Source organism: Peromyscus californicus, unplaced genomic scaffold, assembly GCF_007827085.1.
Source record: "Peromyscus californicus insignis strain IS unplaced genomic scaffold, ASM782708v3 Scaffold_12__1_contigs__length_115047231, whole genome shotgun sequence".
Lineage (NCBI taxonomy): Eukaryota > Metazoa > Chordata > Mammalia > Rodentia > Cricetidae > Peromyscus > Peromyscus californicus.
Genome location: NW_026294413.1, coordinates 34,861,386 through 34,933,474, shown reverse-complemented (window position 1 = coordinate 34,933,474; position 72,089 = coordinate 34,861,386).

Sequence of the window (72,089 nt, the reverse complement as noted above, 5' to 3'; positions counted from 1 at the left end):
CTCATCTCTATAGATTTTATTTTTCCAATAGTAGTGTCCTAGTGATTAACTACTGAAGATTATTTTCATTTCTTACTGGTAGCAAATCACTCTCTAGTAATCTTTTCTCACACAGTACTTTTAATGAATATCTTTGTTCTCAGAGCTATGTATTTCCTCAGGAATACTTTCAAAAGGGTCTAAAGATAGATGTGAGTTTTCCCATTTGCTCATATTTGTCAATGGGTAAATATATCCTTGAATTTTTTAAATTGTGTCAGCATTACTCATTATAAAATATCAACAGAAACTGTATATCTTGTCAAGAAAGTTATATGTTGTGGGGGCAAAATGGTCCTGTGAAATTATTGAGGTCATAGATTCACCATTTTACAGGCCAGGTAAGTATCCAAAAAGGAACAAAACAACAATATAAATGCTATCTTATAATAGCTGTTAGATAAGGCATATAGGCAGTTATAACATTTTTACTAAAATATATGTTGTGAATAAGAATTCCCTAAAAGGAGTTGTGTCTGACTGTAAATAATAAGCTCTGGAAGGAGTTTCGTGTCTGCAGAGACAGAGCGACAGATTGGACTCTCAATACTGTGGAGAGACTGGAATTTTGTAGGTTCAGAGGCTAATTGCTTTATCTTGGGCCAGTTTTAGTCCTCTGGAACAGTTATTTCTAGCCTTGCACTGAATCTATAATAATACCTCATGATAATAAATAAAAACAAATTAGAAGCTATTAATTTAGCAGAATACTAGCTTCCACCAATCCTTGAGCCAAAAATGTGATCAGAGAACATTTTATCCATATAGAAAAACTTTCTCCATCTCAACATGTCTGCCTCTCTGCCGTATACATCAATGCATTTTAAACTTGTCTTAATCATTACTTTTTGTTCCTTAGAACAAACAAATGAAGCTGTTTCTATATAGAAATATGAAATTTGAGGTAATCGAACTCTGTCTTCCCTGGCCAACCATGGTCACTTAAAATAGCTCCAGAATAAAATCTCTCATTCCTTTTATGATAAGGGCTGTGGTTTTTATATCAACAACATTATTTACAGTGGTTATTTATAAAATGGTATGCTTAAGTTTTATATCTAGAAATTTTGTTGTAGTATTTCAAAGGGAGTTTATTTATATTTATTTTATTCATTTATATTTATTTTTATTAGACATTGGCTTTTTATTGAATATTCTCTGTGATACTATGGAAACATTTGAAAGAACCTCTCTAATTCCTTTCTTTCAGTATGTGTATTGGAAAATACTACCTTTTATGCCCCACTGTACAACCAGCATATTAAAGAGTCATTTAATATGATGATAATTCCCTTAAATCTATAATTCTATAATGTACTCATATTAAGTATTTTCCTAAAAAATATATTGTTAAGCAAATAGTGGTTTCAATTGACATAATCTGTGAGAAATATCCAGAAAAAATATTGAAATTAGGTCTTATATGTGTTATGCCAATCAAGTATCATATAATGAAAACTAAAAAGAATTATCATTTTCTTAAACAAATTTACAACACTTTATTGATGTTAAGACTGCTGCTAATAGTAGCAATGTATGGTGGAGTTATATTAATAAAGAAAATTTTCATTATAATCTTTGTATATTTTCATGTCTCAACAAGAGGTATAAGTTTGTGTATTACAGGAAATACCTGCACATATTAGTTCTAAGTTTTATTTAAATCACACAATTGTTATAAATGTTTGGTGGATAAAAACACTCAGTTTAATTCTTGTCATATATTTTTATTCATAGATATACCTGGGAGCGGCAATCTCAATTGTACTGAATTGATGGAATGCCTCTGTTTGTTTGGCCTCGAGTATGTCTGTGGGAAATTTCCCTGATTGTTGATTAATGTAGGAGGGCTCAGATCACTGTGGGTTGTACCATCCTTGGACAGATGAGCCTGAGCTTGATTATAAAACAGCTGACAAGGCCGGGGAAGCCCATCATTTCCCGCAATCTGTTCCCTCTGTTTTGGTGCAGGCCAGTACAATCTTTAATTGTGCTAATCTCCTTAATAATTAGCCTGTTTTCTAACAGTGGCATTGTCCCTGACAGTAAACTTCCCAGTTCTCTTTTTCTCTCCAAGCTGTACATTTTGAATTTCTTCCTTTACCGCTTGCTACCTTTCATTGTATTTACATTGAAAGTAACATGAGTGCCACAGATTCACCTTGTCTTGAAATTTCACCAGGAAATAAACTAGTCTGTTGCTTTTTAAACTTATCCTCGTGTTCATACACAGGAGAATGGCAAGGGTTAGTCTATTTCTTTGCCAAAATATCACTGGAATGGCCTCCTCCAGTTGCTCTTAAATTTCTTCTTATTTCTGTCAGACTTCTTCAGCTGGATGTCAACAGTCCCACTTTTCTTTCGTGATCACTTACTGCCTTTCAGGCTTCTGCTAGGATGGCCTGTTATGCTCTGCTTACCCCTCTCAGCCACTATTGTAGTCCAAAGTTGCAAAGTCTCCCTCATTCTTTCAAATACCAAAACGGTCGAACTCATTAAAATAACAGCCTCATTTCTGGTACTAACATGTATTACTCATTTTAATGCTTTTGTGATAAAACACCATGAGCAAAAGAGGTATATGAAAGAAAAAGTTTATTTTGTTTACAGAGGGATAAAAGTCCATCATGGCATCTAAGACTGAACCATCAAAGCCCAACTTCAGTGGCACACTTCTGATAGCAAGACTGTAACTCTTAAACTTTCACAAATAGTACCACTAATTGGGACTCAGTGTTATGATATTTTATGACCTTGGGGACATTTTCCATTCAAACCACCATGAACACATAAGGCTGCAGAGAGCTTCCTCTTGCATGCCTGCAAAACCAGATTTCTATGATAATCTTCCCAGCCTTCATTGTGTACCTTCTTATATAAAGAGAAATGTGAGAAAAATAGCTTGTAAGATAATGTGAACATTTTACTTGGTAAGGTCCTGGGATACCTATACCATCTCAGTAACCTACAATTGACACTCTGATATTCATGCTGCTGTTATTGTACCTGTGCACCACCTTTACTACATAGTTGCCCCACAGTGAATTCAATAGCTACAAGAAAAATAGTACCAAATATTGTTCTTCCTCAAAAATGGCTGTCTTCCCTGTATTCCTCACTGGTCCATGTCCCAGCAGCTATTTCTCTGGTGGATTGAGCTTTCACATTATAAAAGAATACATTCTTTCCTGCTTCCTACATTGTGGCTGGAGTTTTCTCTCTGGGTCCCGCCAAACCCAGCAGTTTGACAGCCCACTTATAAATACACAGACGCTTATATTGCTTACAAGCTGTATGACTGTAGCAGGCTTCTCGCTAACTGTTCTTATATCTTAAATTAACCCATTTCTATTAATTTGTAAGTTGCCACATGGCTTGTGGCTTACCAGTACCTTACATCTTGCTTGTCATGGTGGCGGTGCACAGGTCCCTCCCTCTGCCTTCCTGTTCCCTCACTTCTCCTCTCTGTTAGTCCCACCTATACTTCCTGTCTGGCTACTGGCCAATCAGTGTTTTATTTATACAGAGCAATATCCACAGCACTTCCCCTTTTCTTCTTTTTCAAAAAGGAAGGTTTTAACTTTAACTTAGTAACTCTGCCAAGATAGGGTAATGTGGTCTTTCAGAATTTCTGCTTCTGAAAATCGTTTGTCAGATACTCTAGGCCTGTAGCCAATTTGAATGCACCAACAATGCTGAGAAACATTAGGTTACTGTCCAGGCTACCAGCTGTCTCTGTCTACTCTTGCAAGATTCCCAAAAGTTGTTTGCATCCATCTTCCATTTATCAGATACCATTATATTCCTTCTCAGGTCTTTGATGGGATTGAAAACTAGCAGTTATAGTTACAACTTAGTATATATATATAAATAAAATATCTTAGAACATATTAAGTATTAGATTCAGGTTCTTTAGGATAGGACACCTTTTGGAATGATCTTTGTAACATGCCATTTACCTATGCTCTAGACTTCTCTAGATTTTAGTATGTGTTTCTTGCTTAATATTGTTCAGATTGGTTGTAGTTCCATCTTATTTAGGTCATTAACCCTCTTTACCCCTGGACAGTATTTGATAACCTTTCCTTGTAGATAGTCTTGTATTAGGTTAGGACTTCTTATTTAGAGAAAAGGGGGAGATGTAGTGGGTAGCCATTCCAACCTTGATCTGGAAGTTCCAACGCCCATTGAGGCTTCGGGAACTGTCACACCTACAAGGCAGGGGGAGAAGGGAGGACCGTGAAGACCCGAGATCCAGATGCATGGTCTCTCTTGGTTCCTGGACCCTGGATGCTGGAGGTAGACTGAACAGAGTTCTCCAGAGAACATTGCCGGACTGCACTTTCTTTCCCAGACCCTGCAACCTATCTATCCCTTCATTTGTAAGTTATGCCACTAAATAAATCTCCCTTTTAACTACGTGAAGTGGCCTTAATAATTTCACCAATACTATACTTTATGTAGAATCAAGATTTTCATCATTTTATGACTATTTTAAGGGAAGATGTATATTAACATGTGATTTTAATCATTTTTCAAAAAAATTTTAACTGTGGTGGTAGAGTGTGGCTGATATCAACACTGGAAACCTCCAGTCTTGCACTCAAAAATAATATTATTATCAACTTATTATATTCATAACATTAAAACCCATTGAAATGATAAAATGGGCATCTTTAGTATTTCACTACAGTATCCCTTTAGATGTATAAAACATAGTGACAGTCTATAGTACAGGAGCACAACTGTCTTATTACCCACCCCCCCAAAAAAAAAAAGTTTAACATGTGTATAACTCTAGGGACTTGGGAAAGTCATCGTATTTTGCATCACTTTGTAGACAGTATTATAAACTCAGACAAAATTAGAGAATGATCTTTATCTAGAAATTAGTATTAAACTCATTGCTGAATTATACAGGGTTTTTCTAATAGCTTTCTGTTAACATTCATTAAAATATCCTGATTCTTTTAATTTAGCATTGCAGTTTTAATTGTTTTTAAGTATAGAAATGAATTTGTCAAAAATAATAATGTATTTTCCATTTCAAAATCAATGCTTTTTGTTACTACCCTGTATTATATAAATTATTATAAGCCAAATACTTTAAATTAAATATAGAATGAGAATGAGTCTTAGGACAAGAGATACATTTATATATAATTAATTCCTATATTTATTAATATCATATTTATTAAACACTTTACATGTAGAGTTTATTTGTTAGGACTTTTTAATTAAATTCATTGCTTTCTAACAATGTCAGTTTGAAATAATTTTTTATCTTGAATGACTGAACTGATAAGTTGAAATCATTCAGCTAGCTAAGGCCAAAGATGGCCAGGCAAAAATGAATTAGGGACTTCAAACAAAAGTATAAAATGCTACAAAGAGACAAAGGTCAATGAGATAAGGAAATTGGAGCCAAATGTGTCTAAGATGGGACAGATTTAAGTATTGTAAATGAGAATGAGACTAGTTTGGAATACACATGTTAAAATAAAACTAGCCCACATCATTTCTTGAAATATTTATATTTGATTTTAATCATGCAAGGAAACTTTAAATAAAGAAAATACACAGATTAAATGGCTTTAATGTTACCAAGTGCAAATATAAATAATCTGACTTGCATTATAAGTAGATAACCTTCATTCTCTCTTAAACATAAGATTTTCTTCTTTTGCAGACTCTTGTATGCAAATCCATGCCTCTTGGTTTACTTTATTCACTGTTCAATTTTTAATTTCATTTTGTACACAAGGAACACAGATGGTAAGAAATTTCTGGACTGCTTCTATGTAATTTCTATGTGACTATTTTTTTTCCCTAAAAACAGCATATCATCTCTATAGTGATTTTTTTAAAATAAATTTATTTATTTATTTATTTTACATCCCCTCCCTCCTCTCCTTCCACTCTAAGACCCTCCCCCCCGTTGCCCCTCTTTTCCCATCCCCCAACCAACTCCTCCTCCATTTCTGTTTAGATAAGGGCAAGGCTCCCATGAGTATCAACAAAACATGGTATATCAAGTTGCAGGAAGACTAAATACCTCCCCATGTACTAAGGCTTAGCAGGGCCACCCAGTAAGAGGAGTAGGGTCTCAAAAGCCTGTAAAAGATTCAGATACATCCACTGCTCCCACTGTTAGAAGTCCCTCAAGAGGACCAAGCTACACAACTGTAACATATATGCAGAGTGTGTATGTCAGTCGCATGCAGGTTCCCTGGTTGTCGGTTTACTCTCTGTGATCCCCTGTGAGCCCACGTTAGTTATTCTGAGTTTTCTTGTGGCATCCTTCATCCAATCCTTTCTCCTCGTCTTTTGCAGGATTCTCTAAACTTCAACTAATGTTTAGCTGTGGGGTCTATATCTGCTTCCAAAAGATGCTGGATGATGCCTCTTTGGAGAACTTTAATAATACATGTGTGTGCCTATGTCTATGGATATGCCAGTGACAACAATCTTAGCTTTATGGAGATGGAGCATTGTTCATGGTAGAATTAACTATGATATTTTAAAATCTTTAATCAATCCCAAATTATATGTTGGTTAAGTTTTGTATTTTAAGATCAATGTGAGCAGAAATATCTTCAACATTTATTTGTTGTTTTAACATACAGGATAATGACATGTGCATGTTGTCTTAGGGTTTCTATTACTGTGATTAAATAATGTGACCAAAAGCAACTCATGAAAGGGTTTATTTTAACTTATAGTTGCACTTCCGGGTTTGTTATTGAAGGAAATCAGGGCAGGAACTCAAGGCAAAGGCCTGGAAGCAGGGGCTGAAGCAGAAATCCTGGAGGAATACCAGTTATTGACATAATCTCCATGCCTTGTTCATCCTGCTTTCTTATACCATCCAGGACAACTACTACCCAAGAGTAGCCTCATTGTCAGTGAGCTGGACCCACCCACATTCATTATTAATCAGTAAAATGACCACTGAATTCTTTATAAGATAATTGTATGGACATATTCTCTCAATTGAGAGCTCTTCTTCTCAAATGACTCTAGTTTGTGCTGAGTTAAGTTAATACTAGCCAGCAGACATGTCAATATTGATTTATAGTAGTGACATAAGAGACAATGACACATGTATTCCCTGGGTGTGATTCTAAGCTTGAATAAAAATAGCACCACAGAAGCAGCTTTCAGGACTTACAATTTTTTTTAGGTTCTATGCATGTCTTTATAGTTTCATCATAGTACAGTCCTCTTTTGAAAGGAATTGGGTGACTTTTCATAATTCATAATTTATTTAACATATTGCCTGTATGTTTCTTTAGTGAGTCTTCTTTTCACACAGTGAGGGCTGTATTGTGATCACTTCATAGTTTGGTTTTAAAATATGAATTTCTCAAATGGAAATAAAATTAATGAATTTTTAAAATCTGTGACCAGATTATTATTTTTTCAAGAAGACTGTTATACGGGTAAAAGCAAGTAGACTTTTTGATTACAATAATGAAAGATATTTTAAGATGAGGAAATATCAGTATATCATCCCATATAAAATATTAAACATGCTTATGATTTAAAATACATAAGAATTCACTTACAATTTATTAAAGGATATTAAAATGTATTTAGTCCCTTTAAGAGCCAGCTTTGAACAAAACCATACTTGATTTTGGAACTGTATTTCAATAGGTACACTGAAATTAATTTTGGAAAGACAAAAAGTAACAATGTATTTCCTAAGAAAGCAAAATTTTAACTTCATTCCTCTGAGAAATAAGGAGATAAAAGTGCTGTTTGTGTCATACATATGTTGTCATTGTGTTCATGTCATCCATCTCTAAACCATAATAAAGAAAAATAGGCTGTGGAAACAGCTTTGAACATCCTACACAAATGTCTGACTTGTAAAAAAAGATAATCATACTGTCTAATGAGTACCAATGAAAGTAAGTAAGGAAAAACTCTGTACCAGCATTTCATCATTTCACAATGCTTGCAGCAAAAGGGTAGTTTTTTAATTGTGTCACATGACTTCATTTTTCTCCTTTGCTCTGTACCTAAAAGACTGAATTAATAATAAGCTTAGGCAATATTGCAGAAGTCACTAGGGAATTAAAGTGATTTATATCATTGTGAAAAATGCTTGGACATTAGATGAATAAATAGGGGTATAAATTATCTTTTGTATCTCTAATCAATGTAATATTCAGCTAAACAGTAATCTTTGAAGAGAGTTTAGTAATAACATAACTGGGTGTTACGTTGGGGGAACAGCAGATGAAAACTGAGTATCTTTCTGGACTCTGTTCTCACATGTTTATACAGAGCAGCAGGTAATGGATTCCTACAAGGAAGCAATAATGAAAAGTAACGCAGACAGAAATAGCTTGCCTCTAGCTAGACTAATGGCAAGGTCAGATTACATCAATTAAATCAGAAAATCTACAAGATAACATTCACTAACACACTTGGGGATTTTATTTTCTCGCAAATGAGTGTCTGCTTTTATAAGTGGAGAAGTTTTATACTAGCTCATTATACATAAAAAGTAACTTGAAGACACAAGAAAAAAGGCAATGTAGATATGCACATTTGACGAATGTACTTACACATATACAAAGAACACCTCCATACAGCCATACTTATACTTATGTAATTAATTATTTTAATTAGACACAGATTTTCTCTAATCCATGTTTCTATTGTTTCACTGTTATTGATTTAGTTACTTATTTTCCTCTGTGGAAATTTTCTTTTGACAAGTAACTTCTGGGAGTCTTTTACATGCATAAAAATAATTATTTATAAATATGTACATCCCTGTTTCACTGTGTTATTTTCCTATTGCATTACTTAATTCAGATATCTTTTCTCTATTTGTGATATGATTTGCATTAGCAGTAGATGTTCTTCGGTGCAAAACATTTTAGAAATTGTGTTCCCTTTAAGCCTTTATGTTTTCAGTCTCTTGTATAGGTGGGGCACTATTGAAGCATTAAACAATGTTCAGTTCCAATTTAGGAATCAAGAGAGTCATCTGAAATACAGAAATGTAGGCTGGAGCTGACATGCACTGTGTAAGTAAGAGTACTACTGGAATGCAATTGAAGAAATGCAGGCAAAAGAAAAACAACATTGTCAAATAAAGTAAAGGGAGAAAATCAAAGAAACAGTATGGTTTATATACATATATTTTAAAATATATCTAACCTTGTTACTGAAATACACAAAAGTCAGAGGTTGCTCTTTATGAGTGTTACATGCTTAATAGATGACATATAGTCAAATTCACATTTCATCTCTAGTACTAGAAAGATGTCTTCAAGAGAGTTTCAATTAAATTTCCAAATCTTATTAACTAAAATGTTAGTAAATGCTCATAAAATTTTTCACTATTAAAATAAAATTAAGATTATTGAGCCATAAAAGCCTCTGTGGGTAAAGTACTTTTCAAGAAGTATGAAGATCTAAACTCAGATCCTCAGCACCCATATAACACCTTTAGTGTGAAATTATACTACTGTACCCCCATAGTGGGTAATAGAGAAAGTAAGATTTCTGAGGCTTCTTCTCCATCCAGTCTAGCTTAATGACCAAGCTCTAGCACAGAAAAAGACCCTATCTCAGTAAGGTTAAGGAAGAAATGAGAAGTATACATAACTTCAACCTTTGACCTCCACAAACATCTGAACCAGTTCCATATACAGGCCTGTACATGCACATATACACACCTACCCACACATACATTATAGATGTAACCAACCATCTTATTAAATAAGAAACACAGAGCCAATACAGAGATGAAAGCCAAGAGGTCAGAGCAATAACTAAGAGCTAAAAATCTTACCCTTCACTTTTGCTGTTGTCCTACCTCTCCAAAAAAGAGACCCACTTCCTGTGTGTCTGTCTTTTTATAGAGTTTCTGTTCTGCCTTCTCATTGGTTGAAAACCCAATCACATGACCTCCTAGTCACTCCCTGTCTGTAGAGACCTCCAGATCTTCTATGGTTGGTATTGAGATTAAAGGTGTGTGTCTCCATTTTGGCTGTATCCTTGAACACACAGAGATTGGTTTAGCTCTGCCTCCCAAGAGCTGGGATTAAAGGCGTGCACAACCATCACCCAGCTTCTGCTAAGGCTTGCTATTAGCTCTGACCCCCAGGCAACTTTATTTATTAACGTACAAATCACATTTTAGTACAAATAAAACATCACCATATACATAAACAATCACAGAGAAAACCATGAAATATCTTTACACATTTATATAACTGCAATGAAATATGTACCAAATATCCAGTACTGGTGAGAATTAAGAGGCAAAACAGTCAGGATCTTACTATGTAGCTCAGACTAACCATACTTGTTGCAGTAATTTGAAGGTAATTGATCCCCATAATCACCAGAAGGCTATCTCCAGAGGCCAGACAAAGCCCAGCTTGCCACTTCTGCCCTATTTACCTTCATGGTCTGGTGGCCAATGGAATGTGAGGAAAGAAGTGACCCACAGTTTTTTGTGGTAACCCTAATGAAAAGGAGCAAGCTGAGTAGTATAAATTATAAAATGTAAGTTTTGAGGAGAAAAAGAGCACTAGGAAGTGGAACAGAGCTAAATTCTGTGTTCAGGAGATAAATGGATTAAGAAATATAATAAAGGGAGTGGTGACCTTATACCAAGATCCCTTCCAAGCTAAGAATCCAATTTGTGAAAAGGAACTAAAGAAAATCTTAAAGCTGGGTGTGGTAGTTCATGTCTTTAATTCCAACACTCAGAAGACATAGGTTGGTAAATCTCTGAGTTTGAGGCTAGCCTGTACTACAGAGGAAGTTTCAGAGCAGCCAAGCTTAGGCAGTTAAGGAAAGAAAGCTGGTGAAGATGTAATTGAATAAGGGGGCCATGTTTCAGACCCAGTAATCAGCAGAAATGGCAACTTCAGCCACATGACTTTAGAGTTAAGGATAGAAGGGAGGGGTTATGGAATTTGCCTCTAGGAAAGTCCCTGAGGCCAGACATGTATCAGAGGTGTCCCTGCATGGAGGTCTAAAGAGGACACAGTGTGATACTGTGACGTTGAAGCTTGGATTGCCTTGGAGACATCAATGTAGTGGGTAGCCATTCCAGCTTTGATCCGGAAGTTCCAACCCCCATTGAGACTTCGGCAACTGTCACGCCTACAAGGCAGGGCGAAAGGAGGCGCCTGGGGACCTGAGATCTGGATCGGCGGGCTCTCTCTCTCTGTTGCGGGACCCTGGACTGGAGAGGTGTACCAAGCAGAGCTCCAGAGAACACCGCTGGACTGCGATACACCTTCCCCAGACTCCGCGACCTACCTATCCCTTAATTTGTAAGTTACGCCATTAAATAAATCTCCTTTTATCTACGTGGAGTGGCCTTAATAATTTCACCAATATCTGGCGCTCACGTGGGGCAAATTCCAAAGGCCTGGGTGGCTCCCACCCTCAGCCTCCTCCCCGGCTGGCGGGTACCTAAACCCGCCTGCAAAGTTCCATAGAACCAGGGAACGCCTACAGGGTTCCATTCCCTAAAGAGGGAGCAGCTAGTCCGGTCTCAGTTCCCTAGCTTAGCCCCGAGACCAGCGAAAGAGGCACTCCCCGGCTTCCCGAGTGCCGGCGCCGGCTCCGGCTCCCGCCATCTTGACTCCAGCGAGCTGCAGTCAGCCAAGATCACCAGCAGGCCCTGCTTTGGAGCTGTACCAACGCCACCTGCTGGCTGAAAAGTACTACTACACCCCCCAAAACCACGAAAGGTAAGCAAAGGCACCTGATAATTTTACACCTTAAAATTGACTAACAAATTTTGAGTAATTCTTGTAATATGGCTGACAACATTACCTCACAAGAATTCGAAAACCTTTTTGCTTGTATGATGAATGACATCTTACTGGAAATATACGACCTTCCTAAGGCATATCTGGCCTGTACCATTTTGGCATTCATTGTAATAATCCACACAGTGTTCAAACACTGGTTTAATAACAAGAACAAAGATGAGTCATTATTGGGACTGATACAGGCTTTAAGCGAGAGCAATGAAGGCTTACAGAAAAAGATTCTATCTCTGGAATCTGCTTTAAGGGATAGCAATGAGACCTTAGAGAGAAAGATTCTTTCTCTGGAATCTGCTGATCAGGATTTACAAAACAGGCTTGTACCAAAAATTGATCTTATTGATAATAAATGTGAATATTTAATGGACAGAACACTAACTCTCCAGACACTATATAAGGAAGAAAGATTATCATTAATTGATAAGATAAGGTCCATGGAATCATGTGTTTCTGAGGAACATAAAAACTTCTATGATTCCATGAGGAATCTGGAGTCCCTTGCCAGAGAGGAGGCTCACTCCATAGAACAGACCCTAGGTGCTCGTTTGCAGGCCTTAGAAGAAACTCTCAGTAAACATGACAAGGGACCTAATAAGCAGAAGCGCAAGACCATAGAGGTTGTAACATCTCCAAATGGCTCTCACACAATGGCTTATCCTGTTATCATCCATGAGAAGCCAGCGGATGACACACACCCCGAGCCATATACTACATATACATTACAACCAATTTCAACAAGGGACTTTAAAAATATAAAGGAAGCAGTAGTTACATATGGGATACACTCCACGTACGTAAAACAGATGTTAAATTCGTGGTCTACCTCACATAGAATCATCCCAGATGACTGGCATCAGTTAATTTCAGCTGTTCTAGAATATAGCCAGCAGCTACAGTGGAAAAGCTGGTTGAGAGAAGAGGCAAAAATTTTAGAACAACAAGGTAAACTCAGAGGTTTCGTGATCTCCCAAGATCAAATACTTGGTGAGGGATGTTTTGCTGACAGGAATGTACAAGCCATTTATGATGAGCATACAATATCCCTATGCCGTACAGCAGCTCTAAACGCTTGGGAAAAAATTCCAGAACCTGGAAAACCAACTGAGGTATACACAAAGATATTTCAGGGACCACACGAACCCTTCACTGATTTTTTACAAAGACTGAACACAGCTATAACAAGAGCTGTATCAGATAAAGAATTAAGAAAAGTATTAACTGAGTCCTTGGCATTCGACAATGCTAATGCAGAATGCAGAAGAATACTTACACCATTAAAGATCAGATCAGCTCCTTTGGAAGAATGGATTCAGTATACTAATGGTGTTGAGTCTCGTAACTACAGTAATGAGGCTTGGATAGGAGAGACAAATCCCAGAGGTGAAAGAAGGCCCCGTGTTACCAAATGTTTTACATGTGGTACACCAGGTCATATAAGTAAAAACTGTACGTGGGGTACTCCTAGGAGTAATATTCCTTTTAGGAATAGCCTAAACAGGAGACCCCAACCACCTCCCGGATTATGTAGAAGGTGTGGCAAAGGCCGACATTGGACCAGTGAGTGCAGATCAAAAATAGATATACGAGGTAACCCTTTACTGGCGGGAAACGCCTCAGGGGGCCTCTTGCAGGCCCCCAAATCCAATGTAGTACGAACATTCCCAGCCACTGTGGAAGAAATTCCTCTCCAAGACAACTGAATAAACCAATGCTTAATGTAAAAACCGATACTGCAATGGATGATAAAACAGCTCTGATGGATGGATCACAGTTTACAAAGAACACTATAAAACAAATATTTTGGCAGACTTCCATAAATGATCAAAGACCAAAGCTTAGAATTCGAATTAATGGCCTGGTTATGGAGGGACTGGTAGACACAGGTGCAGATGTGACTATAATTACACCAAAATCATGGCATCCAAATTGGCCTCTTCAAGAGGTAGATGTGCAACTTTTAGGGATTGGCACCCTATCTCAGATAAAACAGAGTTCGAGATGGGTTGAATGCATAGGGCCAGAAGGACAGAGAGGAAGGCTGAAGCCATATGTAGCAAATGTAGCAGTAAATCTTTGGGGCCGAGATCTGTTACAACAGTGGAATACCCAGATTAAAATTCCTACACTTTCAGAAAAAGAATACAGACAAATGCATGTTTCTAGGAATAATATCATCACATGCTATAAAAATCAGGCACCAACCATTCAGGCTGTTCACAAACAGAGCACAACTGCTGTTGAACCCTCAGAAGTACCAACTGCCTTACCTTTAAAATGGCTAACTAATAAACCTGTCTGGGTTGGACAATGGCCTTTGACAAAAGACAAGCTACAAGCTTTAGAACAGCTGGTTCAAGAGCAGTTAAATGCTCAACACATTGAAGAATCTACCAGCCCTTGGAATTCTCCTGTATTTGTTATTAAAAAAAAGTCTGGTAATTGGAGAATGCTGACAGATCTGAGAGCTATTAATAAAGTAATTCAGCCAATGGGCTCCCTACAGACTGGGATGCCCTTGCCCTCTCTGCTACCTAAAGAATGGCCTATAATAGTTATTGACTTAAAAGACTGTTTCTTTACCATACCCTTACAAGAAAATGATAGAGAAAAATTTGCCTTCACAGTACCTAATTATAACAATTCTCAGCCAGTCAAGAGATATCAATGGAAGGTCCTCCCACAGGGAATGTTAAACAGCCCTACCTTGTGCCAATACTTTGTGCAGAAACCATTGGAGATAATTCGTGTAAAGTTTCCACAATCCATAATTTATCACTATATGGATGATATCCTATTAGCTGATCCAAAGTTAGATACATTAGAAAGCATGTTTGAAGAAGTAAAAAAAGTTTTGCCTCGCTGGGGACTGCAAATTGCTCCTGAAAAAATACAAAGAGGAGATTCTATTAACTACTTAGGATATAAGATAGAGCTACAAAAAATTAGACCCCAAAAAGTACAGCTAAGGAGAGATCGGTTGAAGACTCTTAATGATTTTCAAAAGTTATTAGGAAGCATTTCCAACTTACTGGGCATCATGGGAATACCCAAAGATGGACTACAAAATTTGGCTAATACCCTAGAAGGGGACAAAGAATTAAATAGTCCAAGAGAATTATCAGCCGAAGCTGAGAAGGAATTGGCTCTAGTAGAAAAGACAATTCGAGAAGCACATGTGGATCGTGTGGATCCAGAACTTAAATGCATTCTTGTCATATTCCCCTCCAGACATTCCCCAACAGGTATTTTGATGCAGAGGGAAGATATTATATTGGAATGGATATTCCTACCACATAAACCAAATAAGAAATTAAAGACTTATATAGAAAAGATCTCTGATTTGATTCAAAAAGGTAAACTAAGACTTCGCCAGTTGACAGGAATGGACCCAGCAGAAATTGTAGTACCTTTAACTAATGAAGAAATTTCATCACTATGGAAAGATAATGAATACTGGCAGAGAGCCTGCAGTAACTTTTTGGGAGAGATTAACAACCACTATCCCAAAAGCAAGAGAATAGAATTCATAAAGAAGACCGAATGGGTCCTTCCTCACATTGTACGACAAAAGCCAATTTCTGGAGTCCTCACATTCTATACTGATGCAAATAAATCAGGGAAAGCAGGATATAAATCAGGAGACTTAAGTAAAGTGGTACAAAGTCCATACAGCTCTGTACAAAAGGCAGAACTGTATGCCATTCTTATGGTACTGATGGACTTCACAGAACCCCTCAATATAGTCACTGACTCTCAATATGCAGAGAGAGTTGTTTTACATATTGAAACTGCTGAATTTGTTCCTGATAATACAGAATTAACTTCATTATTCATACAATTGCAGGAAATCATCAGAAAAAGGGAACATCCTATATATATAACACATATCAGATCCCATACAGGTCTGCCAGGACCTCTAGCACAAGGTAATGATGAGATTGATCAGTTACTAATAGGTAATGTGCTAGAAGCTTCAGAATTTCATAAGAAATGCCATGTAAATAGCAAAGGTTTGAAGAAGGATTTCTCCATCACTTGGCAACAGGCTAAGGATATTGTGAAAAAATGTCCTACTTGTTCCATCTATAACCAACTTCCATTACCTGCAGGGAGCAATCCAAAAGGTATACAAAGAAATGAAATTTGGCAGATGGATGTGTTTCATTTTGCAGAATTTGGAAGATTAAAGTATGTACATCATACCATTGACACCTATTCAGGATTTCAGTGGGCAACTCCTATGAGTTCTGAAAAGGCTGATTCTGTGATTACACACCTATTAGAAGTTATGGCCATCATGGGAATACCTGTACAAATTAAGACAGACAATGCCCCAGCATATGTCTCCAATAAAATGAGACAATTCTTTGCCTATTACAATATAAAGCATGTTACAGGTATACCACACAATCCCACAGGCCAAGCAGTCATAGAAAGATCCAATTGAACTTTAAAAGATATGCTAAATAAACAGCAACGGGTAACAATGACTCCTAGAAATAGATTGCATAGTGCTTTATTAACCTTGAATTTTCTCAATGCTGATGAGAAAGGAACAACAGCTGCAGAGAGACATTGGACGACAGACAAAACTCCTGAGCTAAACCAACAGGTTTATTTCAAGGATGTGCTGACCTCAGAATGGAAACCTGGATATGTTCTACGTTGGGGAAGGGGTTTTGCCTTTGTTTCTGCAGGAGAAGAAAAGCTATGGATACCAACAAAATTAATAAAAATTCGATTCGAACAGGAAAAACCCCTTGATGAGGAGAAGTAAAAGATCATCCACCAATGTGACATCTCTACAAGTTGTAAGAAAAATTTAACAATCAAAGGTTGGTGTAGGGTTCTGTTTTTGTCTTTCCAGGATGATGGAAATACCCATCTTACAGAAGTCATAAGGCCTTGGATATCCGGATGTTTACAGCAGAAAGAAAGAATCTATTGGTACCAATCTACACACGGTAAAATCTCACTGTCTAATATCTATCTCTCTATCAATCTAGAAAAGTTGTGGTTCCAATTCAATTATAAGCCAAGCTGACTTTGGAGATGGAATTGGCTCACTCCTTCTCTAAACCCAAGCATATTGCTAAAAGGAAGTTTGAGAGATTCTTCAGTCCCATATCTGAAGAGCCCTCTGGTGTGGGACAGAAGGAAACCAATAAAAAGGGATCATTGTCTTCTAGAGTCTAACTCTCTCCATGCTTACTCTTGATTTCTCAGAATCCTTTCTTACATGCTGTGTCCTCTTTAAATCCAAACCTTCCATTTTGATAACAAATAAGTTTTTCTAATAGCAATCTCAGAAGTCTCCAGAAGGAAGATGGGGCCCCAACAACAACTCTACCCAATCCAGAATGATGCCATGGTAATCATCATCATACTACACTTCTTACCAGAATTTCAGACAATCTTACCCATTACTCTAAGACTTGCTGCAGAACCTACAGTTAGTCTAACTGAGATTTAACTATCTGAGCTTTCTCACAGTACCCAACAGAGATAACATCACCCCCTAAACAGCAGGAAGTAATTCTAAGAAAACGACGCCCCTTCTCCCTTAGGTTTCATAATTCTCAGGGTTATGGATGATGGTTATAGGGTTGGGGGTGGAAGGAAATATTAAACTCAGTATTCTAAAAAAAAAAAAATGAAAAGAAGAAATGGAATGGATAGGTATAAGGTATTATGGTAGATTATTATGTATACTAGTAAACAAATTTAGTAAAATAGCAGCCTTAAATAATTTGCACTGTAATTTGCACTGTTATGGATTCTTATATGTTGATACAAATGTAAATTATTTTTATATTCCTGTTTAAGATAATTTGTATATTGATACAAATACAGAACTATATTTGTTATAATGTACATATATTTCTACTCTTATTTGAAATACTTGTATATTGATACAAATGTAAATTTATATCTGTCATACTTTATGTAGGTTCTACTTCTGTTTAGGATATTCGGTATATTGATATATATTTAAGATTATTGTCATATTGCATATCGCACTATATACTCCTACCTCTGTTATAACATCTTGTGTATTGTCACAATTTTGAAGTCATCGTTCTTTACCATACACTTGCTTATAGACTGTTTACCTTGTTTACGTGAAGCCTTAGTCCTTAGGTTATTTCGGTAGATAAGACTTATAGATTTATAGTCACCTATGCTTGTCATCTCTATAGTTACGTTAGTTAGGTTATCCAGATTTACAGATACATAGGTCAGATGGACAGGTAATCTTCAAACACTTCATAGACCTAGAGAATATGGCATTTAAATAACTTAGAATTCTGTTGATGTGAGACATAATTGCTCCTGGCTGCACCAATTTGATCCCGAGAGAATGTTGGGCTTCTAAGACATTTCCATTTGGAAGTTTGTCTTCTTGGCACAAAATGGCCTACTGGGCAAAGAACTGCCCTTGCCTCGACGGCTGACAGTACTAATGCAATGCTATCCTTTCTGGACAAGCGGGACACAAGGAAAGCGACCACTGTACTCTGCCAAGACAGGGTAAGATGGTCTTTCAGAATTCCTGCTTCTGAAAATGGTCTGTCAGATACTTTAGGCCTGTAGCCAATTTGAATGCACCAACAATGCTGAGAAACATTAGGTGACTGTCCAGGCTGCCAGCTGTCTCCGTCTACTCTCGCAAGATTCCCGAAAGTTGCTTGCATCCATCTACCATTTCTCAGGTACCATTATATTCCTTCTCAGGTCTTTGATGGGATTGAAGACTAGCAGTTATAGTTACAACCTAGTAGATAGAACATATTAAGTATTAGATTCAGGTTCTTTAGGATAGGACACCTTTTGGAATGATCTTTGTAACATGCCATTTACCTATGCTCTATACTTCTCTGGATTATAGTATGTGTTTCTTGCTTGATATTGTTTGCATTGGTTGTAGTTCCATCTTATCTAGGTCATTATCCCTCATTATTCCTGGACAATATTTGATAACCATTCCTTTGTATATAGTCTTGTATTAGGTTAGAACCTTCTTATTTAGACAAAAAGGGGGAGATGTAGTGGGTAGCCATTCCAGCTTTGATCCGGAAGTTCCAACCCCCATTGAGACTTCGGCAACTGTCACGCCTACAAGGCAGGGCGAAAGGAGGCGCCTGGGGACCTGAGATCTGGATCGGCGGGCTCTCTCTCTCTGTTGCGGGACCCTGGACTAGAGAGGTGTACCAAGCAGAGCTCCAGAGAACACCGCTGGACTGCGATACACCTTCCCCAGACTCCGCGACCTACCTATCCCTTAATTTGTAAGTTACGCCATTAAATAAATCTCCTTTTATCTACGTGGAGTGGCCTTAATAATTTCACCAATACATCAAGATATTAAAACGATCTTAAAGCCATGGGAAACCTGCTAAGGAAAGCTGCTAACAGGGAATAGAACCAGCCCAAGAAAAGTGTGTTGCAGTCAAGTGCTTTGACATCAGACATGGAAATTCAGAGTTTGGAGTTTGGCCAGATGATTTTTCAGTCTTGATTTGGTGCATTATTTCCTTGCTATCCTCTCTTCCTTATGTTTTGGAATGGTAATGTATATCTTGTGCCATTATATGTTGGAAGTATTTGATCTGCTTTTTGATTTTGATATTTACAGGTGGTTATGGTAAAGAGATTGCATGAATCTCAGTTAAGACTTCGAACTTTGGATTTTAAAAAATTGTTGATACTGTAATAGACTATAGGGACTTTTGAAGTTAGACTAAATGTATTTTTTCCTTATGATAGTGTTATAAGATTATGGCTACCAGGGAGTGGAATGGGGTAGTTTTAATGTAATTGTTCCCCATAATCTCATAGGAAATGGTATTATTAGGAGGTGTAGATTTTTTGTAGTGAGTAGAGCCTTGTTGGAGGAAGTGTGTCACTATGGAGGAGAGCTTGGTGGTTTCCTATTCTCAGGATACTGCACAGTGTCCTGGTTGACTTCCTGTTGCCTGCAAGTTGTAGGACTCTCAGTTACCTCATCATGTAGCACCATGTCTGCCTGGATGCCTCCATGTTCCCTGCCATGATGATAGTAGACTGAACCTCTGAAAGTGTAAGCAAGCCACCTCAACTAAATTTTTTTCTTTATAAGGGTTGCTGCCATCATGGTGACTCTTCACAGCAATAGAAACCCTAAGACATTTGCTTTTGTAGGAAATATCTGGCTTCAAGCTTTGAGTACATGCTACCAGACTAGTTAAAATAATATTTATTAAAATAATCTATTTAGGATATCTTAGAGAAAAGAGAACAAACTATGTATACCAAGAGACAATTTTGATTATTCTTATTCACAAAATAGAAGTATATTATCCTATGTTTACATATTATCTGCATTTTGACTAGTTGATAGTTTCTGGTATAGTATCCAACTGTTACAAAACAATCATCTTTCATGAAGTATGAGGGGTACACTTATTTGTTGGCCTAAGAGTAAATATTTAGTATATAGTTCAGAAGTTTACTGTTCAGGAAGTTGGCCTGTGACCTCTCCAGCCACAGGTTTTGGCTAGTTTTCCTGTGCCAGTGGGACTTAAGTTCAATCAGACAACTGTTGGTCGGCCCCAAATTAAATATGCCATTATGGCAAATTTAGAGATATCTTGCCAGGCTGTTCATGCTTGTGTTTCCTATTCTTATAACTTATGACTACTTCTCTTCTGTGGCAGGTTTCATAGCATATTCTGATACTGCCAAAGAAAGCCATTAAAAGGAGGCATTTTTGTGGTAATGTTTTGTTTGTGATCTAACAAATAAAACTTGCTGAAAGATCAGTAAAGGAGTCAGCCACTGGAGAGACTTCTTGCCTCTACCAAATTCTCAGCCTGAAAGGGAGCTGAGTTCCTATCTCCTCCAGCCTTATATTCCTCTATCTACCCAGTCATATAATTGCCTGTCTCCACCTCCCTAGTGCTCGGGTTAAAGGCATGAGATACTAAGTGGTGGGGTCAAAGGTGTGTGCCAACACTGCTTGGCCTCTATGGCTAACTAGTGGCTTAGCTCCACACTCTGATCTTTAGGCTTTATTTGTTAGATCATACACAAAATATTACCACACACTTCTTTTCAGTAATAGTTTTATTCTTCCAAGTCCTGTGTCCAAATAATGTGACATCTTTAGCAACACGGTCTTACTTTCAAGTTATATATAGACACAAAATTTCATGAATCTAAGTGGTTTTTCTCTGCTTCTTTTTTTTTTTAATTCAAATCAGACCAAGAACTCAATGGGAGTTTTCCCAAGACTGGTATTGAGGATTTTGTCAGGTAATCTATGGCTCTTGTGGGTCCTTATTCCTCTATGTGATCTAAATTCCATGTGCATCTATGCAGGTCTAAGAAACATAAATAATATGTTTCTTTATGATCTTTCAATCATCTCTAATGTTACTTACCTATCCTCTCTTCCTCTCTCACTCTTCCCTTCTCTTATCCTTCTTTGCTTCTCTACAGTTAAAGTCCTTAATCAACACATGAAAACACAATTACAACATTTCATGCTTAAGGAAAATTATGTAAGCAGAGAAATATTGTATAGGGTCAGAGGAACAGGATGCTTGATGTCTTCTAGATAGAGGAGGTAAATCTAAGATATCTCAACAATATCAATGCCAGACTTGTATAATGACAATAGTTGACATGTCATTATGGATGGGAAACATCTCATGAGGCCACACCCCAAGACAAAGAGCTATAAGCAATCAACGGTTGCTGACAGAGGTTATATCAGTTTTCATCAGGGACAGCTCCCTATTAGATTATCTAGTCCAAATTGGTCAGCACTAAAGCATGTATACATGAGCAACACACACACACACACACACAAACACACACATGCATGCATATGTGTGTGCAACATGTATATGTATTTATAGATTAAATGTAATTAAAATTATATTAATGAACCTTAATATTTTGCCTTTTATCTGAATATTCTTTATAAAGTTGTCCTATTGTTTATGGTAAGTTGTGTTTGCATAAAATAGCAAGTTATCGAGGCATAGACTTTTTGTTAAAATGTTAGTTGCAAGTTTAAATTAAAATACTCATAAGATTGAGAAGTACAAGGAACTTCAGTGTGGCTCAATAGCAGTTGAAGATGATTGGATAGCAACTTTCTGCAATCCCCTAGGTCATATTTTTGTTTTATTTGTGGTGCTCAGCTATTTATACGAAAATAAGTGTAGCTCTTTTCTCTTTGGAATAACAATGATTTTGCAGGAGAATAAATTGTCAACTTTCAATCAATTTCCTTAATGCCCTTGACCATAATAGGTAGTTGTTGATGCCTTGAGGAGCATTGGAAATCATACAGAGAATTTGAATGAACTGAACATTGAATTTAAATAGAAATTGCAATCCTTGTTAATATATTTGCCAAATATAAACATCCCCTTGATAATACTCAGGTGAATGTTTTCAATTTCTCCTGAATTTTTCTCAACTTCTGAGAAAATACATGATATATATATATATATATATATATATATATATATACACACTTTCAGTGAGTCTAGAGATGATTTTCATTGTAATACTGCATTGTTTTTAATTTGTAAAGCAGTATCTTAGAGATAGTGTCCTGTGTGTATACTCATACTCCTACACATGCATAGTACTTAGACATTTTTCTTTCCTAAAGTATAATTTGAGTATTTTTAAAATGTGCAATAATATTTTAACGAAATATGATAAATATGTTTTAGCACTAGCTGGTAAACCTCGCAGTTTAGTCTAACCTAATATTGCTTTGTTGTCATCTGCAAACAAGTTATTTTACTTTTAAATTTGCCCTTAATACATTTGAATTCACCAAATATCCCCATGATACTGGAATTTTATGCAAGGTATGTTAGCAACTTGCAATCTAAATAGGCAGGTTAAGCAGGTTAATTGGGTTTTCACTTTTCCAATTACATTCCTCCTTATTTTAATGAATATTTTTAAGTATATTGATATTATATTAGCATATGTTGTATAATTTTTTCATTCTTGTGCAATTTATAGTATTTGCCCTTACCTTTGGAAAAGCCACTCTTTCAAGAGAAAATATGTTTTATAGCAATGTATGCCCCCTCTTTTTCACTCCTTTTTGAAATAAGTATCTCAGAACAAATTAAATGCCTAACTCGGCTGTGTTTTCTCTTTAAACACAATTGGCTACATCTACCAGGCTGGGCCATTAACTTTGAGACCAGATTTCTGGTTTGCTTCTGCATTACTTCTTAATGATCTTGGGAAATTCAGCATAGCAAGAAATCAATAACAGATGTCACCTGTTAAAATCAAAGCCTCAAGTTTAAACCACTTAATTCAATAAATCTTCCATGACATTATGCCTTGTTTTCTGCATAAAAATGATCCTATCTATCTATCTATCTATCTATCTATCTATCTATCTATCTATCTATCTATCTATGTATCATTCCACATATCTTTCTCTGTATCATCTATCATCTTTCTATGTATTTATCTGCATATCAATCTATCTATGTATCTATGTATGTGTGTATATACATATATGTGTGGGTAGGTATTTATGTATGTATTTATCTATCATCTATCCATCTATTCTATGGTTATGAGAACATTGACACAATTGAGATTGAATTAAGTTCATTAATTTATGTTTCTCAGAAATACTTTATTCAAATACATAGCATTTTTCTATGTGACTTACTTGGTTAATCCTCATTCCCTTTGCAGTGTTGTCATTCTTTATGCATCCAAAATTTTAGCCACTTCTGGTTGTTAACAGTAACAGTGTCAAACATATGGAGATGCAATCATAGATACACTCATCAAAAATGCTTTGTGTGTTTGTTTGCTCTTTATGTATATGTGTACATATACATGTGTATGTGAATCAGTATGGGGACTGATGCAATTCCCTCTACCTCTTTTTGAAAGAGCATCCTTCCTTGGCTGAAATTGGTCAGATATTATAGACAATTTGACTAGGAAATCTAGGAGATATGCGTATCTTCAGTTCCCTTACTCTAGGATTATAAGCGTTCTCCCACTATGCCAAGCTATTTTTACTTGGGTTCTAAGTAATCAAACTCATTTCCTTATGTTGGCAAAGCAAGTATCTCTCACAACAACAAAAAATTAATTGTAATGTTGAGTTACAATAGTTCACCAAATGTACATCAAAGATAATAAAGCAATATTTGAAACACATTACAAACACAGAAATCAAAATTTCAAATCCAGTATCCTCTCAAGTCTTTGTAATGTATAGAGTCCGATTTAGGTAAATGTCTGATCATGCTGTCTCATTTCTTCTTCTTTTTGCAAGAGATAGTCATAGAAACTAGTCATGTTACACCATAATAACATTTGAGTTATTTGGTAGGCTGCTAAAAGACACATAGTTAAGTGTTAAGTACATGTCTTCTAAAATTGAAGTTAAGTGATAGATGTTACTAAATATTTGGCTGTTCTGTTAGGATATAGACAAGAATTTTATATTTCTATGGAATTGAAGGAATAATAATTTAGTCCTGATTTTTCTCTGCAGGAGTATAATTACATGGTCTCTCTTTTAAAACTCTACTTGTGCATAGGTCCTGCTATCTTTTACCCTTTTCTATTCTTCTTTAATAAAACTGTTCTGAATAAGGTCACCAAACACTTCCTTTATGCTAATTCCACTTGACATTTTCAACATTTTATCTCCACTGCACACTACGTGGCTTCTTTATACTTAATGTCGCCTGTTGTTATCAGACAGTGTATTTTCTTTTATGTGAATGCTTGCTCTCACCTTCTCTTTCTCTTAATCTATGACTGAATACTTGTTTCCTTTTATGGCATTTCTATGTTATATAATTGTTTCATATGTTTGCTTGTGCATTGGAAAGAAATTTACCTATGTGTTATATACTGAGCTCACAGTTCTAGAATGGAAAGTTGAAAAACTGTCTCTTGTTTCATTTTTTAATTAAACAGAGTCTTCTTATTATTCTGCTTTTTGAAAGTAATCAAAGATATCACAATACAGGATCACACAGAATGCATATTGTGTTTTACTGCATACAGATTTGGTTCCGCTATGTTTCCCATCTTATTTCAAATCATATTTTTGTCTATTTCCTGGCATTATGATTATAGAAGGAAATAATACATTACCTCTGTCATATTTAAAGTAAATGGAAATTTACTGTGTTCTGTAATACATCTAACATTATCCATTCCAAATATTTGTTATTATATTAAGTGTCTATAAATTCTTATCATAACTAAGACCTCTTAAAGGTCATTGTGCCAATCTGTCATACTTCCTAACCACAATATTCTTATTTATTGCAGCAAGATTTATATTGCCTGGTGCTACATCACTATGACTACTGTGGTTTCCTATGTCTCTATGGTCTTTAGACTCCAATCAAGCTCTTTCACATGCTTGCAAGATTTTCTGTCTGTATTCCAAACTGAAGGTTTTCATGAGAATTTTGTGTTAGGATTGAATGAAAAACACTTATATTATTTCTTCATTGGAGCAGAAACTTAAGCCAATTCCGGAAAAGGTAGCATCAATCAAATTCACATTAAATTTCTTAAAAGAAAATGCATTACAAAAGTTTATTTTTTACTCCAACAAAAATTCAGTTAAATGTTTATTTTTTTTACATTTAAGATTGTGAAGAATTAATCAATTCTTATTCCATTTACTTTTGTATGCATAATTTATCTCACATGAGTTAGATTCTTTTTTCTTTTTTAAAATTTTATTTCACTAACACATATTAACTATACAGAATCAGTTTCATTATGATATTTTATACACATGTACAATGAGTTTGCTTATTCACTCCACTACATCTTTTGATCTCCCCCACTCCCACTTATTTCCCTCTTCCTTCCAACTAAACTAGTCCCCCTCTGCTTTCATGACTTTTTTTGTGGTGAACACAAGTGTTTAAATAGTTTTAGTTACATGGGCGTGAGTTGGGTGTTATATAAAGGAGCATTAGCTACTAATCAGTGGCTGCACCATTGAAGAAAATGATTCCCTTTCTCGTAGAGCATTTTATTGTACGCTTAAGGTTAGGTCTCTGAGTAACCCGTTTGGGAAACAGCTATTGAATAAAATTCATTAAAATATCGTCATTTTTGAGTTTATGTTTATTTGAAAACAGATGTGACTCCAATGACAGAGATCAAACTGTGTTTTTTTTTTAATGTATGTGCAGATGTATGTGTTTCATCCTTGTTTGGAGACAAGAGGACAACCTGGGGTAATATTCTGTAAGTATTGTCTAACTTCATTTTCTGAAACAGAATCTCTCACTGACCTGGGCCTCACCATGTGGACTAGCCTGGCTGGCCATCAAGCTTCAAGGACCATCCAGCTGTTTCCACCTTCCCAGTGCCGGGATTACAAGCATATGCCAGCCAGATTGACTTTTTCCATATGGATTATGAGAATCAAACTCAGGTCCTCAAGCTTGCAGAGGAGGCAAATTATAGAGTGAGCTGTTTTCCCAGCACCCTGAATTGTTTCAATCAAGCAGCATTGTAAAATGGCGTTCATCATATATTAGGAGTAGCAACCATTCTCTCCAAGAAGGATTTTTTTCCTCCAGACTACAAGTAATAAACAGACTAGTACTGCCCTGCGCTCTAACTTCATTTATTAGTATTAATAATCTAACAGGAGTTCTCTTTGCCTTTTTCTACACTGTACCCTTTGAACCCACAGCTGGTGAGAATTCACTATATCTCCATCAACTCATCAAATGACATTATTTGGAAGAGTAGCTAAGTTAAATATCACGTGATTTGAACACTGGCCTTGCAGAGGAGACTAAAAAGCCTCCATATGAGAGCGCTAATTCTCTGTTGGATGCAACAGACAAAATTACACTGTCAGAATTCTTTGTCATTCTTTTATCCCATTGCTTTGAAGAGTCCTATGACTGATACTGAAGTTTTGACAGGGAATGACTTGTGCTTCTTCTGTTTAGACATTGGCCAGGCTTTTACTCAAATTCTCTCCCAGGATTTTTATTGTTCATTTAAGACAGGGATAGCTATTGTTACTGAAAGAATATATATATATATTATATAGCTGTGTTCACTGCTCAGATGCTGGGCACTCCAAAGTCAGCACTGGTCTCCATACATCACAATGTGCAAGGTGAACATTGCATGTGGCCTTGGTCATGTGTTGATGAGCCTGCAGCAGGCTTTCTTTTGGCCACCAACCAGCTCCCAAATCATGACACAGAGATAATATTAGTTATGAAAGCTTGGCCTTGTCTTATGCTTGTCTCACTAGCTTTTATAACTTAAATTAACATGTTTCTCTTCATCTATGTTTTGCCTTGGGGCTTTTTACTTTTCTTTCATTCTGCATGTCTACTCATTGTCTGGCTGCCTGACTGGCTGATTTCCGGTGTCTCCTTAGTTCTTTCTTCCTCACTTTTGAGCCTAGATTCCTTCTCCTACTTGTTCTCTCTGCCTGCCAGCCCTGCCTATCCCTCATATGCCTAGCTATTGGCTGTTCAGCTTTTTATTAAACCAATCAGGTGCCTTAGGCAGGCAAGGTGAAATAGCAACACATCTTTGCATATTAAAAAATGCAACAAAAACAAATGTAACACATTCTTATACCCTTAAATAAATGTAGCATAAACAAATATAACACATCTTTGCCTAATTAAAGTAATATTCCATAACTGAGCCTCTTGTTTCCTAGGCTTTATTGACATCACTATACAACATATAAATGTCACCAGTCTACTTTAAAGTTGCATATGTAGTAAGTGTATATTGAGTTTCAAATAGAGCAAAGTAGTTCAAACATCGATAAAAAAGTCTGAGTAAACAGTGTGTAGCAAAACCATAGGCTTTTGTAGCCAGGTGGACAACATTGTCTTAGTGAGAGATAGTTGAAAATTTGCATGGGGTGTGTATTGGATGGTGCCAGCTAATAACAATCAACTGTGTATAGAGTTTTCAGAGCATATCAATAACATAATAATGTTAAAAATGAAAACTGATAAAAGCAAGCTTGTGGATGTCCAGAAAATAGACTAACCCAAAGATTTTGAAGGCAAAACATTTTTGGGAGCTTTAGGATGACTGCTGAGTGAAAGATTTAATGTTTTATTTCTGTGCTACTGTTGAAGGAAGAATAATTCAAAAAGTCAGGTAGGGTAAATGGCTCAGACCATATGGTCCTATGTAGCCCAATGCATGAACTGGAGTGTTTATTATGAGTTTAGGTTGTTTATGCAAATGGAGGTTCTGCAATTGAATTTAAATTGAATTCTCCAGATGTGTTTAGGACAGAATTCTTGAGGGTCCATAAGATGACTTAGTGTGGAAAAGTGATTGCTGCTAAGCCCAAACACCTGAATATCACCCCAGGACCAATAAGACAGAAGGATGAACTGAACTGGACAGGTTGTCCATTTCACACAGAGAGAGAGAGAGAGAGAGAGAGAGAGGAGTAAATTTAAAAAGAGAATAGGCTAGTATGGGTACAAATTGTATAGATATGCATCTCTAAAGAATGCCTTGTTGAAAGGGAGTGTTTTAGAGGACAAATTAGAGAGATGTGGTTGGACTATGTGTACGATTTTGATGAAAAGCAGAGCAGTGAATGGACATGAATATGACTGAAATATTTATAGGGAAGATGAATTTAACATAGATAGTAAAGAGATAGCAAAGATTAGAGAGAATGCGATCATTCAGTATGTACTATATAATTGTGAAATTGTCTCAGACACATTTTATCAATTAAAAAAGAATATATCTTGTCTTACATTATTTGCATGAAAAGATGGAGTAACAGGAATGGACTGGAAACAAAGCAGTATATTGAGCAACAGAAAATCTTTTTGGGAGCTTGTTAATTATATGATTTTAGCAGCTCACTTGTCTTTTGCCTCACTAGTGTGACTTACCACTACACATATATTAATACATATCACATAGTGGTTATATGAAATGTAGATAGCATACATAAACTCAAGTTAATAGTATCGACATGAAATTATATTCATTTTTTTTGTTTTTAATCCAACAGCAAAAAAAGGCTAAAGATAACAATTGACTATCAAGGGTATTAGGAGACTCTGGATTGACTGGAGTTGAGGGGTGCATTCCGTTTGGATGTTCCTGGCATCAATCAACAATAACACAGAGGCATAGGAAATGTTCTAAGAAGAGTTTGGTACTGAACTTAGCTTGACAGGATGAAGAAAACATTTCCCTACACAATATATTAATAAATAAAATATGTAATTATATAATATAAATAAATTAGTCATTATTTAATATACTGTACATCATATATGATAGTATGTAGTTTTTAGCATAGTTCTTGCCATTATTCAAAATACTACATTTATAATATTTTAACAGCAGTCTATGTCTACTTTATCTCAGGTTGTATTAATCATAATAACTATGATGTGCCTTTTTCTTTTTTCTTTTTCCTTTTTTTTTTCAAGACAGGGTTTCTCTGTGTAGCTTTGGAGCCTTTCCTGGATCTTGCTTTGTAGACCAGGCTGACCTCGAACTCACAGAGATCTGCCAGCCTCTGCCTCCTGAGTGCTGAGATTAAAAGCATGCACCACCACTGTCCAGCTGATGTGCCCTTTTCTAATGACTTCATTTTGCTATACACTCCAGCAGTTTGGCTGAGATAGTAGCCCCACCTTCCTTATTTTCCAAAAATCCCCTCCTTGACATACTGTATGTGAAATGTTGACAACCATGACAATGAACCTGCCATGTCTGGATCTTGAAGGACTATAGATTCATAATTTCTCACTTGTATTTTGTTGTAGCTTTGAGAATCACACATCTCAGCCAATATTGATATAACCAAGAAAGATATAGAGTAGAGGAATTACAGCCAGCACATAGACTTGAATGGGTAAGCAATTTTAGTCCACTTATTACAGTTTGATGTGATCTACACAGACAAGACTGTCAAGCAAAAGACAAGACCTATGTAGCACATACACACTAATGCTGGCTTACTACATGTCACTACAGACATGTTAGTGTTAATTCTGCAATAGCTACAAGACAAAACAATACACAAATGTAGTTCCATTTCCTTTCCTTTTATCTGAAAGGAAAAAAAATACATTAAAGTTACAATTTAAGTATTTTACATAGTTTAGGAGATGCATGAAAATTAGTTGACTAAGTGCACAACCCTTCCAGATATTGTTTTTTTAACTAGCTCCCTATATATATTTTAACAATGTAACAAACTTCTTATGTATTATAAAATGAGATGTGAATAGTAAAAATTTCCTTAGTTTTCTTCCATCAAATCTTCTTGACTAATGAAATACATAGAATTTGCCTTTTAATTTTAAACTAAGTTGTTTATTTTTAATTTATTTTTGTGTTTATAATATAATTTCATCATGTGTCCCTTTCCTTTCCTCCATTCAATCTATCTCATATAAGCTTTTGATCTTTTTCAAATATATTTCTTCTTTTAAATTGTCATGACATATTATATATATATATATATATATATATATATATATATATATATATATATATATATATATATATATAACCATAACCTGCTCAGTCTATATAGTATTATTTGTAAGTATGTATAAATCCAGGGCTGACCATTTTGTACTGAATAATCAACTGGTATGTTCTTCCCAGACTATTTCTTCCACTCTCAGCATTACTTATTAAACTGTATCTCCAGTATGCGTGTTGCAAATAGGTTCTAATGTCCTATGATAGAAGGACTTTTCACTTTACACCTGTAATCAGAGATGTATATACTCTTAATTATTTCAGCTCTGATTCTTGATTAGATATTTTTGCTGTGTATGCTCCAACATGAACATTTCTTTTCCAAAATGCCTAGAAAGAGATAAAGGCGCATGCCATAAAGTAGAATGAGTTTAGTGCACAGAAGCAGTCTCATGGGAGTGGACTTGAAAAAGAGCATTCTAGTACATTTGGATCAGATAAATCTCCTTGAACAAAAAAACAAAAAGTTAGCCGGGCAGGGGTGGTACATGCCTTTAATTCCAGCATTCAGAAGGCAGAGCCAGGTGGATCTCTATGAGTTTGAGGCCAGTATGATCTACAGAGCAAGATCCAGGACAGACACCAAAACTACACAGAGAAACTCTGTCTCGAAAAACAAAAAACAAAACAAAACAAAACAAAAATTTTACCTAATAACTGCTAATAACTGAGTGATAATGACCTTTGGAAAAGGAGAAATAATGAGGATTGGATACCAAACATATATTAATAGTATATAATATGACAAAGATGAATACAAATCAGCCAGTATATGTAAAAGTAAAATATGTGTCTCACAAGGCTATACTTAAATGACTTCATCACCTTATGAAAGAATAAGTATACCTTAATGTGTTAAATGTTGTAATAGCTTACATATGAAATTCAAGTGACTTACTGAGACTATGTAGTAACTATATCCTAGGAATATTAGAACTGTAGTAGTCTTTCATGTTGGACTTTCTCTTGGGGACTCCCAGCTTCCAAATAATGACACAGAGACTTCTTATTAATTATGAAGACTTGGCCTTAGCTAAAGCTCATTCCCAACTAGCTCTCAAAACTTAAATTAACCTGCTTCTATTCATCTACATTTTGCCATGTGGCTTTTTTTAACCTCCTTTCCAGCCTGTAATCTCTGCATCTCTTCTTCCCAAAGTCCTCTCTCCCTTCAGAAGTCCTGCCTATTCTCTCCTGCCTAGTTATTGGCCATTTAAGTTTCGTTAAACCAATCAGAAGGCATCTTAGGCAGAGATACATGTTTGCAGTGTACAAAAAGATTATCCCATAACACAGAAGCTACATTCTTAAAATCTCACCAGCATGACTGCCCAAATGTGAGCTGAACAATGATAACACCATGACATCAATGGGCATTCCAAACTGGACAGAGGCCTCAACACAAAGACCAGTAGATAACTGTGGAAAACTGGGAACTGGAAAAATGGTATATTCCGTGGAAAAGTATACCAATTGATTGCCTAGTACCAACTGATCAGCCTTGCAAACAAACATACAAGTAGCTACATGCAGACTGAAGAGGGTATACTTAGGAATGTTTCTGCATATGTATAAATAAATATACATACATATATACATTCACTAATGATAAGTGAGAAAAGAGGCCATCAATTTGAAGGAGAATTGGGAGGTATATTAAGGATGGCTTGTAGAAAGGAAGGGAAAGAGGTATGCTAATTAATTTATAATCTCAACTATGAAATAAAAAAACAAGCAAAGATATTTAAAGCAATGTTCTCTTGATCTTTATATAATCATGCTGTATTAAGATTGCAACAAAGATCAAAATATGTGCTCAACTCTATGTAGAGACTAGCATTATTATCTCTCAAGGATTTCTGAATTAAACCTTAGACAAAGAACTGCAGGCACTTAAGGAATATTGAGAAATTATCTCCTCAGGAGAGAACTCCTAATTGATTACCCAATATCAAGTTGTCAGCCCTAACACACACACACACACACACACACACACACACCCACACACACACACACATTTTGTAACATTATGTAGACTGAGAAAGTTGTATTGAAATATTTAGAAATATCATAATATATATCCAAGAATTTGAAAGGCAGAAAGAGAGGGATACATGGAAGATTTTTTAGGGAGGAAAGGGCAGGAGAAATGATCTAATTATATTACAATTTCAAAACAATCAAAAAATCAGATGACACATCCTAATTTTTATAATCCTTAAAATTAAAGGAAGAAAAGGTATAAAAGAAAATTAAATCAGCTGGATACTTAATCCAAAAGATCTTAGTGTGAAGATAAAAAATAATATATAAAACCAAACATTTTACTCAATTATTTTTTTCTTGTACTATTCATATTTCTCTATAAAAATATTATTTTGTAAACAAATAACTTATCTAGGGGTTGGTAGGTGGCTTATTGGGGGAAATGAATGTTGTAAAAGCATAAAGAAGCATGAATAGCTCAATTAGATTGTCACTAAGGACAGTGGTAGAGACATTCAGCATTCCATAGCACTGATTGCTGCCAGGGAACTTGTGTCCAAGTTAAGGTGGAGAAGATTTAGGAAGTTCCCTAAGATGGACACTTCAGGTATCCACATACATAGGCACACTCATGCAAGCATACCTGCCTGGACATGCTCACTCCTATGTAGATCACATCTATTATACATCCAGACACCCATGGGAGGAGAGAGAGTGTGGGAGGTAGAGAGGAAGAGAGAGACAGAGACAGAGTCACAGGGGGAGACATTGAGAGAGACAAAGAGAGAGCCAGACCTAGAGACTGGGAGAGGCAGAAGGACAGAGAAAGAGAGAGGGGATGGGGAGAGGCTTTTATAAAAATCAAACAGCTAGTATGATATAGAATAGATAATTTAGCTTGTATTTAAATCTTGAAAGTTTCAAGCCCTGAAACACTTTGATGTTTCTAATGTACAAATATATCTGAAAACATTCATTATGTTTTGTGAATTCATGGTACAAATAATAGATAAATCTCCAAGTTACTTAACGTTTCTTCAATAAACAAAGGATGATTAAAAAATGACATATCTTCAACAATTATACAAAGTTGTACAATTCCATGAAAAAAGTAAGTGTGCATAGTATTTATTATTAAATGTAATGTTTAAATATTAAGGATTGAAGTTATATTTGTTAAATGAATAATTGAAACCTTCAGAAATATAGCTGTGGAGATCTAATAATTAATAAATATGCACTGTTGGAACTCTTCCAGTACTGAAAAATACATTCAGCCTCTCTTTTATATATAAAGTTTTATGAGAACATAGCTATATTTTCTCATGTACATATTATTTATTACTGCTTTTGTCATTTACCAGAGATATAAGGTAGTCAAAAAAAGTACTTATGGCTCACAATACATAAAACATTTCTTATTTTCTATGTTGTATTTTTTAAAAGTTTTGTAAAAATTACTCTAAGAAAGTAGATTTGCCTGGAATTTTGTCATTGGGATGGTTATTCTTATTTTTGTTTTTAATTTCAATTCTTTACTTACCATAATCCAAAATTAATTTTATTTTTCTTGTATTATTTTGAGATTATAATATAGTACATCATTCCATATATTTCATGACCTTAATAAAATACATCATTTCATACATTTCATCATTTTATTAGAGGATAAAAGTAATCTTTACTCTCAGAGGAATTCTGTCTTGTATAAATTCACTGGTTTCAGAACACTTTCTTTTGGTGAACAAATATTTCTGGTTTTTAATGTTTTTCTCAGTAATTTTTATTGTTAGCTAAAATTTTACTATAACACTATGCTACATTTAATCAATAGTCTTAAGCGTCAACATTTTTTCATATGTTTATTTGTCTAAATATCATACATAAAATGATGCATTTCAAGTGTGCTAGATATTGAAAATATGTAGTGGATAATATCTTGAGATAGAAGCTAGATATTTAAAGAAAATAACATGATTTGGTAGATTGTTTCTTTTGAAAATAGAAAGTATTCCCAGTGTTTAAGACTATTCACCAATAGCTGAATATTAGATATACACATTGTTGTGTAACACAAATATAGAACTATAATTCAGAAAAATCCCTGAAACTGACTGGGTACATAGCCTCATCAATTCCTTAGCATCTACAAGTAGATAGAAATGCTTAGAGACACCTTCAGAGCAGTTGAGGTGCCTGGAAGAAGCAGAGACCAACTGAGCTACATGAAACAGTCTTCAAACTGTCAAGTAGCTTGCAAGTTGGCAGTGAGTTACAGGTTTCTGAATTTCATGAGCTTTCACACAAACTTAAGTGTGCTTTACTGATGTGGCTGTCTTTGAGTCATGTCTGCTTCTATAAGAAATCCTTAAACCAAACTCTCATAAGATTCCCTTATGAAACTCATTGGCCCTCCAAATTAGACTTTGGTGGATATCTTTGTTTGCTTTTTCATCAGTTCCCCATCTAGGGTGAGTACATGTTTGTTCTCATGTCCCCGGGAACAGTGACAGAAGTTATCTCCATATTTGCAAAACTACCTTCTTCCTTATGAATCTCTTTCCCATATTTATATTGATTTTTATTGTGCCCCAACAGGTTTCATTTGGCCAAGCTCTATGACCATGGATTTGGAGTGATCCATTAGAAGGTGATGCTCACCAGTGTGCACACAACTGGAAGATATGCTTTCCACTTTCACAGAGCCAGTTGTCTCCCAGTAGTGAAGCAGTGACTGGGAGTGTCCTGATTGTCCCTCCAACATCCATAGCTGACTATTAGTTCAAACTTACTGCAGTTCTCACATTCTCATTATCCTCTTTCACAATGTTCCTTGAGCCCTAAAAGAGTGGTATAAATACCATGTGTGGGACTGAGCCTTCAACTGGCTATTGTTATCAAAATAATGTATAGGTATGGCTCTCTTTATTGACCACTCTGCACTGTAATGGAATACGTCTCTAATTAAAAGTAATGATAAGCTTTGTCCATAAGTGTGAGTATAAATATTTAGATGGTTTTTGATGATATGTCAATTTAGCTAGGCAGCAGTGCAGTAGTAAGTTCACATCTAATACCCAAGGCCTCCTAAGTTGTAAGTTTTTATCTGTCTGGTTTTTTTTTTTTTTTTTTTTTTTTAGTAATATGTATTTCCTTTTGTGGAGTGATCCTCATATATAATCTGTGTTGGTCACTTTTGTAACTGTTGTGTCTCTGTTGGAATAATTGTTACACTTAGCCTGGCAGGGGATATCTAGTTTACAAAGTTGGCAGTTAGGTAAAAGCATTGATCCTTTACTCCTCCAGCAGCCTGCATAGCATCATCTGGCACTCTGAAAGAAGAAAAAAAAAAAGGAGAAAGTCTGAAGTTCGGTTACCAGCTTGATTTCTGTATATTTTCATTGAAAGTATGTGGCATCTTCAAGACTGGAGTCTTTATCATCTAGCTTTTGGGGGCAACCAACAGGAATAGTAATAGTCAGTATGGTTTTGGCAGTATCTGGGGTCTCCATTAACAATAGCTCCTCAGAACATATCCACAGATGGCAGTGGGGATTTTGTTCATTAACCCATTAATTTTAAAACAGGCATTGTGCAGATTTCACTACATCCGGTAGATTTAGACTACCAGATGTAGTAGGTTACCATGTGCTTTTTCATGCCTTCTGAGTTTTTATTCTTTATTTTTTTATTTTGCAATACAGTTCAGTTCTACATATCAGGCACGGATTCCCTTGTTTTCCCCCCTCCCGCCCCCCTCACCTTCCCCCCAGCCCACCCCCTATTCCCACCTCCTCCAGGGAAAAGCCCCCTGAGGATTGAGATCAACCTGGTAGACTCAGTCCAGGCAGGTCCAATCCTCTCCTCCCAGGCAGAGCCAAGTGACCCTGCATAGGCCCCAGGTTTCAAACAGCCAACTCACGCAATGAGTACAGGACCAGGTCCCACTGCCTGGATACCTCCCAAACAGATCAAGCCAATCAACTGTCTCACCCATTCAAAGGGCCTGCACTTCTGAGTTTTGATTAACCTCTCCAAAGTCTGTCTCTTTGCACTGTGCCCCATACTCACGTGCCTCCCTTACTATGAATGTTTATACTCAGTATTCCTCTCCTCCACCCTCACACTGCTGATTGACACTGCTCCTTTCCCTTAAGAAAACATCACTCCTTTCACTCTCTTCTTTCTAGATTATCTTTCTGGGCCAGAGTCACCTTGGTCAATATATTTTCTCAGTTTTGTGAATTTACTTAAAAATTCACTATTCTCTGAAGCTTTTATGAAATTACTTCTTGTACAAAATCAGCCTCTCTGTTGAATTCTATGTTTGACTTTTTAAAGAATATCTTGAAATTTAAAAATAAGCTGTCTCATAAGATGAACTATTTTATCTCATAGAAAATTGGAATACAAGTGTTGTGACTGAAAGAGAACGGGAAAAGGGTAAACAGAGTGAAATGTGTACACATATGAAATTATCAATAGAAAAATATTAACAAAAATGAAACTTAAAAAATTGGTCTAAAATTTAATTATGGTCTCAAAGCTGTCCATCATGGAAGTGGTTGAATTTAATAACCCTAAAAACAAGAGTGACTGTATTAGGGAACAAGCAATCACCAAGCACAAGTCACATATGTGTATGCATCTGGAAGAATATGCCTTGCAATTCAAAGCTAATCAAAGTTCTTTCATGACACATATTGTTTTACCTGAATCCACAATGAAGTGCCCATGAGGAATAATCTACATCCTGTTGAATGAAAAGAAGGAGAAGAGAAGAAGGAGGAGAAAGAAAAAAAGACAAGAAAAGAAAGAAACCATTGGGATGTCTTATATTAAATATCTTTAAAAAGGAGTAGAACTGAAAACCACCAATTTACTAAGCCAGCATAATTGCTAAATACCCTCTATATATTTGTTCTTATACCTACAGATGAGTGTAATCCTTACCTCTCATCAATAAAGTATCTTTTTGTAATAAATGAAGACAATTATAAAATAAAATAACACACAATCAAAATGCAGAATCTGGAGGCCAGTTCCAATGGATACATTCAAAAACCACTCCCAAATGTAAGACTCAGGGATCACTGCAGAAGATGGGGAGTGGGAAAAGGCATGAGAGTCAATCAGGGAATTTTCAGTGCCATGTTGTCTCCTAGTATCATTAGAAGCTATACCCATGAAGTCTAAACAAAATGATTGCCTAAGTATGAATTGAATAAGGACAATAGACATGACAGAGTATACAGGAAACAGACCACTAGCCATCAACTCTACACAAAGAACTCAGGCAAATATGATTTTTGAGAGTGAGATAAATAGTCATTCCCAGGGAAGAGCACGTAAATTGCTTTTCCAATACTACATGGGTAGCTCTAAAAACATGCATACAAGTAACATTATACAGACTGAGCAATATTATATATATATATATATATATATATATATATACTCTTACATATACTTACATATACTTACATATGTAATATAATGTATGTATACAATAAGTAATAAAAATAGTCCATCAGGGGCTATTTTTATCTGGGGGTCAGAGAATAGAACAACCACTATATTAAACATAGAGGTTAGGCAGTGATAACACATGCCTTTAATCCTACCATTCCGGAGGCAGAGATCCATCCAGATCTCTTTGAGTTCAAGGCCACACGGGAAACAGCCAGGCATGGTGACATATGCCTTTAATCACAGAAAGTGATGGCAGAAAGCAGAAAGGTATATAAGGCGTGAGGACCAAGAACTAGAGGCCTTTAAGCTTTTAGACTTTTAGCAGTTCAGCTGAAATCCATTCGGATGAGGACTCAGAAGCTTCCAGTCTGAGGAAACAGGATCATATAAGAAGTTGGTGAGGTGAGGTGGCTCTGGTTTGTTCTGCTTCTCTGATCTTTTAACATTTGCCCCAATACCTGCGGGTTTGTTTTTTATTAATGAGGCCTTTTAAGTTTCGTGTCACATGGAGTGATGGGCTATAAACCTCAAGGTATGTCACCTCAAAGAACTACTTCCTCTAACAAGGCTTCCTTCAGGAAGCTTGTACAAGCTATTGAAACAATATCACCAATTACCAGCTGATCCTACTGGGGGTATTTGAGCTCAAAATTACAGCAGTGTGTTTGAGACTAAGTTTGGAATATAAATTATCTGATCCTAAAAATGTTGCTTTTCAGTGTTCTCTAAATGCTCTTAGTTACTGATACATAAAGCACTTTCAAGAAATAGAAAAGAGGACTGTATTCAACTCTCACATTTCAAATCATTCTAGTCCATTACTTTGACAACTCAATATAAAGAACTTTTTCCAATATGTGATGTTAATGACCCTAAAAATTATAATGCATAAAAATTTCAATATACAAATGCTATTTATCAAGAAAACAGGTATGAATCCCCATTCTTTATTTCTAAATTGAATATAATACTTCCTGCAGATGTGTATGGAGGGTAGGGAAAAAACAACCGTATAGAAGAGAAAAATGAAAAATAACTTCAGGATAGGAATGGATTGTGACACTGACAGTAAACTGTATTGATAGAATGGGCATGATAAAATATGACATAATGAAAAAGGTATGGCACCTCCCATGTCCCTCCTTGTGATATCATACACATTATAATCAGTAGTCGTCTTTGTTAGGGTTTTATTGCTGTGAAGAGACATTGGTGACCATGGCAACACTCATAAAATAGAACATTTAACTGGGGCTGGCTTACAGTTTCAGAGGTTTAGTCTGTTAGAGTCTAGACATGAATCATAGCAGCATGCAGATAGACATAGTGCTGGAAAAGGAGCTGAGAGTTCTACATCTGGATTGGCAAGCAGCAGGAAATGAATGTCACAGCAGACCTGGCTTGGGCATTTGAGACCTCAAAGCCCCACCCCCTTATGGCACATTTCTTCCAACAAAACCACATCTACCCTAACAAAGCCACACCTTCTAATAATGTAACTCACTATGAGACTCTGGTCCATTTTATTTTCAAACCATCACAGTAGGAAAGAGCAGATCAGGCAAATCTGACCATAGAGGTATTGCAATCCTCTAATACCTCTTAAAACTGTCAAAGCCATTAAAAAAGAATAGTACCTCAAATTTCTATAGACAAGGTTTTCCTAAAACAACATGAAAATAAATGTATTAGTGCCCTGGTTAGAAATCTGAAACAGAAAATGGATCTGTGGGCACGGTAAGAGACTGAGGAAAACTAAGTGAAGTATGGATTTTAGTTTAACACAAAGAATCAGGAATGACTTAATAAATTGATAGAATAGATGCTTCGTAAATGTCAAGATCACAACATAAAATGCAAGAGGAAGGAAACTAAAACTTATCTTTTTCAACTTTGCTGCAATTTTTGGAGAAATAACTAGGTAATGTTGGTCTAATTTAGTACCAAATATCTTAAAATATCCATCTACCTGTTTGTTGTACAGACATGTAAATGACTTTTAGAAATCAGGTGAAATGATGTGAGGAGAAAGGAGACACCTACGGTTAGTAAAGGGTTACATGTGATCAAAATACATTATATTCAAAATACATTAGAATTGCATAAAGCTACCCATTGCTTATAAAATTAGTATAAACTGAAATGATGCATATGATGATTATAATTTGTGTGACAAAATATTTTAAATTGTGTAAGAGACTCAGTCAATTATCTAAGGATTAACGCCATTGATTTATTTCTTTATCTAGATACAGCACTTCATCTGCCAGAACATTAAGTTTTGTGTGGGTAAAATAATGGAATTAATTGCTTTACCCTAAGGTTCTTGAAAAATATAGCAAGAGAGTGGCTATTAAAAGATTTTTAGAAGATTATAATGTGCTATTCAATTTGTATATGTAATTTCTCCCTTCAGATTCTTATCAATGATGTATTATACTTAGTATTTATTAGTATCATGAATATTACTAAGTGCTTATTCTCTTTATGAACACACAAAAAGAATTTAATATTTGCTTAATGTAAAAAGTTCAATTATCAAATAATCTATAATGTATTATATTAATAAAGAAGCTTCATTATGAAAACACAGGCTCTTATTTTCTCTGCATTATATTTTGTGTTGTTTGTCTTCTGAAGCAATAAGTAAAAGCAGTTTCTCAGAATGCTTTTATTTTATCTGCCTTCCACTCTACAGTTTCTACTTGCTTTCTGACTTTGCTACTTGGCTTCTAATAATAATCTAGATACAGGACTTCATCTGCCAGAACATTAAGTTTTGTGTGGGTAAAATAATGGAATTAATTGCTTTACCCTAAGGTTCTTGAAAAATATAGCAAGAGAGTGGCTATTAAAACATTTTTAGAAGATTATAATAATACCATCTTCACACACTACCTATTCACCAGTATTAATTCTTCTCCTTTAGGAGCACAGGAAGAGAGAATACTGCTGTTATGTTGGCATCAGAAAGTGTACAAAGGACACTTCTCATCCCATTGATAGAATGAACATTGAAGAAGTAATAACAATTAAAATATAAAATTGTCACCACCTCAAAATATGTCTCCATTCTTGCAACTGTCTTTCCTGCACTTTCAGGTCTAGGCAATTGTGAAATTATACATCATTCTGAATTTCATGTAAGAAAGAAAAATTTCATAATGCTATCTTGTACTTTGTTCTTGATACCTCATAATAATTTTTTAATGTGCATATATTTAAGTATATCAACAGTTTGTTTGTATCTTATAAAATAGTGTTATGTGGACATATCTTATATCTAGTATTTTACATGTAGAAGTATAAATAGATAATTTTTGGGTTTGTGTTTGGGGAATAAAACTGCAGTGAATATTTTAGTATGACTATTTATCTGATTTACACAATATTTTATTTTTCATTACCAAACTGATGAAATGGTAATGCTGACAGTTTGACAAAATGGTGCTACTTATAATTCCATTAACCTCTAGGAGAATTTAAGTTGTGTTCTTTTTTTCCTCTCTTCATTTCAGTCTTTTAACTTAATGCCTCAAATGAATTTGCATTGATAACTTATGGTTAATTTAATTTGGATTTCATTTCTAATGTCCAGTGATGCTGACAATCTATTTTCTTATTAGAATTTTGTTTGTTGTTTGACTTTTCATCAGCACATTTTAAACTGCCTGCTATTAAGTTATGTTATTAGTTATTAGTATAATTGTTAATATATTGTACACCATAACTATCACCCAATATAAGCACTCCTGATATATATATATATATATATATATATATAGATAGATAGATAGATAGATATATAGATAGATATATAGATATATAGATAGATACACTATTTTTTTCTTTACTGTTACAGTTTAAAAAAACAAACTGAAAACAGTCACAGAGTAATAATTTTATTGTATGTAAAAACTATCTGTAACTATGAATATCTTCTTTTATTACTTTTTCTGCAAATGTTATGTCCATTGTTGTAGCATTTGCATATGTTCTATTTCAATTTATTTTATATGTTATAAGCGTGTGTGTGTGTGTGTGTGTGTGTGTGTGTGTGTGTGTGTGTATGCCACTGACGCTATAGAACCATCTGGTTTGTAAGAACACCAAATTTACAATTTTCTTCTTCTCTTTTTCTTTTCTTTTTTTTTTTTTTGATTATGCAGCTTTGCCAGCTTCATTGAGAGCCCATTGATCCTGAACATTTTATTTCCAGGCTCTTTGCTCTGTTTAACTCATAAATGTCAATAACTCCATCATTATGGCTGTCTTAATTACTATGTGATTATAATAAACCACTAGAAATCATGGAGATTAGCCCCTCATTTGTTAGATGAATCTATTTTTTTTTTTTAATTTTATGGTCTTTGTAACAATTCTTTTCACGGTGGACATAGAGTTGGGACAAATGAGTTATCAGCTTTATCACTCTAGTTGTTTTTTTTTTTTTTCAAAAGAAGTATGCTTTCATTCAGTACTGTTCATGTAGACTGTAGGAGAAAACAGTTTGTGTCATTTGCAAAGGTCTGTTCTTCACATGTTCTGGTGAAGTATAAGGATAAACATTGCATGTAAAACTAATTAATGGAGTCTTGCTGTGGACTCTGCAATTATATGCCCCAGTGTCAGCTAAGTTTTTCTCTCTCCTCTTCCTTGTTCATCAGGAAACTGGAGCAGCAGGCTGTGCACACTCTTACAGTAACCTGTACAGGGCTGGAACAACAGAGAATTGCAGCAGTTCGAATTGCTGCATTTTCCATACTTTAGTCTGGCTAAACCAGCCAAATCCTTGCTATTTAGAGCCTATTCCACAACTTCTCTCTTAAGTTTAAACCTTATCTGTTATAGTTTAGATCTATTCCATGTGTCCTGTAAGGCTACACGTGTTGACACTGGATCACTCTTTTGAGGAACTAAGAAGAAGGGACTTAATCCAATTAAATGTTTATAGATGGTACAATGCATGTTATTGGTATATTGTTGTGTTGTTTTATCTCTGAGAATTTGGCTCTGGAAGAGGATCATCCATCCCCATTTCAGGTTCAATTGTGTTTGTATGAAGTCTTGCAGGTCTTAGAATAAACTCACTGTTCATTAACTATGTGATAAAGAGGGAAGAGAAATGTAAGTCAGACTAACAGTGAAAACATTTTGTCTTTGAGACAGATATAAGGTCAACTATTTCCAACAGATACCACTATAGTTTCTCCCATAATATAAAAGTAGCTGCATTGAGGGAGGAGAGCTGAAAGGTTAGCCATGTGAAGCTCAGAAGATACTAGACAGACAATATATCCAAATACATACCACCATCCCTTTTTGTCATAATGTAGGTACTCTGCTAGTAATAAAACCATCACCAGATGAGAACATAGACCTAGCCACTCCAGAAATATGAAGTAAAATAAACAAAAAAAGTCATTGCATTGTAGCCTCCATCGTTTGTTATAGCAATATAAAACAGATTTATACCTTTCTAATTATTTTCACGAAGACCAGGCATTTTCACTAAGACATTATACAGTACTCCTTCAGTGTTTATAGTGTTTCTTAAATCACAGTTAATTACACTAATATTAATCTTCTGTTTAACTCCCTGACCTTTTAATATCCTGATTTGAATCAAAGTATTGAATTTGTATCCAGCAGGAAAAAAAATAAAAATGGAAAGTTTAAGCATTGGTTTGGTTTTACATTTTTTTATAGATTAAATTTCTGCTTTCCATGTCAATTAGAAATGAGATGCCTGTAAACCAGGGCATATAGTAGCATTGCAATTAAGAAAGCTATTACCTGTACTTGATTTGATATACTACCAACCGAAGCACAAACCTGGGTTGCTCAAGTGCCTGCTGAACTTGACCATTATGCAAGTGATTAGGAATATAAAGAGGCTAGTGAGGCTTCGTTATTTTAGTGCACATGATGATTACATAGAGGAAAGGAAAAGCTCACAGCATTAACCCTCACCTAAGTTCACAGCTTGATAATGAGGCAGTCTCTATAACACCCCTAAAAGGGTTTGTTCATTCTTATACATACAAGTCTGGTGTTCATGAAAATAAAAACAATACTTAAATATGAGACTCACTAACATATAATAATCATTAAATTGATCAGATTCCAGAGGTTTTCTTGTGCACAGTAGGCATATGTTGGAAAATAAAGTGATGGATGAGGAGACACTAATTTAGAGTCTACAAACCAAACTGAGTATCTCTAATGCGCAGGAAATTCTGTGTTATTTACTAGTAAAAGGAAAGTAGTTTTAGCTTCACTGCCTCCGTATGCCTTCCTGAGCTTGAAAGTTCTGTGGATTCACAATTACAGTACACAGTGTGACAAAAAATGATCTTTCTTCTCTTTAGACTTGACCACAATCTACTTTCCTTTGCCCCAGAATATAACTAGAAGCAAGTACTGGCATATTTCAGAGTTCAAAGATAGACTTAAAGGATTAATTTTAGCATAAAACAATTTTAAAAGTTCAGCAATATATACTTAACTTATTTCTGCCAAACTCTGTAAGAATGGGAACTAAAGGTTTTAGTAAAAGTAAGTCAAGATGAAATACTATGTCAATCAAATTCATTGATGAGAATATCTGAGGCCATGTTCTGCTGCTCTGGTATAGTACTACTGAACGGGCAGTTCAGCAACAGTATAAATTGATTTGGTTTACAACTTTAAAAAGTGGAGAGTTATAAAGCCAAAGCATGCTTTAAAAGACTGAGTTTTAATAAAAATAATTTGTTAAAAATAATTTTTCTTACAATATTTTCTGTTCACTATTTTCCCCTTTTCCATCTCTTCCCATTACTCCACCCATGTAATTTCACATCCTTCTCCTTCTCTTTAGAAACAAAAAAATAAAAATAAAAATGATAGTAAAAATATGCACTATGGAGACACAACTTTAAAGGCTCTTTCTGTATCAGCTTCACAGACAAGTTCCTGTGAAGAAAATGCTCAAGTAGAAAACATATTCTACCTAAGCATAACTTTTTTCTGATTATATGTTATGTGTCTCTACTTATAAAATGTGTATGTTTAAGTGTTATGGCTACTGAAATGTTATTATTTCCCCTTTCCACAGTACAGAGAGGTAAAGAATACAAAATAAATTTTAGATAGCTCATTTATAGAATAAAAGTAATTAGAATAATTCTTACAAACTTAATAAATATATTTTGATTGATACTTTATTATGATCTGGAAATAAGGGAGAAATAAATGATTATTTAGACCAGAATGATATAGTAATTTTATTGTGTATAGGTACCTACTGGGAGTCCTTAGCAATTCTCATTAGGGTGAGAATAATCAGAAATGCATCACGGAAGCAGCCAAAGTACTGGCTAAGGAGCTAGAATGGAAATAATTGCAGCAATTAAAGAAACTAAACAAATAAGATGCATACAAGAAATGCTATAATGATTACACTCAAAATGGCATGATGTGACTCGTTTCAGATGTTTACATTATACAATTGTTCATTTCTGTGACTTATCAATTAAATTTGAGAGAAAAAAAGTTTAAAGTTGGAAGGGGAATACTTGGGATGTCAATGAAACTTGAAAGTAAACTTGAAGAACAGTGTATCTTAATAAAACAAATTGAAATGCTCTAAGCTATCATGCCTGATGTCAAAAAGAATGAAATGGATTTTTCAACTTTGTCATACCTTTTTTTCTAAACTGTTTTTAAAATTCTCCTTTCATCTTTCTGTGGATTTTTGGGATTGATTTCACAGTGTCAGGCTTGTAGATAAGTGTCTCTCTCTAGATCAACCTGTTAAGGTGGCAGATCTCCTATGCAAAAATATGAATCTTTGTGATAGTCTTACATGGAGTTTACTAACAAGTACTTACCATGTATGTGTGCCACCATTGTACCCTTAGGGATTTCCTGCCATCCTAATCATTGCTGTGATTCAAGGGCAATAAAAAGAGACTGCATGTTTTCCATTTTCTAAGACTAATAGAATAAGTCTTATAATTTTATCATCCCAATGAATATGATTTTAAAGAATTCAATTGACTTTTTTTTTTAGTTTTGCCATTAATACTTTAATTTGTCATCATTTCCATACTGAGGCACTGCTGATATCTTTGAATTTACTCTGAAACTAATACCTGAATTGTGCTTCCCCCAAATCATACATACAGGTTCCATCTCCTGCATCTATGAATGTGGCTGTACTTGGAGAGACTGTCTTCAAAGGCATTTGGGAAAATGAACTGTTTTGGATCATTGTTCTGATAAGGAATTGCTATTAAGGTGCTGACATACACAAAGGAAAGACCACATGAAGATGGTGAGAAGACATGGTTAGCTCTATGACAAGGAGAAAATGCTTGAATAAGCATGATGACTGATGTCACCTTGGCTTTGAATTTCAGCTTTCAGAATTGTGAGCAACAAATAAGTATGGCTGAAGTCTTCACTTCATAGTACATTGTAACTGCCACCTTAGAAAATAATTTTAGATCTAGGACTGGATAAACTACTTTGCATGAAATTTATGTTGCAAGTAATTTTGTACACATTAAGTTAAGGTACTTATTTGATTCCGCATTATAAAACTAGGATACAAACACATATAATACATTTATATAATTATATCTTATTTTGTTCAAATAATCAGAATTTCTGGAATTTAAAGCAACAATGGTAAAATTGAAATTTCAGAATGCAAATGTTTATGTTCTAAGTATGAAAACAGAAAAAAAGATTATGAGAATTCACAAAGATAAAATTATATATGGATTTATGCTGATATTCACATTTTACAAAATAGTGAAGAATACTAATTGTGGCTGGGATTTTTCAATTTTCTTCCATTATTTTTCTGAGAATCTTTGAATATGTTCACTGAGCCATGAAAAAGGTAGATGTACCACTTAAAGTTATACATCATCACTTATTCACTGGACATTTAAACCAGTTGTGATTGTCTTACCTGCCATTGTCTTACCTACAATAAAAGACGTATATGAAAAAGATTGAGATTAGTGCTGATATATGTTTTTAAACACAACAATTTAGATGACAGTTTGATAAAGTTTTCATTGTGCAAACATCATGGAAATTAACCCTAAATTATATGACCTCTGTAACCACAGACCATAAACCAAGTTTACAGTACCAGGCATGAGATTCTTCTGGTGTAGGGGCCCAAACCAATTAGAACATGATTTATTATACCCATCATAATCATGGGCATACTATTAAAATTTTCCTGTCTGTAGAAAATGATGTAAGGTGAGCTGTATTTATTTTCTCCTTAATGCTTTTAAACCACTGTCATAAAATAATTCCTCAAATTATATTAAAATTTTTGTTATGGAAGATACTAAAATATAGATTCAATTAACAAAATTCATGCAAAACCTCATACATTTTCTAATACTCTTGAATCACTCAAATTATATGTTGGTTTGCTTTACTTCTTTTGTTAAGGGGGTTTATTAATGTTTTCAAAAATTATCTATGCATTTCTGTGCATCTGTGCTGTTTGTGTGTTTATATCTTTGCCTGAATGTGTTACTGAGCACAATGTGCATATTGTCACCCAATGTGGCCTGAAGAGGGTGTTAGATGCCCTGGAGCTCTGAATCACCCAGTCTAGGTTCTGTGAAACTGAAGCCAGGTCCTCTGAAAAATCAGCCAATATTCTTAATTAGTGCATCATATTTTTACCCATATTAAATTAAGATTTGTATTTCTGTTAGACTCATATACTGTGACATCTGTTTCATTACTATGACTTTCTTTCTTCATTTTTAGTTTTTGCATGAAGAAACTATTAAAATTATAATTCCTCATATGTTAGTCTTTTTGCAAGGAATTTATTCCATTCTCTCTATATGGTAATCATTAAATTATTTTCTATCAATTGTTATTTCATTACTTTTGTTTTCTAGTCTTATCAACTATATCCTTTACTGTAACTTATTTTTTTAGAATATCTTTTTTCCAAGTATAAGGAAACAAGCACTACTGTGCTTGAAGTAAAAAATAAAAAGCAAGCCAGGCATTGGTGGCACATGCCTTTAATACCAGCACTTGGGAGGCAGAGCCAGGTGGATCTCTGTGAGTTTGAGGCCAACCTGGTCTACAGAGTGAGATCCAGGACAGGCTCCAAAGCTACACAGAGAAACCCTGCCTCGAAAAAAAAAATGCCCCCCATAAATAAATAAATAAATAAATAAATAAATAAATAATAAAAATCAAACTTTGATGTTTTTGTTTTGGCTTCCTCATGAATTTAGGATACATAAATTGCCTAAATTTCAGTTACCAACATGATATCAAAAATCTTATGAAATCTTTGATTACATATCTTCAAATAGACAGCCCAAGCAACCATTTATATTAAATTCCTACATTAGGATGCACATTTTAATTGCCTTGGTTAAACCACAAAAATTATGAAATGCATAGTAATTCCATGTAATAATAAATATTTTAATCTTCCACTGCATTATTTCTTGAACACAGTAGCCTTGTATACATTTTGCTAGCAAATCTATGATGCTCTCCCACTTTGTTTATTGTAACTTCTACTTTTTTGAAATTTCATCGCATATGTTGAAGCATATCATGCCTAGCTTTGCATTTAAATTTTTAAACTATATAACATATCATTTAGTTTAGTTTGCTGTCATCACCGCCCCGACAAGAAAATCTAATACAAAGCATTTTTATCTCACATTGTCAATTTGTTATGGCTTGGAAGACATCGCAATGCAGAGTAGTCCCCATTATGATGTCCAGAAAGCAGAGAAAAGGACAATATCAAAAGGACCAGGACAACATTCCAGTGACCTGTTTCCTCACACCTCATATATTTCCAGTTCAATAGTTTCATCAGAATTATCAATGCACTTGTGTATTAATGTATTGATTAATTCAGAGCCCCAATATCCAATTTTTCTTGACAAGTCATCTGATATCAATAAGGTATGCTTCATTAACCTCTAGGTACTTCTTAATCTAATCATGTCTCTGAATACAATAATCAAGATTAGCATCATAATTGTATTTTATTTTTAATATACTAATAATCATATATATTTATTAATTTGAGTTTTCAAAATTAGTTACAATATGTTATTTTATGCAATGAAGTTATATTATGATATTTACTTACCAGTTTCTGAAAATGTATTTCAATATCTTTGTTTACACAAACATGTACATAACCAGATACATACATATACAACAACATGTTTATGTATGTGTATGTGTATGTAAACTGTATATATATATAATCATTTTTCATTTAACATGCTTGGGCTGATACATTTTTATTATACATATAGGTTTTAAATTATTTTAATGATTGGTCATTGTGCATTCACTGATTTACAACTATGATGTGTTGGGGAATATTAATTTAAGATGTTTTACACATGTTTACACTGTGAAATATTTGTTTAATGATGTAAAGATGTATTGCATTTTATTTGTTGTGTTTGTTTACCTCTGTGAAGATATGTCACTGTGCCTGTCTAAAACACCTGATGGTCAAATAAAGAGCTGAATGGCCAATAGCAAGGCAGGAGAAAAAATATGCAGGGCTGGCAGACAGTGAGAATAAATAGGAGAACTCTAGGAGGAGAAGAAGAAGGAACAGAGAGGAAGGAGTGAGAAAAGAAAGGGCCAGCCACCCAGCCACACAGCCAGTCATGGAGTAAGAGTGAAAGTAATATTACAGAAGTAAGAAAAGGAAAAAACCCAGAGGCAAAATGTAGACAAGATAATTTAAGAAAAGCTGGCAAGAAATAAGGCAAGCTAAAGGCTGGGCATTTATAATTAAGAATAAGCTTCTGTGTAGTTATTTGGTACCTGGATCATGGGCCCCCCAAAAGACCAAAGACCAAAGAGAAAAAGGATAGAAAAAATAATCAACAACAATGGTGTCTGGATATAAATTTTGCTTAGGGTTCTGGAGACCTAGCTTAGCAGTTAAACAGTGCACTGCTCTTGCAGAGGACCTAAGTTTCATCCCAGAACTGACAGCAAACAGCTCACTGCTCCATGTAACTATTGCTCCTCTGGAAAACAAAGCCTATGGCATATATAGGTAGCTCTACTCATATGCATAACCCCAGACATATACACATACATATAACTTAAAGTAAAATAAATTTTAACAAAATCTGTTTAGTGGACATTTATCAAATTCCAACACATTTATTTATTTTAGCAATTATTTTATCCAATTAAATTTTATGGTTTATGTTATATTAATGATATATTTTTTATATTTTTAAATAAAGTCTCTTGACTGTACTCTGGAAATTTACACAACAATTTAAACAATTTCTCAATTTTATGTATCCATTTTTTTGAAATCGTATTCATCTCACCTTATATATGAATTATTTTGTATCAACTTTTTTATTTAGTCAATGACTTTTTAAATCTAAAATAATAGTTTTGATCCTGTAGTTAATTCTTCATTTATGTACAAGCAGCTTTGAATTTTGAATGCGACATTCCATTCTTTTGAAAATATTGTAATAAGTATTATTCAACACTACAAATTGTGTATTGATAACAGTTACTATTTTTCACATCAGTTTTAACAGATTTAAAAATCCCGAGACATTCAAGAAATATTTGAACATACAAAATAAGAGTTATTTCATTAGTTCATAAAATTATGATACTGTATAACAAAAAAGACTTGTTTTATCTAGTTGAATTTTCCAACATAGTGTTTTAAAAACTGTGTCTTATTAAAGGTTTTGGTTGTGTAAAATTTACATTCTCAGTAAAAGGGGACTAATCTGATGGCATCTCTCTTGTGTACAGATGATATCAAGCAGTTCAGTTTAGAGTCAGGAAGAAAAGTAGGAGAAAAAAATCAATAATTGTCTGAGATGTTATGAAGAATTACAATGGTATTCATTTGTGTGTAAATTTGCTTAATTATATTAATGAGTTTATTTAGTGATCCATAATCTGTCAATTATACATGATGTAGAGACATGAAACAAAATTTCTATAATAAAACTATTTTGTGTAAAACAGATGTTTAACACATAGTAATAATTGCAAACAATTAATAGGAAATCATTACATTTGCTATTCTATATTATACGACTATAATAATTCATAATTGGTTCTCTGTGATATTAGCCAGGATTGTATGGTTAATCTCTAAATTTAACAGACAAGTCTAAAATCTAAAGGAAAATAATATCTAAGTTCACGTTAACCTAATAAATAATAGAAATCATATTGAATATGATACTTTTAAACAATTCAATTAATGTAATCAAAGCATCCAATTATGCTCAAATTTCTAAAAACTAGTTTTATTAAAGAAAATAAGTTCATACAACGCACCAGATTATAACTTTAAATCATCATTTTCTGGCTTATATTTTATTTGCGTTCCATAAAATCAAATTAATTGCATAAAATAATGAAAACGGATTAATGAATTAAATTAAATTAACATATGCTTTTTCTTTTTAATTAAAAATAATTTTTCTCACTCTATATGATCTAATCACAGTTTCCCTTCTGCCAACTCTCTTCTGCCACATTCAACTCTATACCTTTTTTGTATACTGTGTACATTCTACTCTATCTTTAGGAAGCAAACAGAAAATTATAGAAAGAAATCAAAAGCACAAGAAATACATACAGGCACACTAAATACACAGACAAACCCAAAACCTATAAAGACATAAAATGGAAAACTATATTATATAAGAACATGATCACTAAACAATATATGTGCGACAAAGCAATACGAGACAAAAGTTCTACAAACATATGATTGAGTTCGTGTTGTATTGGCCCTCTATCTACATTTGGGCATGGGGCCTATACTTATGAGTGAATAATCCACCAAGTGAGACTTCACTGGAGAAAACTGTTTCTTCTGGAAGTAGTTTTCAATTGGAAGTAGCTTCATGTTTGGGGACCAGAGCTCTTGTCCACTTCTTATAACAATAGAGACCCAATCTGACTTTAAGCTGTGAAGGCCTAATGTGTGGTGCTACAGTCGCTGAGAGTTTATATGTGATTCTATATTCTTCTGTCTGTAAAACATTGCTTCCTTGGTGGCATCCATCCCCTCTGGTTCTTATAGTGTATCTGCCTCCTCTTTCCTATACCTTGTGCTCAGGATACTACCAGAGAAAGGTAACCACCAACCTGGCTATAAATCCTGTGATCTATAGTAGCTTGTATGATATGCTCATTCAAAAGTGGTATTAAACACTGTAGGAATAGCCAGCTGCTCATTGACTAATCTTAAGGTAGGCTCTATGAATTGGAAGTCATAACCAACACTGTTCATGTATCAAAGTATCTGAAAATAGATAAACAAAGCACATTTGGAAAAATCTAATACTATTGTTTGAGAAGGAAGCACAACAATGACTCCTAATGACATTCTGGTATACCCAGAGATCAGTGCTTTGCTCAGCCATGACCAGAGATGCTTCCTTCTGTAGTTCATGAAAACTAACCCACAGGCTAACAACTGGACTATATGCTAATAGTGAAAAACTTTGAAAACTCACTCAGTCCTAATTAGAATATCTTCATCAAATTTCTCTGCTCAGGGGGTCAGAGATCTATTCAGAAATATGCTTTTTCTTTTTACCACATTTAGAAGGATACATAGTATTAATTTTTAATAAATGATGAAATTTGAGCATAACTTCAATGAAAGTAATTTCTTTACAAATATATGTTTGAAATGTTGTTCTGATGCATATATTACAACTAATCCAATGAAAAGCTGCAAAAATTGAACTGTTATGAGTTAATATTCTATAGATGCATTTTTCTCCATATTCTTTGTTTAACTATTATATTCTAAACACATTAAAATGTAGAAAGTAATATCCTTAATGTTATTTATATGACAAAACTGATTAGGAAATACTGAACTATACAAGAATAAACTGCCTGTTGTTTAATGATATTGGTCATATTGCTCTGAAGTAGACTGTTAAATAGTGACAAAGTTATCATTATCCCCCAAGCAACTTCTAAGAGATCAAATAATTTTTAAGTAAAAATAAAAAGCAAGGGTTAGGAATGAAACTCACTTAGTAGGGCACCTTCATAAAATACAGGAAGCCCAAATTAGAACACTTAGCACCCCAGAACAAGGGTATAGTGTTCCAAGGCTCTCTTACTTGCACTCAGAAACTGAAGGCATAGTTCTAGTAGTTCAAGGTCTTCTGATGGGGGAATGTCTTTCTGTATGGTGCGAATGTGTGTTGCTCTGATTGGTTGAAAATTAAAGCCATTTGTCCTATGGCAAGGCAGCTTAGAGGCAGGCGGGAAATTCAAAGAGAGATACAGGAAGAAGGCAGGGAGAGACACCAGGGAGCCGCCCAAGGAGCAACATACAATGGGACACGAGTAAAGCCACAGAACATGTGGCAACACCTAAATTAATAGTTATGGGCTAATTGCTACGTAAGACCTACGTAGCAAAAAGCTTGAGCTTTTTAAAATTAATATAAATCTCTGTGTGTTTACTTGGGGGACAGGTGTGGGAGAGATTTGTCCCAACTGCCAGCAGGCTGGGACACAGGAAATCTTCTGACTACAATCTTCTGTTTCAGGACATGAACCTGGCTTACATGAGACTTAGTCTCAAAAGATTCAAAAGCACTATGGTGACATACTGGAAAGTTTTTTATTTTAATGAAAATAAGTAGGATTCTAAATAAAACTAAAAATCAAAGGTTTATATAAAACAAGTACCAAGGATCATATTGAGTAAGGGGAACTCAGAAAAAAAAAGAAAACATTTCATTTTCTTTCTCATGAGGCCCTGAGCTCAAAATTTTCATATATAAGTACACATCTTGGAGTAACTGCAGAAACCACAGAATTAAGAAATTGTACAGCTGTGAATGAGAGGTGGAAAAGCAATAGGCAGGAGAATAGCAGGACACAGGGGATATGATGGGGAAATAAAAACGGGAAATTCAAATTAAGGAAAAGAGAGAAGGACAGAAAAAGGAGAGAGGAAGATAAAATAACAGTAAAGACATCTGAAAATGGTATCTATGAACTAACTACCTGAAACATACCTATACTGCACGTAAGTCTGTGTATAAATATGCATATAGAGACCTAATGAAATTTTCTCATCTTTGCTGACAGTGTTCAGTCCAACAGCCAAAGACCAGCTAAGAAAAAAACATAACCGCTATAGGTGAGAATCCAATCTTTCAGTTGTTATAGAGGGATCTCAAATTCCCAGAACATTACAGGCTATTGTTATTGTCCTTTGTAAAATACCCTTTATCTAGTGGACAGTAATCTTTATTGCTAATGATACATTGCATTTCAGGAAAGGGTCTATAGGCTCCTGAGATGTAACTGACCTGAAAGATTCCTCCTTGAGCACTAGATTTCTTGGTTTCAGAGGATCTATATAAAATTCCAAAAGATAAGAGCAAGCAACAGTCCTTCCCAGCTATGATGAACCACAAAAATAACCATCATGGGATGTCAATCTTTAGAGTTTAGGAATAGCACAAATTCCTTAGTGGTTACTGATCGCTCTCTAATTAGGTTGAAAATCTTCTCAGCAACTGTTAAACCATGCTTAATAATGGAAACCTTGCTCAAGTTGAAGTTAGGAATCTTGGAGGAGAACCTACAACCACCACTTAACTAAACCAGGATAAATCATAACTTTATTTTAAATATTTTTCCTTATACCCACAGATAAGATTAGTCCTTCAACCTCATCAAGGAAAGTCCTCTTTGAAACAGATGGAGACCAGTAACAAAACCAATTAAGTCCAATTGCAGATTTGTGAAGCCCAGCCCTAAATTATATATCTACAGTACAGTCTCCTACATTTTAGAACCAGGAGTCATTTCAGAAGAGAGAGTATAAAAATAATAATAGCCAGATAAACAGGTAGTTTGCTGCGAGGTTATGTCTCAGAGTAATATTAGAAGCTGCATCCATAAAGTCTCATCAGCATAGCTAAATACTAAGAAGTTGAACAAAAACATCAACAATAGGCATGCTTAAAGTGATGGAGAAAGCCCATTATGCCCCAACCATTGACAAACGCTAGAGGTAACTATGAAATGCTAGCTGAGGAATAAACAGTCTTCCAAAGGAAAGAAAACACCAATTGGATATCTAGTACCAAATGTTCATCCCTGAAAACATACATACAACTAATATTATACATATTGAACAGATTTTGAATAATGAAAACAAGGTTATGGATTTGAAACAACAAGGAGAACTTCAAGATGAACCTATATTCAGCTTCCTCCTGCCAGACTCTCATATGTACAGAAATTAGAAGGGAGCTTAATCACATGCTTGTGCAGGAGCAATTTTTGAAAACATATAAACAAATCACCAATTAATACAGAAAATGTGCTAAAAATTATTGCACATCAGGGACAATGCAAACAGAATCCATGAATATACAACTTCACATCTGTTTGGCTATAATTAAAGAATATTGAACAACAGATGTTAAGGGTCAAAAAGTAGATGTGGAATATTACTCATAGGAACACAAAAAATTATGCATCTATTCTTAAAAATGGTTTGGTAGTTTATTAAGATATCCCATATAAATCTGACATTTTTGACAGTTATTTTATTACTCCTAGGAAACCAAGATAAGTTGGAAGACAGGAATACTTAAATCTTCTGAATAAAAGGACCATACAAGGCTGAAAAGTTGGCTCAGGTTGTAAAGTGCATGGTATTAAAGCATGAAGACCAGAGAGGGATCCTAGCACACATTGATAAAGTTGTGTGGCAATGGCTCCTGTCAAGAAGGATGGGTGGATTCTAGGTATTCATTGTCCATCTTCCCTCAATCTTACCCGCCAGTTACAGGCCAAGTGAGAGGCCCTATATCAAAAGATCATACCTGAAGAATGATTCCCAAGAATGACTTCTAACTTCCACAACCATGCACAGTTATGGATGTATTTTGGCAAATGTGAACACATACATATACAGATACTACATTAAAAAGTCAGATAAACAATACACATGAATACCAAGATTTTGAAATCAAAATGCCTTCAACTGAACAACTAAACCAAGTAACTATGTATGCCCATACAAATATACACTAGCTTATGAATACTAGTAACAACCTGGTAAAAGATATAACAAGAAAAACCTGAAAACTTATTTTAAAGTGTCATTCCTACAAGAGTACCATTAGATATCTAAATTTAGAGAAAATATTTTTATTAACTATATTCATATTAGTCAATATGAAAGGATACATATATTCCTAATAAAAAGAGGAGCCTTCCATTAAAAATTATCTCTTCGGGATGAGTATATTTATCACTTTTACATATACAAAATGTGGAAATAATACAATATATCAAACAGATTCTTTGTATGTACAAATGTAAAAATGATGATACCCACCATTAGATCTTCTACAAAACCATTAGACAAATAGCATTGTTTATAACACTAAGAAGTTCAGATTGCAGTGTTTCAGGGGAACTACAGTAGGAAATGTGTTGTCACAGGATACTGACAAGTTACTCAATAGGTGTTTGCTTCAGTGCAGAAGTGGTACACTTCTTTTAAATCTAGAGAAGTTAGACAGGCAATTAGTATGAGAACTGAAGTTTCCTAACTTCATAATTATGAAAACACATTTCCTTAACATATTTCCGAGAAATATGGTCTGTCAATGTTTTGCATGTATTTGTATGCCAGACAATTTACAAATTCCAATTAGTTGGGAGTTTTTATATATTGTTTGATTTAGAGCCACTTGAAAGTTTTAGTGTCTCAGGTTCACAATTTCCAAGTCAAGGGTAAAAATAAGCACATAGTGAGTGATATTTAATGGGTAATAAAACCACCATTTGAACAGAGAATTAATAGTATAACCTTTAAGTCAGGCTCTCTTAGGTATAATATATAGCCCGAGGAGAAATGGTTCATAATTAATTGTGTGATTCCACGTTTTGCCTTTTTGTCTCTCTGTTCCAGCTTCAGAGTTGGCTCTTAAAGTACAGAATCATCTGAATATAGGTAGTTATTGTAAGGCACTCTACCCACCACAAAACTCCCTAAACCAAAACTTATATCTATGCAATTCTTTTCTAAATGTTGTTTTTCTCATTCTCTAAGGGACTTAAGAAGAATTTAACTGACCGTCACATTATCTTACATCATTACTTCAGAATATAAAATTAAAGATTAGGTTTGAACATAACGTGAGTCATTTTACTGCTTGCTAATTAATTTAGAAATGGCATTATACTCTCATGAAATAAAACCTAATTTTAAAGAATACAAGTCGTCAAATTGAGTCTAATTACATTTGCTTGAGTTTACAGAAGAGTAAGCTAAAAATTCACATTTGTATAAATGCCCCATTATATAGAAAATAATTCTATTTTATTATAATAAATAGTGGTTATAAGGTAATAATTTGTTTTAATTTTCAACTCTGTAGTTATTCTTTTATACAATCTAAGATATCTGTAGCAAGATGATATTGTTACGGAGAATTATCTTCAAGCAGAATGCAGAGTATAAAAATACAAATAAGACAGCCATTTCAATGTCTTTTTCTCTTTTACAGATTTCTCTAATTATGACCCATGATCTCTCAATTAAGTCATCAATGAAAATGGATCACTATTTAGTGCTTATTGACATACTATAGATTCCAAATTAGTGCTAAATACATTTACACATTTATAAAAGTATCATATTAAAATCAATTTGATTCACAAAGAAATAGTTGAATATTATGATAATTATAATGTAAACATCATTTAGAAAAACATTTATTTCTCTTTCAAAGAAACTTATATGCTGTTTGCCCCAAATGTATAATTAATTATATCTGTTTATTACAAATATGTATTTTTATTATAAAATTATTTTCAAAAATCTCCATTAAAAACAGGAAAATATTGCTTTTATTATTGTAAAGTGTTCAAAAATTAGTGATTTTTATAGAGTAAATTTTATTATGGTTATGAAAGAATAAAGTAATAACATAAGTTTAACAATAATACCAACTTACCTAGACAGGTTCATATTTAAAATTAACTGAAAGTATTATGAGCTGTTTTTATTAAAATCATTTTTCTAAAAAATGTTTGAATACATCTTCCATAAATTAAATGAAACAAGCAACCCCAAACTAGAAGATATTTTGAAACTTGAGATCTCTGAAGTTCTATATATTTCTGTACCCAATGAAAATGACTACTTTGGGTTATATCTCATATGACTTTTAAGATGTCTAGAAAGTAATTCAATTAAAAGTATTATAACACTAAAATTTATTATTCATTCTATTAATTGTTCTATATGAGTAATTATTTCAATTGTTTTTCCATCCAGTGTCACTGCCTTCTTACCTTTTGGATGTTAGATATACTTTAATTTATTCTCCTTTTCCACAACTTTTAAGGTTTTTTCCACTCCACTCAATTTGTTTCTAAACACAGTTTTCTATCTATTGTCTTCTCAGTAGCATATCTTCCTGTTCAGTTTCTGATGTCATTCATACTACAGTACTAGTGAAGTAGAAAATATTCTTATGAATGGTATGTTTTTTTTTAATTTTTTTTACTCTTAAGATTCTGCTTTTTTTACTTACATGTTTGTATCTCTACAGGTCTAGTATTGTGGTATTTAACCCTCTCATAAACTAGACATCATTTTTGCAGTACTTTCTCCCGTTTAAGTGTCTTTTTTATTTATAAGCATTTCATTTTAATTTAGTAATCATTATAGTGAATTAAGATATTCTTCATAATACAGGAGAAAATAAGACTTTCTAAGACAAAAAAAGACTAAAAAGAATGCATGACTAGAACAGCTGTACAGATATACTTGAAAGGCACCTATACAGTGTTGCCCAATATTTAGATATCACTGAGTCAATAGGTAAATATAAACTACATCAGAGCATTAAAGAATTAAATGAGAAATAACTCACTACAAAAATGGCAAAATGCCATGATGTTTGCTAATAACCATGTATGGAAATGGTCTTTGTATTAGGATCAAAAGATATATATTTAATATATAACATGGTTTTATTTTATATTATTATTTTAAAGCCCCAACTCTTTTTTGTATAAAAGGAACACATCTCACTGTCAAAGGAAAACAGAGCCTCAGGGTGAAAGAATCAATACTGGCATTCCAAACAAATATAACTAGAGTGTAAGCAAGCATTTATTTCTACACTGATGGACAGAAACTAGATTTGAACTATCTTGTTTACTTATCTGTAAATTAAATAGCTATTTATTCTTTAATTTTCTTGAGAAAACTTTCATACTCTAAACTTGGTATGATTACAATTGTCCTGTAAAAAGAAAAAGAATTAAGAGGAAATTCAAAAATAATAATACTGATAATTTTAATTAGAATACTATGATTAGTATATTTTGAAGATAAACTTCACAAAGGTGATGTTTTAAATATTTCTTAATGCACTGACTATTCAACATTAATTATTGTTTTATATATCATATACATATGTATATCTATATGTATATATGTATGTATATATATGCATGTAAGTAACAACAATTTTTGAAATAAAAGCCATGAATTCAAAATAATGCTAGGAGAAGTATACACAAGGGTATGGGTAGAAGAATAGGAAGGGAGGGGACTGATTGTTTAAAAAAATTAATATTTAGTTATTACATAATTCTCTTACCTCAATACTTTTAAAAGACAAAAATATTTGTTAACTTTTATGTAGAATTAATAGCATTGAATTAATGCCATTAGTGTTATTGTGAAAAACAGCATTGGTAGTTGGGTCATTTAAGAAATTTATTTAAATCCAGGAGGTGTCAGTAATTCTCTGGGGATTTGTTTCTTCGTAGCAACATCTTAATAATGTCTTAACATTGCTGTATGGTGTAGTTTGAGTAGATATACTCCATAACTCCTAACGCCCACAAACTTTCTGCTTCCTCCTTTGCAAGGTTCCCAGAGACAAGAGAATAAATACTTTATCAATGGAGATATCTCATGTAGGAATGATTCTTCCAAAATTTCTTCGTCTCCACTCATTGTCCATCTGTGGGAATCTGTATTTGTTATACCACTGCAGGGGAAAGCCTGTCTGATGATGGCTGTACAAGACTATTCTCTATGAGTATGGCAGAAAGCCATTAGGAGTCATTTCATTGACATGCTCCTGTATTAGCAGAACAGCAGTAGTGAAACTTTCTCTAGCCCTCTTGCAATCCAGTCTAGGGATTTTTGCCATCCAGACAATGTGACAATGTCTGTGATACTTTCCATCTCAGGGAGCGAGACTTCCATCCAGGAAGATATCAGATAGCCCCACAAGCTTTGAGTCACTGTTGTGGCAGCAAACCCCAAAGACAAGACCCCACTGTCTTGCAGATGTTAGGGCCTGCAGCTGACTTCAATAGGAATTATACCTTTTTATAAATTAATATTGTTAAGAAATATTTATAAGGTAGTTCATTTAAGGCATTCAAAATGCATAGATGATAAGAGACAAACAGAAATCTCATATAGTTTGATGTAACAAACATGAATTAAATAAAATCTGTTAGATTGAGATGAGATAAATCCCAGCACAGATACATGAATTCAAATGACTGGCATTGCTGTTGTGCAGTAGTTGCAAGGAACAGAGCCACAGCATTGTCATAGAAATTAAATGCTGAAGTTTAAAGTGATAGAATTCTTTATGTAAATCATAGCAATCTGATTAAAAATTGAAACCAATATGTACTGTGCCAGTTTTGAAAATTTTATAACAGTTCACAAAACGGGCTGAATAAAATTTATAACAATGTTCTAAGTTTGAGTTATGAAAATATAACTAACTTGCAGTAAATATTTATTAGTTCTTTATTAACATAGAAAGGAAATTAAAACAATTTATATAAGCTTATGTGCCAGTCACTGAGTCTTTTTGAAAGGCATTTGAAACCCAACGAACCTTTCAGAAACTTTCCAATACCTTTGATTTTGTAAATAAAATACTGTAAATAAATGCTTTATGTATGTTAATATCAATGAAAATGAGATTGATTCTTTTGCTGGAAAAAAAGAAAAGAAAAATAACGGAACATCTGACAATGTATTTAAAACAGAAGTTTTCAAAATATTTACCAGTGTTTGGTAAAGAAATATTTCCTAAGGTTGTCATTCCATCAAGAAATATGTGGAGCCAGTGGTCAAACTTCCCTTGCCCTTTCTACTTCTATTTAAATTATTCCCCTTCTATGCCCAGAGCAGTTCCATTCGGGTACCGCAATCTCTTCCATCCACCTCAGTTTCATGCAGATAGATTCCTTCTCTTCTAAAGCCCATATCACATCAAATAGAAAGTTGGAAGCAACTCACAATAATTACCTTACATCAATCTGAAGTATGTTTTCAGCTTTATGCTATTCAGAACTATTACATGAAAGCATACATTCAAGTAATATAACTCCTGCTACTTTTTATCTTTATTTGGACATAGGTAGTAAGGCAATGATTATTGATTTCTAAGCATTCTGATTAACTTGGATATGTCTTTGTATGTGTTTCTTCAGGATCAACCCTTCAAAATTTTGTTTGCCATCAGCCACCAGATCAAGCTTGAGTGGTTTATTTCAAAGCATTTCTGCACAATTGTTTCCAGGCTTTTCTTGGTTTGGAGTGTGGAACAAGTAGATGTTCTCTGTGACTCGCTTCCTGTGACATTCCACTGTCACAAATCAACTTGGCAATGTTGAAAACTGATACTAAGCAAGACCAGATGGAAATCTTCTTGGTAATTTTGACATAAGCAGAAATTAAAAATATAGGTATATTTCATATTGCAGTTAACAATTTACTTCCCAGTTAAAATCCATTCCTTCTGTTTAGTAACTCCAGAAAGAATATAAAATTATTATAAATTATATCTTCAGATGAACATTGCTTTATAGTGACATGATGTACAAACACATTATCTTCATGGTTTTGTACATATTAGTTTATGATACATTTTTATTAATTTTTAAAAAGAATAAAAGAATTAGGCAAAAATATTGACAAGTCTCCCTTATTTTATATAATCATCTCATTTCACTTTTTCTAGAACTTTGTTCTTCACTTAAGTTTGTGAAAAATTTATTTTCATAATACTCTGCATAATTTTATCCTTAATAGTTTAAAATAGCAGTCTAAATTTATTTGAAATTTCAATGATTACTAATGTAAAGTGAACTCTCAATTTTATGATTATAATATTCGATTGTAGCATTGTACAGCCTGCATTTATAAAAAGTAAATACTGTTTTAAATGCCATTTATTCAATTATTATAACAATATCTGTAATTTAAAGATTATAGTTAGGGTTATTTTTATTAAATTTTATCATAATAAAAGTAACATATTTCTCAATTTTGTCTCTACTACATTATTTAAAATTTAGTTGCCCTAATATTTTCTTCAATTAATTCTTCTGCAAACACTGAGGTTATTTAAGATAATAGAGATTAAATACATTGTTGAAGAACAATGACCTACTAAATTAAATTGTCACTTATATAAATCAATTTTCTTAATTCTTCTTACACATCATTTGAGCTGATGCTTCTAAATTTCATGTTTAGTAAACAATTAGAGAGACTGAATAAACAAGTGGCTTATAGACATCAAACACATAAAGCTCATTCATTTTCAATAAATGAGTTATTTTATATCATGATTATAATCATAATTTAAATGTTTGCATATATTTAATAAAATATTTCATATTGTATAAATTAACTTTCCATTTTTCTGAGGTGAAGTTGCACTGATTTTCAAGTGTAGATTGTTATTTTGAAGAACAGATTCTGTGGGAATAGTGTAGAATAGTGGCTTCTGTTAACATGAATGTACTGTGCTCTTGATAATTGACTAGGGAGTAGTTTTAGATAATCTCATCACACAAAACAACCATGTGATAATATTGAAACATCAATAGGATTGAGTGAATTATTGTACAACATGTTTATATATTAAAACAAATACAAAATAAATAAAATATAGAAAATAGAAGACAAAAGATATTCAATTTGGACAAAAAATATTCAGGACAAATAATTTACATATAAAATAATGAAACATTTTGATATGGTACCTATAAATAAAGATGCTTGTTTTAAATCTATACTGATGGGTATATGTTTAGCCTGCATGTAGATATATATCACATGAATCTCTGAGATTCACAGAGGTCAGAAAACAGAACAGAAACCTTGAACTAGAATTACAAAGTGGTTGTAGACCAGTGTGTTCTGGAAACTGAATCCCAACCTTGTCGAAGAACAGCACGTGACCATAACAACTCAGTCATCCAGTCTCAATAATTAGGTCTACAAAAGAGAGCTGAAAGTATGATATAGAGTATGCTTTATGCTCTAGGTTGAATAATGCCTATAGTATCATAAATAATTTAAGTTCTATTCAAAATACGTGACAGTTAGTCAAATCATAGAATAAGTAGGGTCAAACTGAAATGTCAACATGGATTGTTCAGCTAAATATCAATATATAAAATCTTACACTGGTCTTAAGAAATGTCACCAGATAGTTGTTTAAGGGTTAAAAATCTTTAAATCTAATGTCCCTTCCAAAGATCTGATAAATTTATTTTAGAGGAAACTGTTCTTTTGAAAAGTTGAAAATGCCTGTATATAATCACAATCAGGTAAGACTGAATTCATTTTGGAAAAAAAAATTCATTGGATATCCAAAGTTTACATTATATATATATATATATATATATATATATATATATATATATATATATGTGTGTGTGTGTGTTTGTGTGTGTGTGTGTATTTTTATATATTATATATGTATATATATTATAATATAATATAAATCTTATTACATAATATATTAAATATAATATCTTAAATTACAATTATTTCCAGAGAAATAATGAAAAGAACAATGATGGTTAATCTCTTGTCAGTTATTGTCATTTATTAAACAGATTCAAGGTATATTTCATATAATTATTTTGATACTACTCTAATTCAGACTACAAATTCTTTTTTTCTTTTTATTTGTTTTTATTTTTCTTTATTAAGAAATTTTCTACTCATTCCACATACCATCCACAGATCCTTCCTCCTCCTTCCTCCCACCCCCAAACTCATTTTCCAAAGCCACCCCACATCCCCACATTCCCCAAATGAGGTCTCCCTTGGGGAGTCAACAGAGCCCAGAACACTAAGCCTAGGCAGGTCCAAGCTCCTTCCCACTGCACCAAGGCTGTGCAAGGCATCACACCACAGTCAATGGATTCCCAGAAGTCTGCCCATAGACCAGGGACTGATCCTGATCCCCCTGCCTGGTTGCCCCCCAAACAGTTCGAGTCAAACAACCATCTTCTGCATCTAGAGGGCCTGGTCCAGTCCCATGGGGGCTCCACAGCCACCAGTCCACAGTTCATGGGCTTCCACTAGTATGGCCAATAATCTCTGCACATCCTCCCATCATAATCTCAACGTCCCTCGCCTACAGAATCTCTCCTCTCTCATCTATTGGATTCCGGAGCTCAGCCTGGTGCCTGGCGGTGGATCTCTGCATCTGCCTCCATCAGTCACTGGACAAAGGCTCTATGATGACAGCTAGGTTATTTGCTAGACCAGTCACCAGAGTAGATCAGTCCTGGCATCCTCTGGACCACTGCCCGCAGACCAAGGTGGGGTCATCCTTGTGGATTCCTGAGAGCCTCCCCAGCATCCTGCCTCTTCCTATTCCCATGATGTCCTCATCTATCATGGTATCTTCTTCCCTGCCCTCCCACTCTGTCCCTGTTCCAACGTGACCCTCCCATTTCCCTATGTTCTCATCCCCCACTCCTCGCCCTCTGCCACCCCCCACACCCAGTCCACTCATGTAGATCTCATCCACTTCTCCTTTGCAGGGTTATCTACATGTCCCTGCTAGGGTCCTTCCCAGTTAGCTAGCCTCTCTGGAGTTGTGGATTGCAGTTTGACCATCCCTTCCCTCACATCTTACCGCTTATGAGTGAGTACATATTACGTTTGTCCTTCTGAGTCTGGGTTACCTCACTCAAGATGATATTTTCTAGTTCCATCCATTTGCCTGCAAATTTCATGATATCATTGTTTTTTTACTGCTGAGTAGTACTCCATTGTGTATATGTGCCATATTTTCTTTATCCATTCTTCAGTTGAGGGACATCTAGGTTGTTTCCAGGTTCTGGCTATTACGAATAATGCTGATATGAACATAGTTGAGCAATTGTCCTTGTGTTAAGATCGAGCATTCCTTGGGTATATGCCCAAGTGTGGTATAACTGGGTCTTGAGGAAGACTTATTTCCAATTTTCTGAGAAACCGCCATACTGATTTCCAGAGTGACTGTACAAGTTTGCATTCCCACTAACAATGGAGGAGAGTTCCCTTGGTCCACATCCTCTCCAACATAAGCTGTCTTCAGTGTTTTTGATCTTAGCCATTCTGACAAGTGTAAGATGGTATCTCAGAGTTTTTTGATTTGTATTTCCATGATGACTAAGGATGTTGAGCAATTCCTTAAAAGCCTTTCAGCCATTTGAGCTGAATTCTCAATTCTCAAAACCAATTCTCTGTTAAGCTCTGTAGCCCATTTTTCAATTGGATTGTTCAGTATTTTGAAGTCTAGCTTTTTGAGTTCTTTATATATTTTGGAGATCAGCCCTCTGTCAGATGTGGGGTTGGTGAAGATCTTTTCCATTCTCTAGGCTGATGTTTGGTCTTGTTGACTGTGTCTTTTGCTCTACAAAAGCTTCTCAGTTTCAGGAGGTCCCATTTATTAATTGTATCTGTCAGTGTCTGTGCTACTGGTGTTATATTTAGGATGTGGTCTCCTTTGCCAATGTGTTCCAAACTACTTCCTACTTTCTCTTCTATCAAGTTCAGTGTAACTGGATTAATGTTGAGGTCTTTGATGCACTTGGACTTGAGTTTTGTGCATGTCAACAGTTATGGGTCTATTTGCAGTCTTCTGCATGTTGACATCCAGTTATGCCAGCACCATTTGTTGAAGATGGTTTCTTTTTTCCATGGTACAGTTTTGGCTTCTTTGTCGAAAAGCACATGTTCATAGATGTGTGGATTAATGTCAGGGTCTTCAAATCGATTCCAATGGTCCATATGTCGGTTTTTATGCCAGTACCAAACTGTTTTTATTACTATAGCTCTCCAGTAGAGCTTGAGGTCAGGGATCATGATGCCTCCAGAGTTTGCTTTATTATACAGAATACTTTTAGTTATCCTAGGTTTTTTGCTTTTCCATATAAAGTTAAGTATTTTTCTTTCCAAGTCTGTGAGGAATTGTGTTGGGATTTTGATGGGGATTGCATTGAATCTGTATATTGCTTTTGGTAAGATTGCCATTTTTACTATGTTGATTCTATCTATCGATGAGCATGGGAGATCTTTCCATTTTCTGATATCTTCTTTGATTTCTTTCTTCAGAGACAAAGTTTTTATCATACAAATCTTTCGCTTGCTTAGAGTTACCCTAAGGTATTTTATATTATTTGTGGCTATTGTAAAGGGTGATATATCTCTGATTTCTTTCTCAGACCATTTATCATTTGTATACAGGGGGGCTACTGATTATTTTGAGTTATCTTGTATCCTGCCACCTTACTGAAGGAGTTTATCAGCTGTACGAGTTCCCTGGTAGAAATTTTGGGGTCACTTATGTATACTATCATATTGTCTGCAAATAATGAAAGTTTGACTTCTTCCTTTCCAATTTGTATCCCCCCTTGATCTCCTTTTTTTTGTCTTACTGCTCTAGCTAGAACTTCAAGTTCTATGTTGAATAAGTGAGGTGAGAATGGATAGCCTTGTCTTGTTCCTGATTAGTGGAATTGCTCTGAGTTTCTCTCCATTTAATTTGATGTTGGCTGTTGGCTTGTTGTAAATCAGAATACAAGTTCTTCATATTGAACAATGTGAGGGATGGCATTCGTATAACTGGAGTTGAATTTACTAACATTGTGCCACACCTCAGCTACTCACCTTTTGTGCTTTGTAAGTACAAGCCAAACCAAAGGGAACACAATTAGGTTGTAGAAATCATGCCACACGATAATCATTTCTGCCACTGGATTATACCATGTAACATAAGGGTTTGCCTCATAGACATTGTCCCATAAATAGTAGAATGGTGTATAAGCAAAATGTCCTTAAAACTGTGTTAAATGGTATTGCTGAGATCTTCTATAATGCAACATTATTAGTAGTACAGATAAAGCAAAGGCTCTTAAGGTCATAAAAAATAGAATTATAACCTGAAATGTGTTATTTTAACATTATGAAATGTGACATCTCCTATGATTACATAAAGGGAGATATTTTGTTTTAATGTGGGAAACCAATATATAAAAATAACTGCTAGTTCTTTTTTTTTTAACTATTTTTGTGACATTAGGCAAGTCCCAGGGTTTTCTGGGTTCATTTTGCTTATGTAAAAATTTAGTTATTCAACAAATGCAACAGTATGGAGCTTTTATATTTTTTATAGTCCCTCTCCTAGTGTTTTGTTGAATCCATTAATGAATCTGATATGTCTTAAAAATTTATATGAAAGTTGTTTTGAAATAAAAAAGGCAAACTTTATTTATTTATTTATTTATTTATTTATTTTGGTTTTTCGAGACAGGGTTTCTCTGTGTAGCTTTGTGCCTTTCCTGGAACTCACAGAATAAAAAGAAATGTGGTGATATTCTATTTGTGCTGAAATGTGATATTTTATTTGTATGTTAATAAATAAAGTTTGCCTGGAGATCAGAGGTCATAGCTAGCCATAAACAGAAGTCAGGCAGTAGTGGCACATGCCCTCAATCTGATCACATGGCAGGCAGAGTCTCTGTGTGTTCAAGGACGCAGCCAAGTGTGGTGACACACACCTTTGATTCCAGGACCAACCACAGAGACCTGGAGGTCGGTATAAACAGGCAGTGATGAGGAAGTGATGTGGCTGGGCTTAGAGTCAATGAGAAGGCAGAACAGGAAGGCAATAAAGGTGCAGGTTAGACAGAAAGAAGCTGTCTTGGGAAGCTACGGTGAGGTGGTGAGCTAAGGTTAGTTGGTGGCTATTGCTCTGATCTCTATGTCTTATACCTCTTTAAAAAGGGAAAGGAAAGAAAAATATCAATTTAAATATTTATTTAAAAGTGGTTTTTGTTGTTGATTGTTTTGTTTTTAAGACAGGGTTTCTCTGTGTAGCTTTGCGCCTTTCCTGGAACTCACTTGGTAGCCCAGGCTGGCCTCGAACTCACAGAGATCTGCCTGGCTCTGCCTCCCGAGTACTGGGATTAAAGGCATGTGCCACCACCGCCCGGCTTAAAAGTGTTTTTTTTTTTTTTTTTATAAATGCAATAATAAAAATGGGACTTTCCATCTACTCCGTCCGTTACTAGTTTGTGTTTAATATTAATTTAAAAATCTGCATGTTTTAATATTTTTCCTTCTAATTAGATTTTGTTTTTTCAGTGTCAAACATAAATAAACTTCTACAGAAGACATTTAATACCATTTACAGGTTAAATATGGTAGAAATAAAGCAATTGATTTGAAATTAAATTTTTTATATTTAGATTCTGTGGACAAAAATTTATTATCTTAAATTTTAAAAATGTGACATGTAAATATGTCTGTATGTTTACCTGTGAGGCAATGGTTGTTTAAAGAAATCACTAATCAGTGAATTTATTTATAATTTGCTGTGTAAATTGTAAATGTTCATGTTGTAAATTTGTCATAAACATTCCAAAGCTTTTAAAATACTTTGCATGTCTGTATTGGCATCCATAAAAGAAAAGTATTTTAAAAGCTTTGGAATGTTTATGACAAATTCTAGATGTGCTGGGCTCTGCCAACTTCCCATGGGAGACCTAGATTTGGAGGATGTGTGGATCGGGGGTGGCTTGGGAGAGAGGGCTGAGGGGTGGGAGGAGGGAGGAGGTGGGTGGTATGTAGGATGAGTAGAAGTTTTCTTAATAAAAAAATAATAATAATAAATAATAATAAATACTTTTCATGTAAAGAAGTTATTAGATGACCCTTAGCAAGCTATTTTAAAATATAAGCATACCCGTTTTCCTGGGCAAACCTGAGCTGGAATATGTATGTGTGTGTGTGTGTGTGTGTGTGTGTGTGTGTATACATACATATATATGTATATAAGTCATGAACTGTAAATCTAGAGTTGACTTTATTATTCTTATCTAACTCCATCACTTATTCAGCTTGTCTGCTAGGTAAGACCAAACCAATCAAAAGTGAAGACCATTGTCTTTGTAGAAACCATATATGTATTTTATATATTCATTTACATATATTTAATATATATTCATAATATATACATCCATTTTTTTCAAGTCAGGGTTTTCTCTATGTAGCCCTGGCTGTCTTGTGACTAGCTTTATAGACCAGGCTGGCCTTGAATTCTGATATCCACCTGACTTTGACTCCTTAGTGCTGGGATTATAGGTGTGTGCCACCAACACCCAGTAAAAAGCTGTGTATTTTATGTAAGGTAAATAATGCAGTTATAAACCACACAAATTCTGTATGTACCCCACAGTCAATCGCCATAGCTTTCAGTGGACAGCAGAATATCTGCCCATACATGGTGTTTTCCATCTAGAGTTAGACTCCTTACATAGTAAAAGGACTGTTGCATACCCCTTACTTGTAATGATTAGATTCATCACAGTTTGGTTACATGAATAGGATCCCTTCCAACTCATATCTCTGGGAGGTAGTACTATTTTTTTTTATTTCTCAATTCTAAAGTATTAGTGAGAATTTCTTTTACAACTTTAAGCAAAAATTATGAGAAATATGTGTTTAAGATAATAAGATTAATGTAGAATACTGTTCATATTTTAGTGTTCTTTTTGCATTTATTTTTTGTTAGTTGAGAGTTTCATTTCTGTTTTTATAATATTCAACCTGCCTCCTACTCGTGTCAAATGCAACTCCCTTGCATACCCACCAGTCATTTTGTGCTTTTTAAAGGAAAATCCACTTTGAAGCAGCAAGCACAGGACCTGGATGGATCTGCTCCATATATATTATGGCTTTCAGTTTAGTGGTTTTAGGAACTCCTGAGTGCATGAAAGAACAGGCCTCTGACTCTTGTGAAAAAGAGCTCAATTTCTCTTAGGCTCTTTTCTTTCTGTTCATTTGCCTTGTCCAAATTCGATGTGACAGTTTCTGTTTAAAATTATTATAATATATTATCTTATGTTTTCTTATCTCTTAGAGGCCTGTTTCTTTCTAATAAGAGACAAAAAGAGAGTGGATCTGGATGGTAGGAAAACTGCAATCAGGATGTAGTGTATGAGAAAAGAATCTATTTTCAATAAAAGAGGATCATTTAAGACCTAGTTGTACAGCTTAACCATTCTTGGATGTGTGGTCTTTCACTACCACAGACTACACTCCGATAGAAAACTGGCTCCCCTTCTCCCAGGAGCTAGCATTTTTCATAGCTCTATTCCTTGAGGTAGGATGTTGTACCCAATCCCAATTTCCATACTGGGATTTTGTCTGACTTGTGTTTACAATCTTGTGCATACAATAGCAACCTCTGTGAGTTCATGTGCAGCTGTCTGTTGTACTATATATTAGACTCATATAATCTTTCTATTGTTCTTTCACAATGATCTCTGAGCCTTGGAAGGGGATTTCACTATACATATTCCATTTAGGTCTCAGTATATTGTATTCTCTTAGTCTCTGAACTTTAGCTTTCTCTAAGTAAAAACATCACAACTTCTACACTTATTTACCATGTGCTGAGCATGTGAAGACACAGTTATACTAATGGGAACCAAAGAAGAGTTTTATTTGTTCTTGGTTCAGAGCTTGTAGTAACATTTAAAAACTACTAAGAATAACATGGGGTAGGGTAAATCATTAAGCTGCCATGAATTCTAGTTTGGATTTGTGATATTCTTTATCTTTTGTCTTTATTTTATTTATTTATTTCTTCTTTTTTTTTTAATTTGGTATCTGCCATTTGAGTGTGAGGATTACAGTTATAAGGCACCATACCAAGCTATTTGCCGTTTTCATTTTTATTTAATAATGTGTAGTGTTTCTAGAAAATCAGAAGTTGACTCTTCTCTTCTCTTTACTACTTTTCAAATCCCCAATCAATCTCCATGGTATAAAATCACTTCAACAGCCACTCATTGCTTAGAAACATAAAACCAATTTGTGTTTCAGGTAAGTGGAATAGCTTAATATTTCTTCTTAGTTCTTCCTAAAATGCACCTCTTCGCTCACCACTCACAATAACTTAGAAGGTAGAGAAAAAGCATATATTCTAACAATAAAACTAGAACCATCAAGTGTGCCTTTGGGTTGCCTGAGGCACATGTCATTTAGACTGGCTTGAAAGAAGTAATGACCTTCTGGGACCTTGACATTAATCGTACAATCTGCATGAAAGAAAACTCTTTTTTTTTTTTTTTTTTTTTTTTTTTTTCGAGATAGGGTTTCTCTGTGTAGCTTTGCGCCTCTCCTGGAACTCACTTGGTAGCCCAGGCTGGCCTCGAACTCACAGAGATCCGCCTGGCTCTGCCTCCCGAGTGCTGGGATTAAAGGCGTGCGCCACCACCGCCCGGCTGAAAGAAAACTCTTTGAAAAGGCCTGTACTCATCCAATATTAGAAGGCAACCTTCTGGTGAGAATGGTAAAATTCAAATCTCCAGTGCCGTGGCCTCTTCACACCTGTGAGGGGGGAAGGACGAAACAGAAGCAGATAGAATGCCAACCTGGTTGTTTAGAAAATACTTTGAAGTTTGGAAAACACCTTTTCTTTATCCTCCAAGGAATTTTAAAAATGAGAAAGAAGTTAGCTAACACACTCACTAACTTGTGAATGTGAGGAGACTGTGAAACATCATGAAAATCATGTATTAAATATGCTGCATGTTGAGGCTGATGTGAGGGTTTAATGGGTGAGGGAATGAGTTGCTCTTCCCTATGACACAATTTCAGTTCTTAGCACCTATGTCGTGTGCCTCACTGCCTCCTGTAATTCAAGCTTCAGGAGTTTGAAGCATCATGTTTCCCCACTTTAAATCAGAATATTCCTTTTGTCTGGAACATTTTACTAACTGTTATTGCTTTAAAAATTAGTTCTGTCA